We start from the raw sequence: 72089 nt of genomic DNA, 5'->3' as shown, positions 1-72089 counted from the left end.
GTAACGCTGGCCCGCTGGCCTCATTGACAGAAATAAACGCACTGCAGCCACTGGGCACAATTCAGGAACCTGGCAAACATTCAATGAAATAATACTGCCACGGCCCTTTTGATCAGTCTTAGAGACTCTTAGGGAAAGCCTAACTATATCAGCACCTAATGTGCAATCGCCAAAGCAGAAGGCTCGGTAGGACACATCACGCTTCGAGGAAGCCAATACTTCACTAGGGCGAAGAGCACCATAGAACATCGTCAGAGTTACTGCGGCGAACAGGTGCGACTCATACAGTGATGAGCACATAGACCTAAATAAAGGCAGGATCTGAAGGAGAACATCGGGCGTGATTGGCCTCCTTCGGTCAGCGGGCCTGTGGGCGGAACGCCACCAACCCTGAAGGACCTTTCTGACCCTAAGATCTACAGAATGATCCTGCAATCCTCATGCCTTAGAAATAAAGGCCAGCGCAAAGAGGTGTCCGGCGATGGTGGAAAAAGAAATATTTTGCCCTTTTAAATATAACATAAACTGCAGCAAAGGAGATATAGGAATTGGCCAAACAAAAGGCAGAGCATTGTGGGCTCAAAATGACTGGAATTTTCCAAAGGCACGCTGATACAGTCTCTTGAGTGCTGGGAGCAAGAGCAGAAGCTATGGCGGCCCCCACCTCTAATTCCAAAAGCTCCACAGGAAAGGAGGTAACGCTGGCTTGTATAGCCTGAATACTATCTGGACACATGCCCACGAGGGCGATGGTCGCTGCCGGTCCACTTTGAAAAGAAATACGTTAGTGCGAATCCATCCAGATGTATGAACAGGTAACGCCGGCTTGTATTACCAGGAAGCTGCCAGAAAGCAGGTCTGTGACGGCAGTGGCAACAGCCGCTCCTGTATGGAAGAAATATAACCCTTCCCTCGGGTATCACACCCATGGGCCCTCATGGCCCTGGGAATATACCAAAATTAAAATTGAGCCAATGCATAGTCATTGATGCATATAAAAAGATAGCGCTGGCCCGCTGGCCTGACAGAAAGAAAGCTCCTTTAGAGCAAAACCAGACACCAGGTGGGCCATGGGTAGCACCTCAGCTACAACACCCAGCTACTACCCCCCTGGTCCGCAGTGAGTATATGCACTGATAACATCACAGAAATGTAAGCGCAGGGCTCCACATGACGTGACTTGCCTTGAAGGCTCATATATTACCAGGGCAAAAGGCTCCCATAAAACCATTAAGGCCACTTCCAGGAATAACTTTCCCTCGTAAAGAGGGAAACACAAAGTGCTGATGGAAGGCAGGAGCATCATGAGTACATCAGGGGTAAATGGCCACATAGAACTGGGCGGCCTTAGGGTGGAGCGCCACAATCACCTTTGCATTTCATGAAGTGGGTTTCAGAATGCGCTTGGGATGGAGATTAAAGGCCAGGCAGAAAGGTGGGCGGATATATTACTTATGATAACACCCTGCCCCTTCTAGGAGAAGATGAACTATGAAGGTGTAAAACTGATATTGGCCATGCCCAAAGTGGGGGATACCAAGATGGCACAGCCGCATCAGTCTGCAAACCCGGAACATGCCGAGCCATGAGCAAAATATAAGAATGTACATTGCAGAGCAAACACGTGCACAAGGCACATGGCACAAGTAGAGCTAGGGGTCTGGGAATTTACCAAAGAACCAATAGCCAGGCTGGACTGAAAACGTACCGTTTAATTCCGAAGGGCAGAAGGCCACACATGTACTACAAGCACTATTGGAAAAATAGCCCAAGAAAATAAAATCCAGGGAAAACCCCATGCCCCTCATGGAAGCCAGCCATTTCTCAGCACACCAAAGGACCTGAAATTAACACCAAAATTCCAGCCACCAACTGCATCAAAGCTTACCTGCAGTGCATCCTCCAGGACAAGTCCGCTTCTCCCAAACAAAGAACGGCTGCTGAGGTCCTTCAAAAAGTAAGCCACAGGGGATATCCACACACCACCTATCTGAGACACCACTGAAATAGAAAACGTGAGCACACCACTTCCGTGTTCTCACAAAGGCACTGAATTAATGCTCTGTCAGAGGAAATGACCTAAAAGGTAAGTACAAGTGACCAAGCAACTCCTACATATCAAAACATTCCTGCCATACTCCTGCTGAATAAATAAGTTTTTATCAGCTAATCAGCTACTAGAGATCCTTAAAGAAAATTACAATTAAACTTAATCCTACAAAAAGCCATACTTCTGATTCAGCGAATTTATAATCTTTTCAATTTAATCATTAGCATAAACATCTTAGCTCATAATGATAGCCACAATGATGAATTTTAACTGGCTAAGAGCATTTCCTTTAAACTTACATGGCATACATTGCCTTTCACTGAATCTCACTATATGGACATATTTTAAAGAGTGTTCTTGCACTCGGGTCCTGCTTGCGGGCTTCCCCCAGGCCCCTGGTTGGCCACTGTGAGAACAGGACGCTGGACTAGATGGGCCACCGGCCTGATCCAGCAGGCTCTTCTCATGTTCCTATGGCTCTTCTTAAAGCCTCATAGGAATTCTAGGAGGCAGGATTTTTATTTACCCAGATTAAAACATCTATTATGCCCTCCAAAGATGATATTGCATAGGCATATCATTTTATTGTTATTTTATTTCAATTTATTTATTATTTTGTATGATACATAGAGCAGAATTAAGAAGCTAAATAATCTAAAACAGCATTATAAGGCAAACCTTGAACTCACCAAGGAACAACAATGAAGTGATTGCAAAACAACCAAATATAACTGTATTGAGTTCAAGCTAATCCAAATGAAACACAAACCATATAAATGGCACTTAATTAATTAATTGATCAATCAAATCAATCAACCAATAAATTATTTATTTATATATTCATAAATTTATTTATATTGGCAAAATATGCCCAGGGGAGAAATCAATTAATTGTACCCCACAATGAAATACCCCAAACCCCTAATGAATGAAGCTGCACATAAAAAATTAACTTGAACTCAGCCTGGGAGAAAAAAAAAAGGAAGGGGGGTAATAGAGAAATATGAGCATAGGGCTGCAGGCGTGCTGCAAAAACAAAGAAACAAACAAACAAGGTACCCAAAGGACCAGCACCACTTAACCCCCATATTGTACTGCTGTGGCGACTAAATGCAATATGTACGCCAAGTCTGCATGATGTAATCAAATGATTTACATATACAATTAAAGTGCACACAAGGCACAAGGCTACAGACACTGTAGAGCAGGCTGAGGGCACCCCTCTAAAGCCAATTGCATAACCTACCCATCTGCAGGAAGATAATCCTATTAAGTACTTAGAAAATAAAGCTCGGGCAAGGCAGGAGGCTACTGCTTCCGCTCTATAGCAGGCTGGCGAGGCCGCTCAAAGATGCATAGCTCTACCTACACTCCCTTCAGGCGATAGCTTCAAAAGCATCAAAAGCAGGGGCAAAGGCAGGAAACAAACCAAACGCCTGCGTGCAAGTAAATACAGGCGTGCTATGCACCTGCTAAACAGGGAATGAAAAGGAAAGAAAACCACCACCTCAACTCTCAACAATTCTCCTAAGCCGGCAGGCAAAAGGAGAAACAAAGCAACCGGCATGTTTAAAACGCCTGCATGTTATACTATGAAACTATCCACCCGCTGAACAGCTGACGCACGGGGATAAAAAGGGAGAGGAAACCGCCCCCCCACTCTCTATAACTCACACAAAAACAAGCAAACGGCACGTTTAAAACGCCCGCCTGCTATTATACCGTGAGACAATTCCCCTCTGCAGAGCAGATGCGTGGGGATGGGGGAGAAAGACGAACCCTCCTCCCCCCACACACACTCCCTAACACTCCGGAGGTGGTGAATGGGAGCGGAACATGAGGCGAGGAAGGCGGGAAACCGCCACATTACCACAGCCTACTTAAACAATAATAAAGCAAGCCGAATAACAAGAGCCTAAGAAATAACGAGGGGGGATTAAAGCAAGACAACAGGATTAAACTGATACCAATCATACTAAGGGAACAAAAACAATGAAGGACACCACCCACCGACCCTTAAGGAAAAAGGAGGAATGAAATAACAACAAACGCTTTAACTCTGGGAGAACTCGGCAACGAGCAGCAGCCGGAGAGCCGGCAGGAAGCCGCCGGGCGCATGGGCGGACGCCTGCAGCCCAGCTGATCAGCGGGGAAACGAGCCTATTTAATTGAATGAATGAAAGCACGGGACGGGAGCAGGCAGTAGCGACGGAGAAACCAGCAAGCAGGCAATAAAAATGGTCACCAACAAACGCTGAGGGAGCCCTTGAAGCGCAAACCACGCAAGGTATGCCGCAAGGCAAAAAAGGCACGTTCTTAGGGAGGAGCAGGCTATATATAGCTGCTCAACCCTTTCCCAATTGGTCAAGGTGCACCACCTGACCAATTACAAATTTTTCTCGAACCTTCCCGAGTCTTCCCAGAAGTAGGGTGGTGGCAAACTCGCCCCTTGCAAAAATGCAGGAACGTTATAATCTCAGTAGGCTGAAAGGAAAAAGTAAGGTAATGTCAACCTCTGTCGTAGAACTTCAATATGCTGATGGTAATGTAATCTCTGCACATTCAGAGAAAGATCTTCAAACTATCCTAAATGTCTTTGCAGAAGCATATGGAAAGCTTGGCCTCTCGCTGAATTCAGATGACTAAGCAGAAAACTGTTCTACTATGGGCAGAAATTTCTTATAGCAGCCAAATTGCTTTGTTGTTCAATGTCGTAGAGGTGCTGTTTAACTAGATCTCTTGCTTTGTTAGCCCCTAAGATTGCGGTGGTGATAAACCATAAGACCAGTGCCTTAAGGAGACACCAAGTATATCTGCACTCTGCAGAAACATGGACCCAGATAGGGCTGAGTTGACAAACACCACACCCTCCATGCGAAACTTTGCATCCTCCAGCAGTCGTTATGGCTCTGAAGCAGCAAGGAAACATGAATAATACTCAAAAGTAATTAATGAGAATGCTGAGACTCCCAAAATTAAATAGAACACAAAAGGTACTTATGTCTTAGTTCAAAATGAAAGGGAATGTTCTTGGAACTCAATCTATGGGACTCCCAGAGACCTGGGCTGTGATTGCAGAGATGCTAATTAGTATGATCTAAGCTGGATGCATGCAAAGTTTGGACTTTGGGAGCGTGGATCAAGCTGCTGAAGTTCTGAAAGAAAACATATAAAACATTCTCCTCCAGAAGTTCTTCTTAACAGTGTTATTCACCAACTCTTGTCTCCAGAATCTCTGAGTGTTGAGCGTCTGCTTCCTCATGAGGGTCAGGGAGGGGGGAGGCACGAGTTCCAGATTTCCCAGCTGTCAGAGGGCGCAGAAGACCAAGTAATTGTTCAGTCTGAGCAAGACCTTGGGATGGGAGGGGAGTTTGACTCCGGACCAGTTCCTACGGATGGCGCAGCCTTGGAAGCAGAGAGCGTGCCACCCTCCGACAGGTTGGAGGAGGCGTTGGAAGATCTTCCAGAGAGGGCGGTGACTCCCTATTTGCCAAGCAGTTCCCGGGATGCCTTGAGCGCGTCACCCCCCCGACCTTGATTAAAAATCTGGGTTGAACTCTCCCTGTTCAGATATTAAGACCTGAGCTGAACTTAGTCCAACGATTTCCCCTCAATGTCAAGATACCGCTCAGGATTGTTTAAAGGATCAGACTTGACAATTAGAACCACATGCAATTAGCATCTCTTTCTGTTTTGATCTTTAGCAGGTAAAGTTTAGTCATGGTCCTTAGTTTGAGAAATGCCACGGACGTGGATGCCAGCATAATTTCATACCAGAGGCATTTTGTAAGCATAGTGACACATTTGACAAAAGGGGACACCACAAATAGATACTGGCAGTCTTTTCCATTAGAAAGACCAACGTGTCTTCTTATGCATGTCAGATGATATAGAGAATAACTGTGGGAGAGTCCCATGGATTATATTCCAAGACCTTCTCATTCCTTCTGGAGTCGCCTATGGAAGCATCTGATGTTCTCTCACATTTTGGCCATCTCCATGTTCTTGTTCATTGGCAAGTGTTTGGGATGGAAAGAATCTATCAATTTCAGCTCTCTCAATTTTCTAGTCGTAAACTCAGTTCTCTTCATTTCTGCATTAATTTGTGGATGTCTGCCTCCTTCTATAGATTTAGGAATGTATGGAATGCTCATCCTGCTAAGAAAAGACATGACTAACATAGGTTTATTGATTTCAGCGGGTTTACTGTTTGTAGATCTTAGCTGCATACAACTCTTGCATGGTACCATCCCCATCCTCTTCTGTTGCAAGTGATAACAGAGAGGGGTAGTAATCTGTACTTGTCCTGCAACACCTTCTCTTTAAGTGTCAGAATGGATTGGCATTCCATAGCTGTAGCATGTAAAGTGTTAGGATGGGCAGCAGATGGCTCCATAGTCTATGTAAGAGAACATCTGGCATAAGCGGAGAAGAAGAAGAAAACTATAGTGAGCAGAGAAAGGTATCAAAGATCAGAGGAAAAAGCTGCAGATGTGTAAGACATACATGGATGAGGCAAGCATCTGGACACCCTGCCGCCTTGGTGATCTGATTAGGGATGCCTGGCATTTGGGCCCATGAGATCATCCACCCTAAAGCCACACCGTGTTCAAAAGAAAGAAGGGGGAAAAAATGAATACACAGAAGAGAATAACAATTACTTGGAAAATGAAGTTACATGACACCTAATAACATACATGGTTTTGCATTGTCTTGTAAGTTGTTGCTGGGCAATTTGATGGTGAGGGCTTTCCCTTTACCAGCCGGAATAACATCTAGAGCGGGTGGATCCCACACCTCCACAAGAATAGTATCTGGCAGCCCAGGTGGCATATAGTCCCACTGGAGCTGGCAGAATAACATTTACTTGGAAAATGCAGTTACATGATACCTAAGAATGTATGCGGTTTTGCATTGTCTTGTAAATTGTTGCTCCAGGATATGATAGTCAAATAAGTTATTGGACATGTTGTTGGAAGTGGGGCAAGAGCAACTCCTGTTTGAGTTCTTTTGTTTGTATTCCAGAAGAAAGATAGAGTTAGGGTCCTCCAGCTGGCTAGGCTTGCCTACCTTTACCTGTGCTCTTCTCTACCTAACTGCCTTCCGTTGTAAACTGATATGCTCAGGGAAGCTGACCTGCCCCTCCTTCCTTTGACTTCTTCTTCCACCGACCGAAGAGAGAGGAGACATCTCTGCCTTTGTTCTCTCCCCTGAGCCATGAGGGCAATGCCCATGCGTGGGCAATGCATCTCCAACTTAGTCAGTTAGTTAGAACTAGGTATGTATTTCCTATCTGCTGTGTATTTCTATAAATAAAGTAGTTTTTCTTATTTTACTGTCGTAAGTCTCAGTGATCTAAATGCAGGGTCAAACCTGCTTCTAGGGTAAATACAAACACTGGCACATGCAGCTCAGATGCTGAGTATCTCTGCTTATTTCCATAACACATGTCAATCTCTTTCATAGCTTAAATTGGCAGAATGTTGGCCCTGTACACATTATTAAGGTTACATATTTCAATTCACAATTCAAAGTGCTGGTGATGACCTATAAAGCCCTGTATGGCTTAGGTCCAGGCTATTTATCAGACCGTATCTCCCTGTATGAACCTGCCTGGGCCCTGAGATCTTCAGGAGAGGCCCTTCTCTCCATACCCAGTTCCTCTCAAGTTCGACTGTTGGGGACGCGGGATAGGGCCTTCTCGGTGGTGGCCCCAAGGCTGTGGAATTCTCTCCCTAGGGATATAAGAATGACCCCCTTCCTGCAGTCCTTCCGGCATCAAGCAAAGACTTCCCTATTTCAACAAGCTTTTGGTACTGATGGATGCTAAAGTTAGGACTGCCGGGACCTGCACTGCTAATGCCAAATATCATTATTTCAAATTGGTTTTGATCCTCTTTTAGCTATCAGTTTGAATGGTTTTAATACTGGATATAGTTTAATTCTATTTTAATGTAGATTTTGTATGTTTTAATTATATGTGTTTTTATCTGGAAGCTGCCACGAGTTCCAGTGTTGGAAGGATGGCGGGATATAAATTATTATTATTATTATTATTATTATTATTATATTATACATATGTACTAACCAATCTGCAATACAAAAATGTAGTTTTTCTCAATCCAGAATCGTGCATACTCTTCCTCAACATGCTACTTTCCATCTAGATTGATTCTAGATCCTGCCATCCACATGGACATGATTATTTGATCCACACATTGAAAACCTTCCCCTTAATTAGGTTGCCCATGCCTTTCCCTCCATGTGCATGTCTCAGCGGAATTAAAAAGCAAGTGATGATTGTGATCTTGCAATAGGCCCACCCACAACGTCATTGAGAAGGTATGAGTAAACCCTGCATGCCAGTGCAGGGACTGCCATGTCCACACACACACCCAACCAAAAAGCTTCAGATTTCAGTATGGGCAAAATATTGTGAAGTCCTAGGAATCTGCAGAAGATCCCTGAGAAATGTTGTCAATCTTCTTAAAGCTGACCTTATTAATACAATATTGGTTTCCCTTGTCAATCCCACAGATACAATACCCTTGGCATTTCCCAGCAGAGAAAACACAGATCTACTCCCAAGTTAAGAGCCATTTGGGTGCTCAGTTTAAAAAAAAAAGTGTGGCGGCAGGGAGCCTGTGGGTGGGGAATATTTTGTTGGCGAGTGCGTGAATAGGTCAAACGTGGTTTGAATCCAAGAGCCGTTTAGAACAGGAATAAGACAGGCCAGACAAGTTTCTTGTAAGAGTCTTTACTAGGCAAAGACATTAGACACAGCTCTCTCCATTGACATTTCTTCCCCCACTCCGAGTTCCTGCCAGTTTCCCATCTTATCACACTTCCAGCCAGCCACTGACCTTGATAGTCTGGCACTCTGTTCTCACAGCTTAACCCTTCTGCTTCAGGTTTCTCTCTCTCTGCTAAAAACCTTGTCTGTGGGTCTCACAGCCTGCGTCACTGACCAACAGCCCCCACCTGAGACTTACAGACTACAAAATTTCATGTTACAATTATTACTTTTCTACAACATTAACTTTTCATTACAAATACATTTCAGTACATGGTTTGTGTTCTTACAGTTTCTATTTACAGTTTCAGTTCAGTTTCTCTTTATTCTTTATTTACACAAGTTTCACAGATTCATGTTTGTTCACTCACGTTAAGCATCTGTACTAGAGATTGATATTTATCTTCACTTAGTGGCTTCGTCATTATGTCTGCCAACATATGCTTTGTGTCACAGTATTGTAGTTTAATGACTCCCTGTTGTATACAATCGCGAATGTGAAAATATCGCACACTGATATGTTTTGTTCTTTTTGTGTTAGCTTCTGATGTTGCCATTGCAATACAAGTCTGATTATCCTCAAATACTGTTATGGGATACTTTGCATTCACATTCACTTCTTGAGCAAGTTGCGTAAACCATTGGATTTCATTACAAGCTGCAGACAGACCCACATATTCAGCCTCAGCACTGGATGTTGCTACAATATTCTGCTTTCTGCTGCACCAATCCAGTACTGAGCCATGCAATCTAAGAATGATGCCTGTTGTAGATTTTCGACTGGCTATGTCTCCAGCATGATCTGCATCTACATAACAGTCTATGCCTCCGTGGTTCTGTGCTGACAGCATTAATCCCTTTGTTCTCATGCCTTTCAGGTATCTTAGCACTCTTTTGACCCCAAGCCAATCATGTTCTGATGGTTTTTCTACTTTTCTACATAAAATGCCCACTGCATTGCATATATCTGGTCTAGATACGTTCACAAGGTATTGCAGTTTCCCTATAACATGTCTGTAAAAGTCTGGCTTTTCATATGCTGTGTTGCATTCTTCTTGCTGGAATGAAACTGTCATTGGAGTACTCACAGGGTTGCATTCCTTCATGCCACAAGTCTCTAGCAGACTATCTATCTTCCCTGTCTGCAATAGGGCAAAACCACCATCTGTAGTGCGTTTTATTTCTGTTCCCAGATATTGTGCAACCGGCCCTAGGCGCTTTGTGTCCACTTGCTGTTTTAAGCTATCAAAGAACTGTCTTTCTTCTGCCTCTCCCGGGCAAAAGAACAGAATATCATCAACATAAATAGCACAATACGTTTTCTTGCCATTCGTGCTTTTTACATACACACATGTATCAGCAACACATCTGGAAAAACCCATATCTTTTAACACTTCATCTAACCGTGTGTTCCAGCACCTTGCACTTTGACGCAAGCCATATAATGATTTATGTAATTTACACACTAAGCCTGGTGTTTCGGTGAACCCTGCTGGCTGTTCCATGTAAATGTCTTCTGTTAGCACTCCATGAAGAAAGGCAGTGCTAATATCATAGTGAAACACTTGCATTTGATTTATGGCAGCAATCTTTAGTAACAGCCTGATTGATTCGAATTTCACTACAGGCGCAAACACATTATCATAGTCAGTACCATAAATCTCTGTGTAGCCCTTCGCTACTAAGCGGGCTCTATATCTTGTGACTATACCTGCACTATTCCTTTTCCTTTTAAAGATCCATCTACATCCCACAGCCTTTTTCCCTTCTGGCAATGTACATAGTGACCATGTTTGGTTTTTCTTCATGGCATTTAGTTCTTCTTGCATGGCAGCCCTCCACTTTTCTTGCTCAGCACGGGGTAGTTGAGCAATATCAGCCAAATTAGAGGGATCTTCTGATGTATTGATTGAGGCTGATATGGTCTCCCGTGATGGCTGTTCTACAACACGTTTCTTCACAACAGTTTGTTTAATATCATGTACCTGTTTTCTTAATGCACCATTTTTAACATATTTTGACTTATCAATCTTGCACTCAACCATAAACATTTTGTTCTGTAATTTCCCTTGCATGCATATTTCACCATCTTTTCTCACAAAACATCTATCCCCTTCAAATGTAACTTTACAACCTATTTGAGCCAATTTTCTCACTGATAGAATGTTATATTTTAAACCAGAAATCAATAATACATCTGTTAAAATTCCCAAATTACCCATCTTCAGCATTCCTCTCGCAGTCGCGTCCTGAGTCGATCCGTCAGCCAGATAAAGCTTCTCCTGCGTTGGCTTTGAAGTGTAAAATAAACTAGTCTGTGATTAGGCAATTAGACGCTCCACTGTCAAGAAGCCATTTAGAGTTAATCAGTTTATTGCTCTCCTTAGAAACAAAGTTCACGCTTGCTCTCTGACTTTCAAAGTTTCTGTAATTCCTCTTCTTTAAACAATGTCTCTGTATATGCCCACGTGATCCACAAAAATAACATGTTTTAGTCTCTTCCCTGCTTCTTTGATTTTGGTGTTGTACAGACACAGTCTCAGCCTTTTTTAATTCTATTTTCTTATTCTCTTGTCTCCTATTCCACTCTTGTTGAAGTTTCTGTTCCACAAAGTCCAAAGTTAGATTCCCGTCAGGTTGGGTTTCAAGACTAGACACCAGAACGTCCCATTTTTGATCAAATGAAGATAACAGGAGATAAACCATCTGTAAGTCATTATGATGCACGCCTCGATCTTGCAGCTCAGCATTTAATCTACGAAATTCAGCCAAATGCTCTTCCATAGTCACATCATCTGTAAAACGCATCTGATATAGCTTCCGTGCTAAACACAGCCTGCTTCCCGCAGTTTGCTGTACATGCGCGGCTCTTAACTTTTCCCACATCTGATTAGCTGTCGGCTCATTACTCACCAGCAACAGTTGTGATTCTGATAGCCCCAGAGTAATAAAAGCCTTCGCTTTCTCGTCTTTCTTCAGCCACGCTGCTGAAGGAGCTGCCGGAGGGGGGTTTTCCACGACATCATTCAAATCCTCTTTAATCAGAACTGCTCTCATTCTCCACTTCCAGCTGGAGTAATTTACAGCATTCAGCCTCTCCATCGGCATCCCGGAAGACAGATTTACAGCCATGTTGCCCACTCTTACTTGCCTCTTACTTGCGCTTTGTTTCTCTCTGCAACAACGCCACCGGCTCTCGAACCCGCTACCACGCCTGATAAGCTGGGCCCATAACCCCTTGTTGGCGAGTGCGTGAATAGGTCAAACGTGGTTTGAATCCAAGAGCCGTTTAGAACAGGAATAAGACAGGCCAGACAAGTTTCTTGTAAGAGTCTTTACTAGGCAAAGACATTAGACACAGCTCTCTCCATTGACATTTCTTCCCCCACTCCGAGTTCCTGCCAGTTTCCCACCTTATCACACTTCCAGCCAGCCACTGACCTTGATAGTCTGGCACTCTGTTCTCACAGCTTAACCCTTCTGCTTCAGGTTTCTCTCTCTCTGCTAAAAACCTTGTCTGTGGGTCTCACAGCCTGCGTCACTGACCAACATATTTTGGATGACAGCTCCCATCATCCGTAACCAATGCATCCTGGTCTAGTGGGGCAGTACCCCACCAATATCAGTCTGGCCTCAGACAGGCCCCACTTGCCTGGCATCTTACTTAGAACCAGCCTTAGCATCTCACTTTCGTCTCCTCCCCCTTAGCTCAGTGATTCAATTGTAGAACAAAACTAGAGCAAGTTGGCTCCGCCTCTCACTGGCTCTGACTCCACCCACTGTTGGGCTCCCTGCCTTCCGCCCCACCAGTTCCAAAGGGTGCCACTGCCTGTGCCCGTTGGCTATTGTGGCTGGGGCTGATGAGTACAGGAGGGCAAGAGCATCCGAAGGTTCTCCACCCCAGTCTTCCAACAACAGGGATTTAGAAATCATCATAAGGCACACATGCATGTGCTCTAGAATAGATTTTATTGAAAAGGAGGCAAGAGGAAATACATTTGCAGTTCCAGCGACAGGTCATGCAAAGAGTGGAACAGCCTTCCTTCAAGAACTTTCAAGAAAAGAATTGAAAAGCAGACCAAAGGGTCAGCAAAAGACTATTCGAAGATACAGGGGAATTGAATGGAATTGGTGTGTGTGTGTGTGTGTGTGTGTGTATGCGGATGACACGCAGCTCTACCTCTCATTTAAATCTTCACCAGAGTTGGCTGTGGAAACCTTGTCCAATTGCCTGGAGTCCGTAAGTGGATGGATGGGAGAGAACAGGCTGAAGCTGAATCCCGACAAGACTGAGGTGTTACTAGTGGGGGATAAAAGAAGGTTGGGAAATTTAGACTTGGTACTCAATGGGGTGAGATTACCCCTAAAGGACCAAGTCCGCAGCCTAGGGGTCATATTGGACTCCCAGCTGTCTATGGAGGCTCAGGTTTCGGCAGTGAGCCGGGCAGCTTGGTACCAACTTCATCTGGTACAGAGGCTGCAACCCTACCTTCCTATACATCTGCTCCCACGAGTGATACATGCCCTGGTCTCCTCTCAATTAGACTATTGTAATGCACTCTACTTGGGGTTACCCTTGAAGACGGTCCAGAAATTGCAACTGGTACAGAATGCGGCAGCTTGCTTAATAAAGCAGAGCCGTCGCCGGGACCATGTCACCCCAGTGTTGATGGAACTACACTGGTTGCCAGTTGTGTACTGGGCCCAATTCAAGGTGTTGGTACTTACCTTTAAAACCCTATACAGTCTCGGCCCAGTTTATCTGAAGGAGCGCCTCCAGTATCACCAAATATGCCGCCAAACAAGATCTGCTTCACAAGACCTTCTCTCGGTCCCACCGATGAAAACAGCTAGGTTGGTGCAGACCAGAGAGAGGGCTTTTTCAATCGTGGCCCCCGCCCTCTGGAATTTACTTCCATTTGACCTCCGACATGCCTCCTCCCTGATGGTTTTTCGCCGAGCCTTAAAGACCTGGCTATTCAGGCAGGCCTATGGGATTTCTGGGGTGGGTTAGATTTTTATATTGTATTATTGAAGGGATGGTCTTAGATAATGTGATCTTAATACTGTGATTGTTGATTTTATGTGTTTTTATTGTGGTTTGTATTTTATATTGTTGTACGTCGCCCAGAGTGTCTGTTAATTCGGACAGATGGGCGACTAACAAATAAAATTTATTATTATTATATTATTTTGCGTGTGTGTGTGTGTTAAATCTCATTTATGGAGGTCAGTCCTAAAACCTCTACTGTCATAGCAGTTCTCTTCATAGCAAGCAAAGGTTTGTGGTGGTCTTCGGGAGGACATCTCTCTTTTTCTTTTTCGTTTTAAATCATGGTTGGTCCAAGACTTTTGCTTCCTGAAGCAAAGGGCATGATGCCCTCCTCCTTGCCATTGCATGCACAGAAGCCATCTGGACAGGCAGTTGAATGTTGCTTCAATATTAGCAATGGGACCATGTCCTCCACTGCTCCTGACTAGAGCTCACAGAGTCCTGTTCACTTTGGGAGTGCTTGGCTGGCAGTTTGGAGAGGACAATGATTAGGAAGGGAGGAATCAGGAGGATCTAAATGCCTGGAGGGGCTCCTCCCCTGCCATACACACACTCCAGCAACTGAGGTGATTGCCTCACTATACCTAATGGTAGGGCTGAACCTGAACAAAATGGCCGATCACTTCCACACAAGATGTGAACTTCAGCAGTTGCGATGAGTGCATTGTACAGAATGTGATGAGTGTCAATAAGCTGTCTGAATCTACCATGAGCATTAGGGTCTTGCTAATCATAGAATCATAGAAACATAGAGTTGGGAGAGGCCTTGTAGTCCATTGAGTCCAACCCCCTGCTCACAGCAGAAAATCCACAGCTAGAGTGTTACACCCTTCCCTGGCTCTCCCTGTCAGGTTCCTACCTGCTCGTGGCTACTGCCTTTCACTAGGCACCACCAGGGACTCCACCAGTCCGGACTGTCCTTTTTTATGGTTTCTCTCTCTGCTCTAGCACAGATCTCAATAGATCCCCCTGCTAGGCAGCACCACCAGTCACGTTCTACAACCAATGTTCCCAGAGACCTTGCCTGAGTCTCTCTATCCGGTTACATTCGTGACTGCGTGCCTATGCTGTTCCCAACCCCCTTGTATCAATGCAGATAACTCATAACTCGGGGTTGCTCTGGATACTTATAATGTTATCTTCTCCTCTTCACCGCTGCCACCATTTGTTACTGTTTCCCTTCAGCCTTGGTTATTACCTTACCCTCCCTTCTGGTCTGTGAAACCCCAGCCAAGGATCAGGGCTTCGGTAAACCAAAATAGTATTTATTAAATAACATTAATAACAAGATAACTTTGATAATGATCTACAAGCTTATGGTTTCATCTATTACTTACTTACTTTATTAAGAATTGCAGGGCCATAGGCCAACACAAGTGCATAAAACAGGTACAGTAAAATTTATATAGATTTAAAACAAAATGTTAAAACAGACAACAACGAATCCCTAACTATTACATGAATACAACCCATCTATTTCATAAGACGGATTATAATTAGCTCGAAGTTTTCGCGCAGCAATTGCGAACAAGGATACATTGTAGGTCACCTCCGAATTGGAGTCAGACAATAGGAAGGTTATTTTGTCCTCTACTGAATTAAGCAAGTAGGTATCTGTCCATTTCCAAAGGAATCTGGATCTGGGATTTTTATAGATTGGACAGTAAAACATGACGTGAGGAAGGTCCTCCGCCATATTAGAGCCACAAATACAGGATCTTTGATCCTTGGGGATTCCAGAGATCCGGTCCTCTCTATCGGCGTTAGGGAGAGAGAAAAAACATAGAGCAGTAAAAGCCTGTCTAAGTGCGAGAGGGAGGGGATGTATAAGGTATAAGGAACATTGGTAGTCAAACTTAAACCTCCAAAACCAAGGGGCAACCTTAGAGTTGATTAAAGCTAGTCTGTCTAAATTCATAGAGTGGAGAAAGACAACCTCACAGAGCCAGTTGTTATTTGGAATTGAGGTAAATTCCTGTAGAGAGAGATGATATCTATGTATCAGATCATTTAATTTACAACCCCATAAATTGAAGGAAAAGGGGTGATCGAGACAGAGTTTTAGGATTTCCCTGCCTTGGAGTGCATAGGTAGATCTAAAGAATTTCATGAGGGTAAGATGTAAATGTGCACACAGCGGGGGGAGGCCTGTCTCTGCCCGTAGCATTGCTGCTGATGTACCTGGAGGAAGGGACAATAAGCGCCTAAGAAAGGTGTTTTGGATAGACTCTAGGAAGGTTATATTCCTATTGTCCCATCCCCAAACGGAGACTCCGTACATTATCTGTGGGAGCACCTTAGCTTTAAAGATTTTTAAGGCTGGAAGGATCTGATTACCGCCTGTAGACCGATAAAATTTTAGAATAGCACCCACTGTTTTTGCCGCTAATGATTTAATATATTGAAGATGGCATTTCCACGAGAGAGTATCCGAGAAGTATACTCCCAAATATTTATACTCTCGGGACTGCTCTATCTGATGATCTGCCATATGCCAACGGTGGCCTTTGAATCTCTTCCCAAAGACTAAGACTTTTGTTTTATCGTAATTTATTTTCAGCTTTTCTCCAATACAAAAGGACTGTAGGTTTCTCAGCAGCTTCCGTAGTCCAACGGGAACTAAGGAAAGAAGGACCATATTGTCGGCGTACAACAACACCGACACTTTCCTTTGCCCAATGGAAGGTGGAAAATATTGAGGGCCAGATACAGCGGGGATGATGTTATTTAAGAACAGATTGAAAAGCAGAGGAGCTAAAAGACAACCTTGCTTAACACCCCTCTCTACCGCTATCGGTTCAGACAGAGCTCCAGAATGGTTTGTTCTAACTAAGGCATAGGTGTTATTATATAGAGCTCTAATAAGGAATAAAAGACGAGGGTCAATATTCAAGTTGAACAGTTTAAGCCATAGGGCATTCCTGTCTACCGAGTCGAAAGCTGCGGCCAAGTCGACGGAAGCAGCATATAGATGTTTTGTGGGACCGGCGATGCTTTGTTTTGCCAAGAAGTGGAGAGTTAGGCAGTGGTCAATTGGGGAAGAACCTTTTCGAAAGCCGACTTGTTCAGGGTGGATAATCTGGTAAGATTCCACCCAGTCTACAAGCTTATTGAGAAGAAATTTACTGTAGAGTTTGGAGGCAACATCCAACAAACTGATCGGACAAAAATTTGAAGGTATGGAGGGATCACCTTTTTTATAAATAGGGATAATAATATTACATCTCCACCCTTCAGGTATTATACCAGAGTCATTTATTCTGGTGAATAAACTTGCCAAGAAGGGGGCCCACCATTCAGGAAATTGTTTGAAAACTTCAGGGGGAAGAAAATCTTCTCCCGGAGATTTTCCGTTTTTCAGTGAGTCAATGAGGAGTCTGATTTCTTGAGCTTTAACAGGGGGCCACGGCGGCGTGTTCGTAATGTCCAGGTCAAAAGGGATGTTATGCGGTGTCGTGGGTGGAGAAAAAAGTCCAAGATAATGGGCATACCAAGTTGAGGCCGGAATGTGCTCCACCTTAGAGGAAGTAATAAAATGAGACCCAGCCTTTACCAATTGCCAAAATTGGCGCTCTTGGTTTTCGGAAATAGCGTTGATTAATCGCTGCCAGCGGGATTCTGCGAAATCTATTTTTTTTTGTCTGAGAAGGCTTCTATAAGAGGCCTTCTTTAATTTAAAGAGAGAGAGAGATTGTTGAGTTGGAAATTTAAGGGACAGGGAGAGAGAGGCCTTAAGCTTTCTTTTTGCTGTTCTGCACTCTTGGTCAAACCAAGAGCGTGTGTGGTTTTTTCTAGGGGGGGCATTGTTTTTATAGGTAAGGTAAGGCCTAAGTATAGAGAGAACTGTTTGAAAGGCTAATAAGGGGTCTAAAGATTCGTCGAGGACTTCCTGGCGGATTGATTGAAGGGTGTTGCTCCCAAATAAGGATGCAAGAAAAGGACTTAACTTCTCTGACCAATAAACTCTTCTCTCTACCACGGAAGGCCCCGCAAGGGGCAAGAGGGAAATATTACTCTTGGAGATCTTAAGTCTTAGAAGGAGAGGAAAATGATCACTCTCTGTCCTGAGTTCGACTTTAAAATCAGTGATATCCAATAACAGCGTTTGGGACACTAACATGTAGTCAATTAGGCTTACTCCGTGAGTTGACCAGTAGGTATAAGAACGAAAAGAAAGGTCAAATGAGGAGCCATTCAAAATTTCCAGTGTGTGTAATAGGGCAAGTTCGATCAGCAAAGGGCCCTGTTTATTTGACTTTAGGTCTTGCAGGCACTTATGATGAGAGACATTTTGAGAGAGGGGATCCTGATTAGAGGAGTTGATGTTATAGGGCCAAGAGTTGCCTATTCTATTACTGTGATATTTGACTTATTACTAATCCGAACTCCACCTCCCTCTTTCTCCACACTCTCCTGACATACACCAACTCACACCCACCTCCCAACTCCACCAAAACAGCCCACTCACGTCCACCCAGATTCAACTGTCATCCTTCCATTTATACTCCCAGCCATCCAAACACTCAGCCAATCATCCAGCATTCTACTGCTCATTTACTCCCCCCTCCTCTTTCATTCCACTTACCATGTATCTTCTATACAAACAGCACTTACCATATATACATTAATACAGGAACATCACATAGAGAATATCCCGCAGATAGCTGTCCAGCCTCTGCTTGAAGACATCCAGTGAAGGGGATCCCACCACCTCCCTAGGCAGTCGGTTCCATTGCCGAACTGCCCTTACTGTCAAGAAGTTCCTTCTAATTTCCAATCTGAATCTACTCTCCTGCAACTTAAAACCATTAGACCTAGTCCTACCCTACCCCTAATTTGAAGGGTTGTTTGTTTTTTTTAAAAAATGAGTGTCAATAAGCTGTCTGAATATACCATTAGCATTGGTGTCTAGCTAATCTGAAAGAGTTTTTTAAAGAAAAAATACACATCTCACAAGTCCCTGATAATGAGAATGATCATGAAAGACAGTCAAAGAAATGGTTAGAAAATGACAGGCAAAGCACACATGAACACTGGCACCGAATATCAGCGATGACGAGAGCACACGGAACTTTGAGACTTTGTTTAGAATTGTGGACTCTCCCCAGCTTTGATATCTGATGCCCATACTCTTAGCCATTAATCTGTAGCATGGTTGTTCCATTTTGATCGATCATGCCTCGGTGGTTTAGGATGGAGAGTAAGAGGAAAGATGAAGTTCCAGGCTGTAGGGAGATGAACCCACACAGGATGAAGAAGGATGGGATGCTGCAGGTCTAGACAAGATATGGCCAGGGTGCTCTGTGTGGGATGATGGGGAGTGGAAATCCGTAACGAGGGATTGGCAAAGCGATGGGTAGTCTCAGGATCGTGTCCCATGGATTGATGGAATGCCAGAAAGGGCTAAATGGAATGAAGGGTTAAGATAGGATGTACGCTGGCCCTGTACATGCTGGAAATGGTGGAAGGTGTTGGTATTTTAAAAATACAAACTGAAATAGGAGCTAAGTTTGGTGGTCCTATTTCTTAGCAGAGATAAAAAATACAAGCAGCAGAGTGAGATAAAACCAGTCCCACTTTTCTCTAGACAAATAACTACAGACACAATCTTCTTAGGTAAAATATAAAGAATATTTACTCATGACCTTTTCATATGTTCAGAAACATAGGCTTGAGATTAGATGAAAAGTAAAATAGAAGTCTCAGTCCATCTTAGTCTTTACAGTGATGCTCTCAGCAGAGAGCATCTGCCATGCAGCCTCATCCCAGTGGTAGAAGATCAGTAATGGAGATTATTCAAAGCATCCCCAGGACAAAGGAAGGAGGAAGTCAGGTAACTAATCCCACCCATAAGGAAGTTACATCATGGTAAACAGGTACATGGGATATTTCCCCAAATATCCCTTAAAGTGAACATGCAATATTTGTCTGTTCCAACAGAAGGTAGCCTGAGGGAACGCATGCAGAACAGGAATGGAGAACAGCTGTAGGCTCATGAAAAAAAAATCTTTTTTAAAAAAAAATATCTGACTACATAACATCTTTAATACTAGGTTTTCAGCACCATTGCAGACAACTTCCATCCCAAAATGTTGAGTTGGACATAGGGATGGAAGAGTAATTCAGTTCTTCCATCTGGATCATCCAAAATCACATCTGTTTTTTAGCAACCCACACCCAGCCTCGTTGTTGTCACTAATCGGTAAAATAAAATCTTGATAGAACCACAAGACACAATTGTGATGCAGATAGACAAGATTTATTGTAGGGGAAGGGGAGTGCAGGGAATGCATTCTATAGTGAGCAGCTTCAAAAAGGGTTGACAATACATTCTTTGAAGAGGAAGAAGGTGCAGGGAAGGTCAGCAGAAGGACACAAGGCAACAATGCTCATGGGTAGACAGAGCTTCTTGGGAGTCCACCAACAGATGACAGGCATGTTCCATTCACACTTTGTATGTCCCTGGAAGTTTAGACAAGGTGCATTCAGGTTGCCTAGGTGGAAAAGAAGCAGTATAGTACATACTTAACATAAATGGAAGGAAAAGTGGAAACATCATTGAGTAGTTTAGTGTAGCCATGTGTGTCAGGGTGCTGAGCATTCACAGATTCTGTAAACTCTGGTTTGCCTGGATGGGAGAACCCAACATTTCTGACACTTAGGTCCATGCAATTGGCAGCTGTTTGCCCTTATCGTCCATTTCATGTACCATTTTACCCCATTTCTGTGAAGGTTGTGTTCCCATTTTAAAGAGGCACCACTGACCCCAAGAGATCTCCCACAGCTGGGGACAGAGAGAAGAGAGCGAATTCCAGTACTGGGAAAGAAAAATCAGCTTACCTGTATCAGTGATGGTGTCTTAAGGTTTAGGAGAGGTCCAATAATGCTAAAACTGGAAAGTCCTCAAGACCACTGGGCGGGAGAGTGAATGGGTTGCCATGGAATGGAGTGAATGGGTGGGGTTGGTAATATCCTCCGACAGCAATTGGTTGAGGGATGGGATACGGGCCTGTGAATGGTCGCATTCTAACAAAAGCGGGAGTTGACATCACAATTGGTTGGTATGTTGGTTGGCTGATGGATGACATACCAGCGGTGGACATTGTAAAAAGACAGCTGTGAGTCTGAAACAACATGCAATTGAGAGGAGTTAGCCTGCAGCACAGGGAGGAATCAATGATGACAGTGAATGCTGATGTCTGCTAGGATCCTTTCAATGCATTCCCTTTTAAGATTTGCATGATTTATATTTGCTGATCTTGAAACCGTGTTTTCCATTTTGTGAGTTTTTTTGCCCCAATAGCCTGTTGCATAAATCCATTAAATGGATACATTTCCTTTCTAACCATGCCAGGTCCAGGCATGTGGCATTGTTCAATTGCTCCAGCCTTGCTCCTTGCAACCTGGCAACCCTGCAATGCTCTATCTCAGTACCACCTCTGCTGAGGCCCCTTGGACAGCTCGTTGAAAGCTTGGGCTAAAATTAAAGCATAAATCAAATAATAAATAAAGATTCCATGGCCTGTTCCCTGCTCAGCTATAAGGCAGGCTGGCCAAGTCACTCTGATTCAGCCTGATTAGTGTGAAGATTAAAAAAACCTCACCACCCTAAACTCCTTGGAGAAAAAGTGTAACAAATCAATACCTATGTCCTGTCTCAGAGTTGTGGGACATATTTTGGATGCCTCCTATCTTCATTATTCTTCTATCTTCATAAAATCTTCATAAAATGTTTTTCAAATGTTTTGTTTTAATGTATTTTAGAGTCTGTTTTTATACAGCCATGAGAGTGGCTGTATACTATAGCCAGCATGGATTTTTCACATTTCGCATTGTTAAATGGAAAATACCCCCACATGCCATTCTGATGCTTCCCATAAGCTCATTTCAAAACAAAACCTTACAAAAGTTATAGTTCTGAACTCAGAAACGCTTGCTTAACAACCCTGGCAATTTTCATGGCAATACACAAAACCGTCAGAGAGAATTAAGAGTTCAAAGTCTAAAAAGAGAGAGAAAAACCTCAGAGCCCTTTTGGACTTTTTTCTGCCAGAGTTCTCATAATCTGTTGAAATTCATTAATAATAATAATAAATAATAATAATAATTTAATTTGTGGGTCGCCTATCTGGCCAATGGCCACTCTAGGCGACGTACAATTTAACAACAATACATTACATCTTAATAAAATACATCATAAAATACAATCAAAAAATACAATTAAAAATCAGCCATGTTCACAGAGTACCTGTAATCCTAATACTGACCTTGCCCCATACTCTGACCTTCATCTACTGCAGTTTAAAAGTTAAAAAAATGCCTGGTTGATTTTTAATTAATTTAAGAAATTTTGGCTGGAAGCCTATTATAACGCGGGGCATGCTCAGTAAGGACCAACTGCCAGTGTTCTAAAAGCCTCACAGCTGCTGGGCTTGGCTAATCAGAGGGCCACACCCACACCAGACTTGATTTCACTTGAGACAGTCATGGCTTCCCTCAAAGACTCCTGGGAAGTGTAGTTTGTGAAGGGTGCTGAGAGGAGGCTCCTATTCCTCTGAGAGAATGGTTCACAGCCACTCTGATTGAAGGTCTGTGAGAGGAACAGGGCGTCTCCTAGCAACTCTCAGCACCTTTCACTAACTACACTTCCCAGGATTCTTTGAGAGAAGCCATGATTGGCTTTGAGCCATGGCTTTGAGAGAAGCCATGATAAATTGTTTTAAATTGTTTTTAAAAGATGTGTTTTTAAATTTGTATATTTGTTTTTAATGTTTTTAGTTATTGTAAACCGCCCAGAGAGCTTCGGCTATGGGGCGGTATATAAATACACTAAATAAATAGATAAATAAATAATGATTGTCCAAAGTGTAATAGAGGCCTGGTGTGGATGTGGCCAGGGACAGCTTTGTTTTAAATTTGGGTGGGAGGTAGGGTTCCCAGGTTCAGGGCCTGAGACTGATCCTGTATCTTTAGGAGAAGAGAAAGTCAGCCAAGTGCAGGCGTTCTTGCAACACTGTAATGGGGAAAACCACAAGGTAGAATTGTCCCTTCCTCCTGCGCAACCTTGAAAGATACAGAAGACGTCATGGTTGCCAGGCCCAGCCTGGTCAGTTTTACCTATCCTAATCATGATTGCATAGGAGTAAATCCAATTCAACTCAATAATCATACAAATGGTCAGACCTGCCTTTTCCCTCCTTCCCCTTTCCTCTCCCTTTCTCCTCCCCTCTTCCTTCTTCCGCCTTCCCTGCCCACTCCAGCCCTCCATCCCTCCCCCCCAGTCAGTTTTACCTATCATAAGCATGATTGCACGGGAGTAAATCCCACTGAACTCAATAAACAAACCACCACATCTGTCCTTCTCCCCTCCCCCTCCTGTCTGCTCCCATCCCAGTCCTCCCCTCTGCCTTTCCACCCCTCCCTCCTCCCCCTCCTCCCTTCCCCAACCCCTGCGGTCAGTTTCACCTATCCTAAGAATGATTGCCGTGTGTGTGTGTGTGTGTGTGTGTGTGTGTGTGTGTAAATCCCACTTAACTCAATAAGCATGCAAATGATCAATCCATTCTCAGCAAACTTGCACAGGATCCCATTCTTAGCTCCCGGATTAAAAAGCAAGGAAATTCACTAATAGGCAAACAACCTTGCGGTTTAAGAATGTACCTATAGCCCACAGATATTTCTACCAAACTTTTAAAAGCAGGGAAATTGGGCAGCTATAGTGAATGCACCAGGGGACCAGGAGACCTGAACTCCTCTCTGAGATATTGTACTGCCCTACAAAGTTGTCAAAATGGAAATACAATTTCGGATGGTCTTTCACAGTCCAACCCACTTGCTATGTAGCTTGGAAGAATTTGGTAACATGTGCCTTTGAGCATATGGTGATTGAGCTTCTTGTTTCTTCCTCTCTTGATGTTAAGATAACAGAGCTTTCTAACTGTGAATCTTTTTTGTCAGCATTGACCTTGGAGACGAGGACTGCTCAGCTGACCCTGCTTCTGTTTAATGTCTATTTCCCCCAATGGCCGGCAGGGAGGATGCTATGTCAAATTGGTTAAAAGCTGAATGCTATTATACACAATGGATGGCTAAATTTCTTCACACGTTCCCTATAATTGCAGGTGATTTTAACTCAAGGACTGAAACCTATTTGGTGGATGTTTCCACCCCATGTTTTCACCCCTCTGTAAGCAAGGATCAACTTAAGGGCAGTTTACATCATTCAATAGATACCTTTGTTAATCCTGTGGGGGTAGGCTTGCTTCAATTTGTCTCAAAAACTGACCTGTGTATTCTAAATGGCTCCAGTGCTAACGATGATTGGGGAGAGTTTACTTAGGTTTCCTCTAGAGGTTTGAGTGTGGTTGACTATATTCTCATCCATAAGGATCTGAAAACTTTGGGCTGCAATTTTAGAGTAGCAGACTGCTCTGACAGTGATCATTTGCTGCTGGAACTATCCCTTGTTATACCAGGCATGCCAAAGTGGAACATGCCACATCACTTACCTCCTAGTCCAATTACCATGCTGTTATAATAAGTTGCAGTTCCATCTAGCAGGGGGGACTGCAGGGAGACTGCCATGGAAATCTGGAGGCTGAGCTCTAGAGTAAAGGTCAGGTGGGAGGAGTCTGAGCAAGCACGGTACCTCTTGGAAGCAATCTCTTAATAAAGCTTTAGTTATAGCAAGCAGGTTTCTGTCTTCTCTCAGCAAAGAAAGCACTATTAAAGCATGGTGTCAGAGGTGCATCTACTTTCCTGAAGAAAAGGAGGGCTCAAGCACCACTGCTTGCAAAGGCAACAAGCACACTGGTGGCAGAAGAAAATATTTTGGCAATGGCAGCCAGCATGATTCCAGTTCTAGGGCTCCTAGACATGGCAGGTGATATTTTTAATAACTGGATGTTTTTCAAAGCACAGTGGGGGAATTATGAAATAGCAATGGGATTGGATGGCAAAGAGAAAAAGATTAGGGTTGCAACACTGCTATCAGTGATGGGAAAAGAATGTCATTTGCTCCAGCAGCACCTTGATATTACAGCAGCAGACAGAGAAGGTCCTTGCAAATTGCTAGAAGCACTTCAAAGGCATTTTGAACCTACTAGAAATGTTATATATGAACAATATCTCTTTAACAAATGTGCCCAAAAACCTGATGAAACTACAGATCAGTATGTTACTAAATTACTCAAAAATGCAGATTCATGTTCATATAGCACTTTGAAAGAATAATTGATTAGAGACGGATTGCATTAAGGACAAGGGAGCACAGAGGAGAATGCTCCGAAGGCCTGCCTTGACTCTGCAGGACACCATAGACATATGCAAGGCTAGTGAACAAACCCTTGTATAAATGCAAGAAATGCACCCTTCAGAAGCTGATAGGATGCATTATATCAGCAAAAATAAACATTCTAACACGTGTATGCCATCATGCAAAAACATGCATATGCCATCATACAAAAATATTGCTGAGCACAGAAGATTTCAAAGTGAGAGTTGTGGATACTGCGCCAAAATTCACGATTCTGGCAAATGCCCAGTATTTGGAACTATTTGCAGAAGCTATGGTAAAACAAATCATTATGCAAGAGTTTTATTTATTTATTTATTCATTTATTCATTCATTCATTCATATGCATATACAGCAGGGTGAGGTAATACGTCATCTGGAGGTGAGGTGTGAGAGGGCCGATCTTTACCGGCCAGACGGTGTACATCTGTCTGACCTAGGTATTGATCTGTTTCTTTCTGATCTGCTGAGTGCCCTGCATGCAATAATTTGTCGCAGGTGGGGCAAGAGGGACTAAGCAGAGGATTTGTCCTCTTCTGTGGCTGATTGGGGTGGAATTTAACAAGGTAGGGTTGGGTGAACACCCTTAGGCACCCTTAAAGGTGATTGGTGGGTTCTGAGGTCTGCCTTCCAGGTTGTGTGGCTGGTTGGCAGGATAAGGCTCACCTTTCAGGCTAACCTGTAACACCCACTCAGAGGTTGTGCGGCCCTGAAGAGGGGTGGATCTGGAAGGCCTCCCTAACCACTCTGCGGGGATGGGGCCCAGAAGAGGGAATTGGGCTTGGCTCGCCTCCCTTTTCCCATGGCAGGATTTCCTCGCCCAATGGGGGTGAGAAAAGTCCCACACTTGGCTCTGCAGATCATTCTACCATGCAATCAAGCATGTAATTGGCTTTATCCAAATCAACGCGGCCCTTGATTTACCCACGCCTCATCTTGTCTTGCCTCTTCATTTCCTGGCTATGCGCTGCAATCCCATCCACCTAAGATTGGGCATACAAAGGTATCTATTCTGCTTTACACAGAGGATGCAGTTTTAATTTCTCAAACTCGGCTGGGTCTCAAGAGATTACTGCATGGCTTTGTGGAGTATTGCAAAAAAACCTTCTTACAATTAATTATGCTAAATCCAAAGTACGGGTATTCTCTAAGAGAAAGGTCAGGTATTCTTGGTCCTTGGGAAATGACAGAATTGAACAGGCTGATTCCTATAAATACCTGGGTATTTGGTTCCAAGAAGCAGCAAGATGGAGAATTCAGGAAAAATATGCCAAGGCTAAAGCAGAGCAAAACATGGGTGCAATGACCCGCTTCTTCACAAAGGGTGAACTCAATCCTTTTTTCTTACGTGCACTTTTGGTGTCCCCAGATGTGTCTCTGGAGCCACTCTTAACTTAGAGGCTGGCCTTCATTCCCTAAAATGCTCAGCTTGGATTTATGCTATCCACTCTTGGCTTCGCTGCTGTCTTGTGCTCACCCACAGCTCCCTCACATCTCAGGTAATGAGAGATTCCTCTGGGCCATCCTGGACAAAGGCGGTGGTGAAAAAGGTTATTTCAATAGGCCTTCTGATCTGCTCTCTATGGACCTTGAAAGTGCTAAAGTGATTGTCAAACAGAGGCTAGTGGATATCGATATCCAAGAGCTCTCTGCAGCTGCACAAGGTCCCTATTCCCCCCAGTCATTGGGTCCACCAGGTCTTCCTTGCAAAGATGGGATGCCCTACTGAAGTTGGTTATTTATTCCCGACTATAGGAGCTCATTCTCTCTGGCCCGATTTAATGTTTTACCTTCCAAACTTCTGGATGGCAGATACAAAAGAATTCCAAGCAACAACAGATGTTGCCCCTGTGATAATGACGAAGTGGAGTCTATCTCACATGTGTTGTTCAATTGAAGTTATTACGAAGGGGCCGGAAAAGATCTAATACAGCCTTTCACGCAGCTTTTCCCAGGCCGTTCCTCTGAGTCCCTTCTGACTGTTTTACTTGAGGGTTCAGATTAGGAAATTACTGAGCACGTGGCAAAATTCCTGAACTTGGCCATTTTGACCAGACCCCATATAATTGTTAATAGCAATTAAACGAATTGGGTTGTTTTTACAATCTAGTATGCTGTTGGTTGTAGACTGTGTAGTTATGTAGTCTTTTATTTCATAACATCTAATATTATCTTCTGTATTTGTGTTCTGTTGACTGTAAATAAAACATTTGATTGATATGTAACTATATAGCTAAAGTGCTTTGGAATATCAATCAGCGTCTCAAAATGTTACACTAACAATGGCATATCAAAAAAAAAGAATGTCACACTTTGCAATTACAATACTATTTACAGCAGACAGCTTGATGCCGTATCATGTTTCAATCTTGTGATGGACTGAATTTACGATGTGCTCTTAAAGTTTTAACGTGGTCTGGATGTTATCTAAGAACAGCTCTGACTCAATAGTTGAAAGCCAGGAAACAGTATAAATGCTCTCACCATTTCAGTTGTTTCCACCAGTGTCTTTTGGCTTCCCTAAATTTCTGGGGCTCACCTTTTCCTGCTGTTGGTAAGTTGTCTTTAAATACATCCTTTGTGAGAAGAGAGTAGGAAGGCACTTGGTTCCTCTGGAGCATATTTGCTTGGGATTTTGGTTTGGGAAATTGAATTTGGAAAGAGGCAAATGAGAAAGCTAGGATATTTGGAGGTTTGACTCACAGACATGGTGTGAACTGCTATGAAAATGGAAGGATATGTTTTCTGCTGGAATGGTGTGATGAATTTGTTTTTGCATGGATGTGTGACCTAATCCAGTGGCATCAAGTTCATTATTAGCAATGGACATCCCACTGTAGAGTAACTTCCATTGAACTCAATGAGGTTTGCTTCTGAGTAGGCATAGATAGGAATTCACTGTCAGTCTAGGAAAATTTGCAAGTGATATGCAAGCTTCTCTTATGCAGACAAGGTGGTCCCATTTGCATCTTCCAAACAACAAGGAAAGGAAAATCTTTGATGGTAAAAGAGTGGCGTATTAGAAATTTATTTCTGCTCTTTGGAAAAAAAGGGAGTTGTTGCAAGTGGGGCAAGAGCACCTTCTTTTGTGTGTATTCCAGAAGGAAGAGAGAGTTAGGGTCTTCCAGCTGGCTAGGCTTCCCTACCTTGACCTGCTCTCTTCTCTCCCTAACCTCCTTCTGTTGTAGCCTGATATGCTCAGGAAAGCTGTCCTGCCCCTCCTTCCTTTGTTTTCCAAGGAGAGAGGAGACATCTTTGACTTTGCTCTCTCTCCTGAGCCATGAGGGCAATACCAAAGTCTGGGCATTACACCTCCAACTTGGTTAGTTAGAACTAGGTATGCTTTTCCTATCTACTATATCTGAAGTTTATCTGAAGGAGCGCCTCCAGCATCACCAAGTACGCTGCCAGACGAGATCAGCCACACAAGACCTCCTCTCGGTCCCACCAGTTAAAACAGCTAGACTGGTGCGGACCAGACAGAGAGCTTTTCTGATTGTGGCTCCCACCCTCTGGAATTCCCTGCCATATGATCTTCGCCATGCCCCCTCCCTGGTAGGTTTCCGCCGAGCCTTAAAGACCTTGCTATTCAGGCAGGCCTACAGGATTTCCGGGGATTAGTTTTATCTTGTGATAGTTGGATGTTTTTAGATTATTTATTGACTAAGTTTGGTTATATGTTGTATTCATTCTATTTATGTACGTCGCCTAGAGTGGCCGTTGACTCGGCCAGATAGGCGACTCAGAAATAAAATTTATTATTACTATTATTATTACTATGTAGTAGCTTTTCTTATTTTACTAAGTCTTACGTCTCATTGATCTAAATGCAGGGTAAAAGCCTTCTACCTAGGTAAATACACACACACAGAGCTCAGAGCGCGGAGGATCTCTGCATATATATACATATTTCCATCACAGAGTCAACCAAAACTACAGGAGGCACTTTGAAAGGAACCCATCCTGAAGAGGCAGCTCTAATCTCTCTGCAAAGCAAGAGATGCTTTGGGAACCTTGCCTTCCTGCCCTTTAGGGATTGTGTAATGTGTGGTAGTGGTTAAGGTGCTGGACTATGACCTGGGAGACCAGGGTTCCAGTCTCCACACAGCCATGAAGCACACTGGGTGACCTTGGGCCAGTCACTGCCTCACGGCCTGAGAGGAAGGCAATGGTAAGCCACGTCAGAATTGACTTGAAGGCAGTACATTTACATTTATTTAATGTGTACTGCCTTCAAGTCGATTCTGACTTATGGGAATCCTATGACTAGGGTTTTCATGAGGCTGAGAGGCAGTGACTGGCCAAAGGTCACCCAGTGAGCTTCATGGCTATGTGGGGATTCAAACCCTGGACTCCCAGGTTGTAGTCCAACACCATAACCACTGCCTTTTATCTCTCCCTCCCCTTCCAAAATTAAGCAGGAGGCTTTCTCCACTACCTCAAAATGCAGTCCAAGTCCAACGTAACCCTGGAGTAAGCCCCATTTAATTTAATGTAGGGATAGTTAGCACAGCAACCTTAGTCAACATGTTCATTGTGCTTCATTGAACAACAGATGGGAACACGGGGAGTAATAGCATCAGACCGAAATAACAAATGGCGGAGAATATTTGGCAACTAGAGTTTGGAAACTGTGTGTGTGTGTTGCCAAGCAATGTTTGCAAAAATGGTTCTGTTGGGGAAAGTGCGCAAATAAATAAATATATCAGTCAAAACTACATATGAGTTCCTGCTGGGAGGAAGGGTGGGATATCAATCAAATAATAAATAAATTAATTAATTAAAATTAGGAGAAATTCGTACTAATATACAGGGGAATTTCCATGAGGACTTTTTTTTTGTAAGGAAAATTGCTGCAAAAATGTTGAGAACTAAATGTAAGGTTGGAAAAATAAAAAACTCAGAGGACCAAAACTGACAGCATTTTCAATCCCTCTATATATGAAAAATCTCAGAATGTTTCCAGAACACGGCTTCTCAGAATTATTGCCTCAGCTCAAGTTTGAACATCTTCGTGCGCTGGCTGAGCATCCATACCCTAGAACATCTCTGAATTCCACCACCACCTACATGCAGATCATGGTATAAGGTCCTGCCTTAGGTTTCTGAAAGAGGAACCACAGCACCATCACTGATCATACAATGTTATACTCGCCCTATGTTAACAGAAACTCAGTATTTTGCATGCAGACAATCAGTTTGCATTTGTCCATGATTTTTGTCAGCGAATGGGGAGAATTCCAGTTCATCTAAATGGTCTCAAGTCACCTGGTCCCAAGCTGTGTAGGGCTTTGCACACCAACACCAGCACCTTGTTTGTTATTCCTTCATGTATCCTGGCAACTACAACATAAAACCATTGAATCCTTGACCTGTGAATCTTTCAAATATTTTCAATTTCATTTGCAGAGGACCTTCCTGTCCTCTAAGAATCAGCAGAATAATATACATCTCTCTACAAAAGAGATTCCCACGGTGGGAATGTATATATATATATATATATATATATACATACATACACTTACCTAGAGTAGGAAGAGCAGATATTCCGGAGACAAGAGTTGGTGAATGACACTGTTAAGAAGACCTTCTGGGGCAGTGACTTTTATATGTTTTCTTTCAGACCATCGACAGCTTGATCCACCCTCCGAAAGTGCAAACTTTGCACGCATCCGGCTTAGATCACACCAATTAGCATCTCAGGAACCACAGCCCAGGCCGCTGGGAGTCCCATAGACTGGATTACAAGAACATCCCCTTTCATTTTGAACTAAGAGATAAGTACATTTTGTCTTCTATTTCATTTTGGGCATCTTGGCATTATCGTTAATTACTTCTGAGCATCATTCATGTTGTCCTTGCTACTTCAGAGCCATAACAACCGATGGATGACCGCAAAGTTTCGCGTGGTGGGTGTGGTGTTTGCCAACTCAGCCCTTTCCTGGTCCATGTTTCTGCAGAGTGCAGATATGCTTGGCGTCTCCTTAAGGCGCTGGTCTTATGGTTTATCACCGCAGCAATCTAAGGGGCTAACAAAGCAAGAGTTCTAATTAAACTGTGCCTCTATGACATTGAACAACAAAGCAATTTGGCTGCTACAAGAAAATTCTGCCCATAGTGCAACAGTTTTCCGCTCAGTCATCTGAATTCACTGGCACCCTATTTACAAAATCTAATAATTGTTAAATATAGAAGAGCTTTTCCTAGAGCAAGATTGAATATACTACCATCAGCCATAGTAAAAGGGCATTTTAAAAGAATTCCACTGCAAAATTGTGTATGCCTAAATGGAGATGGTAGTGTTGAAACAGGAGCCCATGTAATGCTATTCTGCTCTTCCTAGAAAGATTTGAGAAGTCAGCTGATTACTCCATTGTTGTTATCTTTCCCAGGGCCTTCAACTAACTTGTATGTGTGTTTTTGTGTTGCAGACCAAGAGCAGAGGTGTCAGAAGTGCCTGCAAAATGTTTAGCAGAAGCCATTAGAATGACATCTAGAATGGTACCTTGAGTTTTAATCTGATGTAGGTTTTTGGTTTTTTAGTTGATGGTTTTTGGATATATCAGTGGCTTGTGGCTAATGCAGATAAAGGATTTGAACTTGGTGTCTCTTGTTCAGGGGTAGCTAAGGCACTGGCCCCAGCTGGTATTAGAGCAAATAAGAAAAAAAGAGGGGGAACCCCAGAATGTCAAAAAAGGGAAAGTCCAAATTTATATTTTTTTCTTTATTGATTTCTATAAAAGAGAATAAATTTCTTTCAAATACCCAACGTGTTTCAGCCCTACACAAGGGCTTTCATCAGGGGATTTAAGTTGTTAAAGTACTTTATTCAATAGAGTTTTCTATCTCACTTTTGCTGTGAATGGCATCAATGTCTTTATCAATGTCTTTATCTACGAATGTCCACACCTCGTATTTTTTGATTGGCATTAGAGCAAAGACAGCAGGGGGTTTATCCATTTTGCCGCATGGCATATTGGAGGGAAGGTGGGGATGTACAGGAGATTATTGCCGAAGTCATCCTAGATACAGGATGGCATGGGGTTCCTGTAACTTTTCAATTAGCGTGAGGGGGGAAATTGGGGAAATTGCAAGCCTTCTCTTCCTTTATTTTTGAGAGTCATTTTGATCCAAAATGTTTCGAGCAGAGACAAAGGGAAAGGACCAGACTAAGGGGAACAGGACTAGGGTTCAGTTTCACAGACAAGGGATCAGTGGAATTTCAGAAGAAGGGTGTGCTTGATGAGATCAACTATGAAATACTTTGACTCGGGAGAAGCCTGGACATGTAGCAGATGTAGGTCCTTCCTAGGGATTGACTCTTGGAAGGCAGCTTTAGGAGACAGCTGTGATGCCATCTGTGTTTGGGTTTTGGAGGTGTTGCAAGGATCCATCTTGCCTCAAATGCTATTCAGTGTCTCCATGAAGCCCCTTTGTTTCTCTTTTAATATGTTGTACAAATTGCTGCATTTGTGGAGAAAAGCATACTAAAGAGTAAGCAAAAAGGAACCATCTGCTCTAAGCTTGGTCATGATTCATATAAAATAAAAGATAATATTATAGCTCTGATAGGAATTAAGTAATTCTGTGGATAATGTATAGGAGTCTAAATATTTGCAAATACCAGAGAGCCATACAGCAATAACAAGTCCAATACATAAGCAAAATGAAAGGGATTTCCCAAATGCAATCAGGTGCTGCCCATGAGTGAACTGATCCTTCATAGGAACCTGTAGGTATAATGAAGTTTTCCCCCCCTTTCCAATGAATTGTGTATCTGTCAGACTTCAATGGGCAACCATTGGGAAGGAACAGGCTGAAGCTCAATCCTGATAAAACCGAGGTGCTACTTGTGGGTGACAGGGGAAGGTTGGGAGACGTTGACCTGATGTTCAATGGGGTGAGATTGCCCCTAAAGGACCAGGTCCGCAGCCTCGGGGTTGTTCTTGATTCCAAGCTGTCCATGGAGGCTCAGATTTTGGCAGTGAGCCGGGCAGCTTGGTATCAACTACACCTCATACGGAGGCTACAACCCTACCTCCCAATTCATCAGCTCCCACTGGTAGTACATGCCCTGGTCACCTCTCGATTAGACTACTGCAATGCGCTCTACGTGGGGTTACCCTTGAAAACAGTCCGGAAACTACAACTGGTGCAGAATGCGGCAGATAGTTTGCTTACAAACAGCCGCCGCCGTGATCACATCACGCCAGTGTTATTTCATCTACATTGGCTTCCAGTTGTTTTCCAGGGCCAATTCAAGGTGTTGGTGTTAACCTTTAAATCCCTATACGGTCTCGGCCCAGTTTACCTGAAGGAGCACCTCCAGTACCAGCAATTAAGCCGCCCGACTAGATCAGCCACACAGGGCCTTCTCTCAGTCCCACCAACGAAAACAGCTAGGTTGGTGGGGACTAGAGAGAGGGCATTCTCAGTGGCGGCCCCCACTCTCTGGAACTCCCTCCCGTTCGATCTCCGCCATGCCCCTTCCCTGGATACATTTCGCTGAGCCTTAAAAACCTGGCTCTTTGGACAGGCCTTTGGGATCCCCGGGGTGGGCTAATTTTTCTATGATTGTTTTAAATTGTTTATTGATTGCCCTACCTTGTTCTATACTGCTGCTATTTAAAATGGTTATGGTTGACTGCATTGTATTTTATTCTGTATTTATATTGTATTTTATCAATTTCAATGTGTACGTCGCCTAGAGTGGCTTCGGCCAGTTAGGCGAGAGAAAAATTAAATTTTACTTACTTACTTACTTACAACCAGTTCCTGAAGGCAGTTGCCTCCACTTAGGGCTGAACAAATGGCACACTGAGTTCAGGTTCACAGGCACTAGATCTGTGGAAACAGATGTTGGCTGTTTCTTTTAATGGATGACATTGAACAAAGTGAAGCTTGATCCACATAGGGTAGGAGTCCGAGCGAACTAGAGGTTGTTTTCAGATCCACTTAGGACAGAGGTAGGTGACCTGGGCTGTTTGGATGATGTTGAACCCCAGTTCTCATGATTCTCAACCATCATGCATGGGCAATGGTCAGGGATGATGAGAATTATACCCAGCAACATCAGGAGTACCAAGGATTCCTCCCCCCACTTTAGGATTTTCTAGCACTCATTTTACACAAACCAGAGTTGGCATATTAAGGTCTTCCTAGATGCACATTTACTTTTTATGTAACTGTATAACTAAAGTGCTTTGGAATGTCATTCAGCATCTTGAAATGGTACACCAACAATGGCATATCTTCAAAGAAAAGAATGTCACATTTTCCAATTAAGATAGTCACCTTTAGGTTATTAATTACAGCAGACAGGCTGATGCAGTATCTTGACCCAATCTCATCATGGGCTGGATTTACTATGTGCTCTTAAGATTTTAATACCTTGATGATCTGAATGTTTGCCCAGAAGAGTGCTGAGTCAATATTTGGAAGTTGGGAAACCATATAAATCCTCTCACCATTTCATTCATTTCCACCAGCATCTTTTGGCTTCCCTCGATTTCTGGGGATCACCTTTTCCTGCTGTTGGTAACTTATCTTAAGAAAATCATTGCTAAGAAGAGAGTGTGAAGGCACTCTGGACTATATTTGCTTGGGAGTTTGGTATTTGAAACTGAATTTGGGAAGAGGCAAATGAGAAAAGTAGGGTATTTTCAGATTCATCTCACAGACTTGGTGTGACTAGCCGAGAAAATGATGATCACTGGAACAGTGGGATAAGTTTGTTTTAGCCTGGGTGGGTGACCTAATTCAGTGGCATCAATTTCATTATTAGCAATAGGCATCCCTACTTAGATCAAGCTCCATTCAACTTAATGGGGTTTGCTTCTGAGTAGGCATAGGTAGTCTAGGAATATTTGCAAGTTATATGCAAGCTTCCCTTATGCGGGCACAAAGCAGTCCAGATTGCATCTTCCAAACAACAAGCAAAGGAAAATCTTTGATGGTAAAAGAGTGGTGTATTAGGAGGCTGTTTCTGCTCTTCAAAAAAAAGGGGGGGTTCCTGGAAGTGGGGCAAGAGCAACTCCTGTTTGGATTCTTTTGTTTGTATTCCAGAAAGAAGATAGAGTTGGGGTCCTCCAGCTGGCTAGGCTTGCCTACCTTTACCCATGCTCTTCTCTACCGAACTTCCTTCCATTGTAAACTGATATGCTCCGGGAAGCTGACCTGCCCCTCCTTCCTTTGTCTTCTTCTTCTACTGTCCGAGGACAGAGGAGACATCTTTGACTTTGCTCTCTCTCCTGAGCCATGAGGGCAATAGCCAAGTTTGGGCATTGCACCTCCAACTCCAAGTTAGTTAGTTAGAACTAGGTATGCTTTCCCTATCTACTCTGTATTTCTATAAATAAAGTAGCTTTTCTTATTGTGCTAAGTCTTAAGTCTGAGTGCTCTAAATGCAGGGTAAAAGTCTGCTACTTTCATAAATACACAAATGGGCACAGATGCAGCTCAGACCACTGAGGATCTCTGCATATATATACATATTTCCATCACAGAGTCAACCAAAAATACAGGAGGCATTTTGAAAGGAACCTGTCATGGAGAGGCAGCCCTAATCTCTTTGCTAAAGCAAGACATGCTTTGAGACCCTTGCCTCAGTGCTCTTTAGGGATTAGCATTTGCTGACACAATTGAGCTGTTTGTTCTTCATCATCACTACCCAACATTCCCGCATCCTCCCCTGTCTGTTGGAGTCCCCATATCAATTTTGGATGTTGGGAGATCCCCATTCCTCCTGAGCAGAAACCCTGACCAGAGATATGGAGGGTTCTCAGCCCCTAGCTTTCCTCGTCATTTATCTGAAATTCATTTGCCAGCGCTGATGCAACCAAACTCATTTCTTTACAATCCCGGAACAAACTCACATCTCCCCTGGTGACAGGCCCTGTGCCGCATGCATAATGAGCTGGCCCCTTCATTGAATGGGAACATGATCATCACAGGAATGGAACAAAATGGCACTCGAATTGCACAAAATGTATTCACAGCAGATGATTGTATGGGTCAGACAAACAAGAGCAGACTGGATCCATGATTGCTCATCACCTCTGACACTCAGACCTACACCTGCCTGCTCAAAGCTTCCTTTAGGTTTCCCTCCAATTCTCTTAGATATGGAGCTTTTTCCCTTCTTTCTTTCAAGGCAACCTGAAGGCGCTTTGTCCAAAATTCAAGGGATCCCAAATTCACTGCTCATTCTTTGATGCATCTCTGAATATTCCTCATGTCTGCAAGATTTATGATGCTTCCACTTTGCTGAGAAGCTGTCATTCTCTGTGTACTTATGCCTTCTCTCATTTTACTCCTCATTCATCTGTCATTTCACTCTTCTGCACAAAATGTATTGTTCACTTTGCTGAAGCTGCTCAACATGGAAAGGCTTCCCTGCACTCCTCTTTCCCCTATAATAAACCTCATCTATCTGCATCCAAATGATCTGTTGTGGTCCTCTCATGTTTTAGCAGAGCTTGGAAGTAAATAGTTACAAATAACGAGTTACTTGTACTTGTGTTATTTCGGTGGGAGCAGGGGAAGTCTTCTGCTTCTCTAAATTGTGGATAAAAGCTTGTGCTTCAAATTGAGCTTCTGTACAGCATCGCTCTTCCCTCATGCTCTATGGATGCTTAGGAGGCGACAAGGGAGAGCAAAACAGGTGGAGAAAACAATTGTTTAAAAATGGACAGGTGTGGAGGGAGAAAAGAGCTGGAGGGCAAGGAGGCAACAGAGAAATAGACACGAAGAACTGGCTGCGGAGATGAGAGATGACGATGACGACTTGTGTGTGTGTGTGTGTGTGTTTGTGTGTGTGTGGTGAGCAAAGCTCAAGATGGCTTCTACACTTTGATTTCAAGTGAATTACCTTTCCACTTATAAAAGTTTTTTTTTTAGGTTGGGCTTGATGCACAAGAGAATGCAGCATTGGCTTAGTGTTTCTTGACCCCATTTCCCTTGGAGGCTTATGGGGTGCCACAGGGCACTATACTGCCTCAAACACTATTTTACATCTATAGGAAGCTGGGAGATATCGTTAGGAGATTTGGAGGAAGATATGAGGAATGGGCCATAGCTCAGTAGAAAAGCATGGAGAAAGTGCCATGTGCAACCCCTGGCATCTCCAGGTTGGGCTGGGAGAGACCCCTGCATGAATCCCTGGAGAACTGCTGGTGCTCAGTATAGATGCACCAATGTGTCTGGCTCAGTATAAGACATTTTTCTATCTCCCTAAGTCTGGCCACTGTGAGCAAATCACATAAAGCTAAAAAAAAAAAAACCCAGCCAGGGCCAAGAGAAACATGCCCAACAACTCCTACTTATATATATATATATATAAGTATATATATATATAGCAAAGCCCTCACTGCCCAAGGGTGAGAGTGGGTCCATAAGTGACTGTGGAGGCCAATTCTGGATCCACACAGCCTCCCACAGTGAGGACATAGGTTTCCAGATGGCAGATGGTTGCAATAAGGATTTGTTTGATGTGCATTCCACTTAGCTTGTTTGTCCCGTTTGCCCTGCGTTTGTGATTCTTTGAAGTCCACAGCACCTTTGATAATAGGCGACCTCCATTTGGGCCGTTCATGGGCCAAGACTTCCCAGTTCTCAATGCTCATGTTACTTTTTTTAGATTTGCTTTAAGAACGTCTTTAAACCTCTTTTGCTGTCCACCAATATTCCATTTTCCATCCTTAAGTTGGGAGTAAAAGTAGCTGCTTTGGAAGACGGTGATCAGGTATTCAAACATCATGGCCAGTCCAGTGAAGTTGATGTTGAAGGAACAATCAGGGAGAGCTACCCATTGCTGGCAAACTCTGAACATCTTGCTAGAGCCATCAGCAGGCCACCTGCTGTAGCATTTCGCCAGCCTCCTAATTTATGCAGACTGTTAATGAGAGCTGTGCTTAAGCCACCTATCACCAATCCTGGGTCTCATCCATGTCACTCCAAACGCTGTATCACCTGTGTGTACCCTCAGGGCGACAGCTACTTTTACAAGCAGAACATCACCTGCAGGTCCTGCAATATAATTTATCTCATTGAATGCAAAAGACCAGGATGTCATATCCAATAGGTAGGAAAAACCACAACTGACCTATGCACATGCTTCAGAAACCACAAATCGGCAATCTTAACGAAAAAAGTGGAGCAACCAGTTGAAAAACATTTCAACATTGAGGGTCACAGCCTGTTGGACTTTTCTATAACAGCAATAGAGATGCCAACAGACGCAGCAGCATTAACTAAAAGGGAGAACATTTGCATTTATTCTCTGGACACATTGGCTCCATTGAACTCAATGGGGTTTGCTTCTGAGTAGGCATAGATAGGATTTCACTGTCAGTCTTGGGAAATTTGCAAGTGATGTGCAAGTTTCTCTGATGTGGGTGCAGGCGGTCCCTTTTACATCTTCCAAACAACAAGCAAAGGGAAATCTTTGATGGTAAAAGAGTGGCGTATCTGCAGAAACTGTTTCTCTTCTTCAAAAAAAGAGGAGTTGTTAGAAGTGGGGCAAGAGCACCTCCTGTTCGGGTTCTTTCATTTGTATTCCAGAAGGAACATAGATTTGGGGTCCTCCAGATGGCTAGGCTTGAGTACATTTACCTATGCTCTTTACCTGCTTAAATAGGTAAACTAGTATTCAAGTGCACAGCAACATTCACCAGCCTAAATGATTCCACTCCTTCTCCCCCCAGATTCTTTCTGGAATAGAATGTCATCTATCAACTTCGGAGAGATGGAAGTGCTCCTGTTACTGCCATGACCACAGCCCATTCCTATTCCTATCCCTTAATCTAATTCTCCTGTCTACACACCACACCGGCATCCTCCCCTGTCTGATGGAGTCCCCATATCAATTTTAGAAGTTGGCACATACCCATTCCTCCTGAGAAACAACCTTGCCCAGAGATATGGAGGGTTCTCCAGCCCAAGCTTTCCTCGTCCTTTATCTGAAATTCATTTCCCACCACTAATACAACTAAACTCATTACTTTTCAATCCCAGAAGAAGCTCACATCTCCTCTGCAGCGTGTGCAGGACGAGCTGGCCCCTTCATAGAATGGGAACATGATCATCACAGGAATGGTACAAAATGGCACTTGAATTGCACAAAATGGATTCACAGCTGATGATTGTCTGGGTTTGATGCCAGAAATGTTGAGCCTCCCCATCCTGACAAACAAGAGCAGACTGGATCTATGATGGCTCATCACCTCGGACACTCATACCTACATCTGCCTGCTCAAGGCTCCTTCCAGGTTTCCCTCCAATTCTCTTAGATATGGAGCTTTTTTCTTCCTTTCTTTCAAAGCAACCTGAACACATTCACCAAAATTCAAGGGATCCCAAATTCATTTATCATTCTTTGATGGATCTCTGAATATTCCTCAGGTCTGCATGGTTTATGGTGCTTCCACTTTGCTGAGAAGATCTGTTTTTCCACCACACCAAAGAAGACTCGTGACACAGTTATGGGATAATGTTATATTTATTTAAAATATAACAATTGAATTAAATCCAATTGCTGCCAAATACCAAATTAAAGCAACCTCGGGCAGGTGAGGATACCTATCTGAGAGGGATTTATCCCTCCTGTTTACTGGGCATGTCAGTCTCTTCAGACCATGACTCCCTAGCAAAGTATGTGGTAAACTTATCCCTCCTGATATCTAAGCATGAGGTCTGGCAATGACTCCTGCTCTGTCTGATATTGCAACTGTGTTGGCCCTTGCGAATGAGCAAGTCCTGGCACAATTGCTTCTGTTTTCTTTTCAGTGGCCGAAGCCAGCTGTGTCAATGATGGATATATAGGAGCATACGGATGTGGAGCTAGCTTACTGCCAATACTATTTAAAGCTTCCCCGCATATTTGCAAACTCTGTCGTTCTTTCCTTTGCAAAGCTTCGTCATCCCATACAGAATAGTAGTCCAATTGGCCTGGTTTATTTTGTTCCAAGTACAGCCTAAGTGGTATTAGCCGTCCAAAATCAAAGGAACCGTCTCCTGGCCACTGCTGTTCTGGAGGGAGATTATAAGTAACAATGGCCATCTTTTTTGGCACAACCAGATGAGCTGTCCCAATCTCAACGCAGCCGACAACTTTTCTTTCCCTTTTTGTCCAAATGTTTCTACAATTTGGTCCAATGGACTGTTAGGGTCAATTTTACTTGGTTTTGGTCCCATATCAAAATTCTCTACTTCACACACTCTATGGGGAGGGGAAATAATCAAACACTCCGTGTCTCTGCTTTCTTTCACTAATATGTCCTATTCAGAGAGAGACTTACAAGCACACATCACTCAGAAGGTAAAGCTTATTGAGGAAGTCCAGTGCAGAATGGGGTTTCTTAGTCTATCGGCACATAAGTCACACATCTGAAGTCATGACAAAGGCACAGTAGACTTTTATCCACAATCAGATCTGGCTCATGGCCCTGTTATTTTCTCGGGGTGAAAAAGGGAGGGAAGGTTTCATACAAACATTTCAAACATACCCACTATAGTGTTATACTGTAACTGTTTTTAGGATGCTGCAGGCTTACTCCTACTCTTATGTCCAGGAAATTCTTAAAACAATTTCCATGGTGCCACCAAACCTCTGGCGGGCTTACTTGGAGTGGCCAACCTTTGCCAGCTTACCCCTCACTTTTAATAGAGTACTCTCTTTTGTTGCCTTTTGCAGGCTTTACAAATGTTATTACATTTTCATAATATTTTGGACCTTTCAAGCATACACAACATGCACTCGTTACTCAGAAGACCGGTCCGAGGACCCCCTTCTTGGAAAGCAGCCAACCTGGGTGTGGCATTTCCTGCGGGGGTTAACAGTCACAAGACCTCGCCCTGCAGATGGCTCGTCTTCCAGGTATCAACACTCACCTTTTGCACATTCACGGTCCACACATATACCCTCACAAAAACCCAACCTAACACTACGTTCCACCTCCAGCGCTGGCACTATGCTAATCAAAGAAACAACTCGGCCCTAGAATAAGGGCTGCATGAAATTTAGTAACAGGCCTTTTACCATTCCCCACCCCACCCAGAGAAAGCAAAGAAGGGAGAGACGGCTAAGGGGGAATTTACAACATTGGCTCCCCTTACCTTTTTAGTCGGCGTGCCTCCGTTCCTCCATCCTAGTCCTCCTTGGGTAGGAGTTGGGAATGTCCCAGAACCTCGGTGGAACCACCAATTGTTGCAGGAGCCCAACTGGGCATGCCCCTGCTTAGTTCAATACTTTGAGGTCCTCTACACCAACACTCTCAAGACACAGAATTGATGCTCTGAGTAGATAGCTTTATTTCAAGCAGCTGCTTGGGAGGTTGTACAGAGACACAATTCTCAAACACAAGCTCTCCGACATGAGTTTTAGACCCACTTTTATACTTTTTCAAAATTGCATGATTACACAATTATCACATGATAATACATACCAATATGTCACTCATTGGCATGAGTTTTCAACACTTGGCATAAACAAGTCACTGACTTCTAAGAAATTATGCAATGTCAAGTTGATTTTTTGCTTCCTGGCAAACAAAGATCTCCCGTCACCCCTCCTCTTGTCCTTTATGACTCCCTTGACAGAATATGGCAAGCATTTCGACACTTTATAACTTCCAGCTGTTGCCTTAGTTCCTTTGCACAGAAATTGCAGCATATATTCTAAACAAATTGAGGCCTAGCCATTTTGGAAGGCTCACTAAAGCCTGAACCAACCTTAAAAAAAACCAAGCTTATGTGAGGTAAGGACTCTGTGTTCATTGGAAAGGTTTTTTTTTTAAATTAAATAGCTCCCACCCATGTAACTTTGTGCATGTACATATGCAACAAAAACAACGCCACCCACACAGACTCACCAAGGATAGGTCTTCTGACAGTCAAACAGCAAGTGGAGAGGAGGGGAAGGAGAAGGGCTGTAGCAGCAGATGCATTGTGAGCTGTGCTCATGAGGAAGTCCAGGGTCCATTGGTAACAAACCATCCTCTCTTCTTGCACTTAAAAGCCAATCCTCAAAAACACTCAGATATGAGGTGTTGGTGGAATGTACATTGGTTCAGGCTTTAGTGAGCCTTCCAAAATGGCTAGGCCTCAATTTGTTTAGCATATATGCTGCAATTGCTGTGCAAAGGAACTAAGGCAACAGCTGGAAGTTATAAAGTGTCGAAATGCTTGCTTGCTTGCCATATTCTGTCAAGGGCGTCATAAAGGACAAGAGGAGGGGTGACAGGAGATCTTTGTTTGCCAGGAAGCAAAAAGTCAACTTGACATTGCATATTTTCTTAGAGTTCAGTGACTTGTTTATGCCAAGTGTTGAAAACTCATGCCAATGAATGACATATTGGTATGTATTATCATGTGATAATTGTGTAATCATGCAATTTTGAAAAAGTATAAAAGTGGGTCTAAAACTCATGTCGGAGAGCTTGTGTTTGAGAATTGTGTCTCTGGACAACCTCCCAAGCAGCTGCTTGAAATAAAGCTATCTACTCAAAGCATCAATTCTGTGTCTTGAGAGTGTTGGTGTAGAGGACCTCAAAGTATTGAACTAAGCAGGGGCATGCCCAGTTGGGCTCCTGCAACAATTGGAGGTTCCACCGAGGTTCTGGGACATTCCCAACTCCTACCCAAGGAGGCCTAGGACAGAGGAACGGAGGCACGCCGACTAAAAAAGTAAGGGGAGCCAATGTTGTAAATTCCCCCTTAGCCGTCTCTCCCTTCTTTGCTTTCTCTGGGTGGGGTGGGGAATGGCAAAAGGCCTGTTACTAAATTTCATGCAGCCCTTATTCTAGGGCCGAGTTGTTTCTTTGATTAGCATAGTGCCAGCGCTGGAGGTGGAACGTAGTGTTAGGTTGGGTTTTTGTGAGGGTATATGTGTGGACCGTGAATGTGCAAAAGGTGAGTGTTGATACCTGGAAGATGAGCCATCTGCAGGGCGAGGTCTTGTGACTGTTAACCCCCGCAGGAAATGCCACACCCAGGTTGGCTGCTTTCCAAGAAGGGGGTCCTCAGACCGGTCTTCTGAGTAACGAGTGCATGTTGTGTATGCTTGAAAGGTCCAAAATAGTGTGAAAAAGTAATAACATTTGTAAAGCCTGCAAAAGGCAGCAAAAGAGAGTACTCTATTAAAAGTGAGGGGTAAGCTGGCCATAATTGGCCACTCCAAGTAAGCCCACCAGAGGTTTGGTGGCACCATGGAAATTGTTTTAAGAATTTCCTGGACATAAGAGTAGGAGTAAGCCTGCAGCATCCTAAAAACAGTTAAAGTATAACACTATAGTGGGTATGTTTGAAATGTTTGTATGAAACCTTCCCTCCCTTTTTCACCCCGAGAAAATAACGGGGCTATGAGCCAGATCTGATTGTGGGTAAAAGTCAACTATGCCTTTGTCATGACTTCATTTGTGTGACTTATGTGCCGATAGACTAAGAAACCCCATTCTGCACTGGACTTCCTCAATAAGCTTTACCTTCTGAGTGATGTGTGCTTGTAAGTCTCTCTCTGAATAGAACATATTAGTGAAAGAAAGCAGAGAGACGGAGTGTTTGATTATTTCCCCTCCCCATAGAGTGTGTGAAGAAGAGAATTTTGATATGGGACCAAAACTAAGTAAAATTGACCCTAACAGTCCATTGGGCCAAATTGTAGAAAATTTTGGACAAAAAGGGAAAGAAAAGTTGTCGGCTGCGTTGAGATTGGGACAGCTCATCTGGTTGTGCCAAAAAAGATGGCCATTGTTTACTTAAGAAGAGCCTGCTGGATCAGGCCAGTGGCCCATCTAGTCCAGCATCCTGTTCTCACAGTGGCCAACCAGGTGCCTGGGGGAAGTCCGCGAGCAGGACCCGAGTGCAAGAACACTCTCCCCTCCTGAGGCTTCCGGCAACTGGTTTTCAGAAGCATGCTGCCTCTGACTAGGGTGGCAGAGCACAGCCATCATGGCTAGTAGCCATTGATAGCCCTGTCCTCCATGAATTTGTCTAATCTTCTTTTAAAGCCGTCCAAGCTGGTAGCCATTACTGCATCTTGTGGGAGCAAATTCCATAGTTTAACTATGCGCTGAGTAAAGAAGTACTTCCTTTTGTCTGTCCTGAATCTTCCAACATTCAGCTTCTTTGAATGTCCACGAGTTCTAGCGACCAGAACTGTACACAGTATTCCAAATGCGGCCGCACCATAGATTTATACAATGGCATCATGATATCGGCTGTTTTATTTTCAATACCTTTCCAAATTATCGCTAGCATGGAATTTGCCTTTTTCACAGCTGCCGTACACTGGGTCGACATTTTCATCGTGCTGTCCACTACAACCCCGAGGTCTCTCTCCTGGTCGGTCACCGCCAGTTCAGACCCCATGAGCGTATATGTGAAATTAAGATTTTTTGCTCCAATATGCATAATTTTACACTTGTTTATATTGAATTGCATTTGCCATTTTTCTGCCCATTCACTCAGTTTGGAGAGGTCTTTTTGGAGCTCTTCGCAATCCCTTTTTGTTTTAACAACCCTGAACAATTTAGTGTCGTCAGCAAACTTGGCCACTTCACTGCTCCTAATTCTAGGTCATTAATGAACAAGTTGAAAAGTACAGGTCCCAATACCGATCCTTGAGGGACTCCACTTTCTACAGCCCTCCATTGGGAGAACTGTCCGTTGATTCCTACTCTCTGCTTTCTGCTTCTTAACCAATTTCTTATCCACAAGAGGACCTCTCCTCTTATTCCATGACTGCTAAGCTTCCTCAGAAGCCTTTGGTGAGGTACCTTGTCAAACGCTTTTTGAAAGTCTAAGTACACTATGTCCACTGGATCACCTCTATCTATATGCTTGTTGACACTCTCAAAGAATTCTAATAGGTTACTGAGACAGGACTTTCCCTTGCAGAAGCCATGCTGGCTCTGCTTCAGCAAGGCTTGTTCTTCTATGTGCTTGGTTAATCTAGCTTTAATCATACTTTCTACCAGTTTTCCAGGGACAGAAGTTAAGCTAACTGGCCTGTAATTTCCGGGATCCCCTCTGGATCCCTTTTTGAAGATTGGTGTTACAGTTGCCACTTTCCAGTCCTCAGGCACGGAGGAGGACCCAAGGGACAAGTTACATATTTTAGTTAGCAGATCAGCAATTTCACCTTTGAGTTCTTTGAGAACTTTCGGGTGGATGCCATCCGGGCCCGGTGATTTGTCAGTTTTTATATTGTCCATTAAGCTTAGAACTTCCTCTCTCCTTACCACTATTTGTCTCAGTTCCTCAGAATCCCTTCCTGCAAATGTTAGTTCAGGTTCAGGGATCTGCCCTATATCTTCCACTGTGAAGACAGATGCAAAGAATTCATTTAGCTTCTCTGAAATCTCCTTATCGTTCTTTAGTACACCTTTGACTCCCTTATCATCCAAGGGTCCAATTGTCTCCCTAGATGGTCTCCTGCTTTGAATGTATTTATAGAATTTTTTGTTGTTGGTTTTTATGTTCTTAGCAATGTGCTCCTCAAATTCTTTTTTAGCATTCCTTATTGTCTTCTTGCATTTCTTTTGCCAGAGTTTGTGTTCTTTTATATTTTCTTCATTTGGACAAGACTTCCATTTTTTGAAGGAAGACTTTTTGCCTCTAAGAGCTTCCTTGACTTTGCTCGTTAACCATGCTGGCATCTTCTTGGCCCTGGCGGTACCTTTTCTGGTCTGCGGTATGCACTCCAGTTGAGCTTCTAATATAGTGTTTTTAAACAACTTCCAAGCATTTTCGAGTGATGTGACCCTCTGGACTTTGTTTTTCAGCTTTCTTTTTACCAATCCCCTCATTTTTGTGAAGTTTCCTCTTTTGAAGTCAAATGTGACTGTGTTGGATTTTCTTGGCAATTGGCCAGTTACATGTATGTTTATTTTAATAGCACTGTGGTCACTGCTCCCAATCGGTTCAACAACACTTACATCTCGCACGAGGTCCCGGTCCCCACTGAGGATTAAGTCCAGGGTTGCCGTCCCTCTGGTCGGTTCCATGACCAACTGGTCTAGGGAATAGTCATTTAGAATATCTAGAAACTTTGCTTCTTTGTCATGACTGGAACACATATGCAGCCAGTCTATGTCCGGGTAGTTGAAGTCACCCATTACTACCACATTTCCTAGTTTGGATGCTTCCTCAATTTCATATCTCACCTCCAGGTCTCCCTGAGCATTTAATCTCCCTCCAGAACAGCAGTGGGCAGGAGACGGTTCCTTTGATTTTGGACGGCTAATACCACTTAGGCTGTACTTGGAACAAAATAAACCAGGCCAATTGGACTACTATTCTGTATGGGATGACGAAGCTTTGCAAAGGAAAGAACGACAGAGTTTGCAAATATGCGGGGAAGCTTTAAATAGTATTGGCAGTAAGCTAGCTCCACATCTGTATGCTCCTATATATCCATCATTGACACAGCTGGCTTCGGCCACTGAAAAGAAAACAGAAGCAATTGTGCCAGGACTTGCTCATTCGCAAGGGCCAACACAGTTGCAATATCAGACAGAGCAGGAATCATTGCCAGACCTCATGCTTAGATATCAGGAGGGATAAGTTTACCCACATACTTTGCTAGGGAGTCATGGTCTGAAGAGACTGACATGCCCAGTAAACAGGAGGGATAAATCCCTCTCAGATAGGTATCCTCACCTGCCCGAGGTTGCTTTAATTTGGTATTTGGCAGCAATTGGATTTAATACAATTGTTATATTTTAAATAAATATAACATTATCCCATAACTGTGTCACGAGTCTTCTTTGGTGTGGTGGCAAAAACAGATCTTCTCAGCAAAGTGGAAGCACCATAAACCATGCAGACCTGAGGAATATTCAGAGATCCATCAAAGAATGATAAATGAATTTGGGATCCCTTGAATTTTGGTGAATGTGTTCAGGTTGCTTTGAAAGAAAGGAAGAAAAAAGCTCCATATCTAAGAGAATTGGAGGGAAACCTAAAGGAAGCTTTGAGCAGGCAGGTGTAGGTACGAGTGTCAGAGGTGATGAGCAATCATAGATCCAGTCTGCTCTTGTTTGTCAGGATGGGGAGGCTCAACATTTCTGGCATCAAATCCAGACAATCATCAGCTGTGGATCCATTTTGTGCAATTCAAGTGCCATTTTGTACCATTCCTGTGATGATCATGTTCCCATTCAACCAAGTGGCCAGCTCATCCTGCACACGCTCCAGAGGAGATGTGAGCTTCTTCTGGGATTGAAAAGTAATGAGTTTGGTTGTATCAGTGGTGGGAAATGAATTTCAGATAAAGGACGAGGAAAGCTTGGGCCGGAGAACCCTCCATATCTCTGGGCAAGGTTGTTTCTCAGGAGGAATGGGTATGTGCCAACTTCCAAAATTGATATGGCTCTAGCAAGATGTTCAGAGTTTGCCAGCAATGGGTAGCTCTCCCTGATTGTTCCTTCAACATCAACTTCACTGGACTGGCCATGATGTTTGAATACCTGATCACCGTCTTCCAAAGCAGCTACTTTTACTCCCAACTTAAGGATGGAAAATGGAATATTGGTGGACAGCAAAAGAGGTTTAAAGACGTTCTTAAAGCAAATCTAAAAAAAGTAACATGAGCATTGAGAACTGGGAAGTCTTGGCCCATGAACGGCCCAAATGGAGGTCGCCTATTATCAAAGGTGCTGTGGACTTCAAAGAAGCACAAATGCAGGGCGAACGGGACAAACAAGCTAAGTGGAATGCACATCAAACAAATCCTCATTGCAACCATCTGCCATCTGGAAACCTATGTCCTCACTGTGGGAGGCTGTGTGGATCCAGAATTGGCCTCCACAGTCACTTATGGACCCACTCTCACCCTTGGGCAGTGAGGGCTTTGCTATATATATATATATATATACTTATATATATATATATATATATATATAAGTAGGAGTTGTTGGGCATGTTTCTCTTGGCCCTGGCTGGGTTTTTTTTTTTTAGCTTTATGTGATTCGCTCACAGTGGCCAGACTTAGGAAGATAGAAAAATGTCTTATACTGAGCCAGACACATTGGTGCATCTATACTGAGCACCAGCAGTTCTCCAGGGATTCATGCAGGGGTCTCTCCCAGCCCAACCTGGAGATGCCAGGGGTTGCACATGGCACTTTCTCCATGCTTTTCTACTGAGCTATGGCCCATTCCTCATATCTTCCTCCAAATCTCCTAACGATATCTCCCAGCTTCCTATAGATGTAAAATAGTGTTTGAGGCAGCATAGTGCCCTGTGGCACCCCATAAGCCTCCAAGGGAAATGGGGTCAAGAAACACTAAGCCAATGCTGCATTCTCTTGTGCATCAAGCCCAACCTAAAAAAAAAAAACTTTTATAAGTGGAAAGGTAATTCACTTGAAATCAAAGTGTAGAAGCCATCTTGAGCTTTGCTCACCACACACACACAAACACACACACACACACACACACAAGTCGTCATCGCCATCTCTCATCTCCGCAGCCAGTTCTTCGTGTCTATTTCTCTGTTGCCTCCTTGCCCTCCAGCTCTTTTCTCCCTCCACACCTGTCCATTTTTAAACAATTGTTTTCTCCACCTGTTTTGCTCTCCCTTGTCGCCTCCTAAGCATCCATAGAGCATGAGGGAAGAGCGATGCTGCACAGAAGCTCAATTTGAAGCACAAGCTTTTATCCACAAATTAGAGAAGCAGAACACTTCCCCTGCTCCCACCCAAATAACACCCAAAGTTAACTCTGGAAACGTTACAGCTCAAAAGTAATGAAGTTACTAGTAATTCTATTACCAGCAAAATGTAATGATGTTACCAACTCGTTATTCAAAAAAGTAATAAATTACAAGTAACTCGTTATTTGTAACTATTTACTTCCAAGCTCTGCTAAAACATGAGAGGACCACAACAGATCATTTGGATGCAGATAGATGAGGTTTATTATAGGGGAAAGAGGAGTGCAGGGAAGCCTTTCCATGTTGAGCAGCTTCAGCAAAGTGAACAATACATTTTGTGCAGAAGAGTGAAATGACAGATGAATGAGGAGTAAAATGAGAGAAGGCATAAGTACACAGAGAATGACAGCTTCTCAGCAAAGTGGAAGCATCATAAATCTTGCAGACATGAGGAATATTTAGAGATGCATCAAAGAATGAGCAGTGAATTTGGGATCCCTTGAATTTTGGACAAAGCGCCTTCAGGTTGCCTTGAAAGAAAGAAGGGAAAAAGCTCCATATCTAAGAGAATTGGAGGGAAACCTAAAGGAAGCTTTGAGCAGGCAGGTGTAGGTCTGAGTGTCAGAGGTGATGAGCAATCATGGATCCAGTCTGCTCTTCTTTGTCTGACCCATACAATCATCTGCTGTGAATACATTTTGTGCAATTCGAGTGCCATTTTGTTCCATTCCTGTGATGATCATGTTCCCATTCAATGAAGGGGCCAGCTCATCCTGCATGCGGCAAAGGGCCTGTCACCAGGGGAGATGTGAGCTTGTTCCGGGATTGTAAAGAAATGAGTTTGGTTGCATCAGCGCTGGCAAATGAATTTCAGATAAATGACGAGGAAAGCTAGGGGCTGAGAACCCTCCATATCTCTGGTCAGGGTTTCTGCTCAGGAGGAATGGGGATCTCCCAACATCCAAAATTGATATGGGGACTCCAACAGACAGGGGAGGATGCGGGAATGTTGAGTAGTGATGATGAAGAACAAACAGCTCAATTGTGTCAGCAAATGCTAATCCCTAAAGAGCACTGAGGCAAGGGTCTCAAAGCATGTCTTGCTTTTGCAGAGATTAGGGCTGCCTCTCCATGACAGGTTCCTTTCAAAATGCCTCCTGTATTTTTGGTTGACTCTGTGATGGAAATATGTATATATATGCAGAGATCCTCAGTGGTCTGAGCTGCATCTGTGCCCATTTGTGTATTTATGAAAGTAGCAGACTTTTACCCTGCATTTAGAGCACTCAGACTTAAGACTTAGCACAATAAGAAAAGCTACTTTATTTATAGAAATACAGAGTAGATAGGGAAAGCATACCTAGTTCTAACTAACTAACTTGGAGTTGGAGGTGCAATGCCCAAACTTGGCTATTGCCCTCATGGCTCAGGAGAGAGAGCAAAGTCAAAGATGTCTCCTCTGTCCTCGGACAGTAGAAGAAGAAGACAAAGGAAGGAGGGGCAGGTCAGCTTCCCGGAGCATATCAGTTTACAATGGAAGGAAGTTCGGTAGAGAAGAGCATGGGTAAAGGTAGGCAAGCCTAGCCAGCTGGAGGACCCCAACTCTATCTTCTTTCTGGAATACAAACAAAAGAATCCAAACAGGAGTTGCTCTTGCCCCACTTCCAGGAACCCCCCCCTTTTTTTGAAGAGCAGAAACAGCCTCCTAATACACCACTCTTTTACCATCAAAGATTTTCCTTTGCTTGTTGTTTGGAAGATGCAATCTGGACTGCTTTGTGCCCGCATAAGGGAAGCTTGCATATAACTTGCAAATATTCCTAGACTACCTATGCCTACTCAGAAGCAAACCCCATTAAGTTGAATGGAGCTTGATCTAAGTAGGGATGCCTATTGCTAATAATGAAATTGATGCCACTGAATTAGGTCACCCACCCAGGCTAAAACAAACTTATCCCACTGTTCCAGTGATCATCATTTTCTCGGCTAGTCACACCAAGTCTGTGAGATGAATCTGAAAATACCCTACTTTTCTCATTTGCCTCTTCCCAAATTCAGTTTCAAATACCAAACTCCCAAGCAAATATAGTCCAGAGTGCCTTCACACTCTCTTCTTAGCAATGATTTTCTTAAGATAAGTTACCAACAGCAGGAAAAGGTGATCCCCAGAAATCGAGGGAAGCCAAAAGATACTGGTGGAAATGAATGAAATGGTGAGAGGATTTATATGGTTTCCCAACTTCCAAATATTGACTCAGCACTCTTCTGGGCAAACATTCAGATCATCAAGGTATTAAAATCTTAAGAGCACATAGTAAATCCAGCCCATGATGAGATTGGGTCAAGATACTGCATCAGCCTGTCTGCTGTAATTAATAACCTAAAGGTGACTATCTTAATTGGAAAATGTGACATTCTTTTCTTTGAAGATATGCCATTGTTGGTGTACCATTTCAAGATGCTGAATGACATTCCAAAGCTAGTTATACAGTTACATAAAAAGTAAATGTGCATCTAGGAAGACCTTAATATGCCAACTCTGGTTTGTGTAAAATGAGTGCTAGAAAATCCTAAAGTGGGGGGAGGAATCCTTGGTACTCCTGATGTTGCTGGGTATAATTCTCATCATCCCTGACCATTGCCCATGCATGATGGTTGAGAATCATGAGAACTGGGGTTCAACATCATCCAAACAGCCCAGGTCACCTACCTCTGTCCTAAGTGGATCTGAAAACAACCTCTAGTTCGCTCGGACTCCTACCCTATGTGGATCAAGCTTCACTTTGTTCAATGTCATCCATTAAAAGAAACAGCCAACATCTGTTTCCACAGATCTAGTGCCTGTGAACCTGAACTCAGTGTGCCATTTGTTCAGCCCTAAGTGGAGGCAACTGCCTTCAGGAACTGGTTGTAAGTAAGTAAGTAAGTAAAATTTAATTTTTCTCTCGCCTAACTGGCCGAAGCCACTCTAGGCGACGTACACATTGAAATTGATAAAATACAATATAAATACAGAATAAAATACAATGCAGTCAACCATAACCATTTTAAATAGCAGCAGTATAGAACAAGGTAGGGCAATCAATAAACAATTTAAAACAATCATAGAAAAATTAGCCCACCCCGGGGATCCCAAAGGCCTGTCCAAAGAGCCAGGTTTTTAAGGCTCAGTGAAATGTATCCAGGGAAGGGGCATGGCGGAGATCGAACGGGAGGGAGTTCCAGAGAGTGGGGGCCGCCACTGAGAATGCCCTCTCTCTAGTCCCCACCAACCTAGCTGTTTTCGTTGGTGGGACTGAGAGAAGGCCCTGTGTGGCTGATCTAGTCGGGCGGCTTAATTGCTGGTACTGGAGGTGCTCCTTCAGGTAAACTGGGCCGAGACCGTATAGGGATTTAAAGGTTAACACCAACACCTTGAATTGGCCCTGGAAAACAACTGGAAGCCAATGTAGATGAAATAACACTGGCGTGATGTGATCACGGCGGCGGCTGTTTGTAAGCAAACTATCTGCCGCATTCTGCACCAGTTGTAGTTTCCGGACTGTTTTCAAGGGTAACCCCACGTAGAGCGCATTGCAGTAGTCTAATCGAGAGGTGACCAGGGCATGTACTACCAGTGGGAGCTGATGAATTGGGAGGTAGGGTTGTAGCCTCCGTATGAGGTGTAGTTGATACCAAGCTGCCCGGCTCACTGCCAAAATCTGAGCCTCCATGGACAGCTTGGAATCAAGAACAACCCCGAGGCTGCGGACCTGGTCCTTTAGGGGCAATCTCACCCCATTGAACATCAGGTCAACGTCTCCCAACCTTCCCCTGTCACCCACAAGTAGCACCTCGGTTTTATCAGGATTGAGCTTCAGCCTGTTCCTTCCCAATGGTTGCCCATTGAAGTCTGACAGATACACAATTCATTGGAAAGGGGGGGAAAACTTCATTATACCTACAGGTTCCTATGAAGGATCAGTTCACTCATGGGCAGCACCTGATTGCATTTGGGAAATCCCTTTCATTTTGCTTATGTATTGGACTTGTTATTGCTGTATGGCTCTCTGGTATTTGCAAATATTTAGACTCCTATACATTATCCACAGAATTACTTAATTCCTATCAGAGCTATAATATTATCTTTTATTTTATATGAATCATGACCAAGCTTAGAGCAGATGGTTCCTTTTTGCTTACTCTTTAGTATGCTTTTCTCCACAAATGCAGCAATTTGTACAACATATTAAAAGAGAAACAAAGGGGCTTCATGGAGACACTGAATAGCATTTGAGGCAAGATGGATCCTTGCAACACCTCCAAAACCCAAACACAGATGGCATCACAGCTGTCTCCTAAAGCTGCCTTCCAAGAGTCAATCCCTAGGAAGGACCTACATCTGCTACATGTCCAGGCTTCTCCCGAGTCAAAGTATTTCATAGTTGATCTCATCAAGCACACCCTTCTTCTGAAATTCCACTGATCCCTTGTCTGTGAAACTGAACCCTAGTCCTGTTCCCCTTAGTCTGGTCCTTTCCCTTTGTCTCTGCTCGAAACATTTTGGATCAAAATGACTCTCAAAAATAAAGGAAGAGAAGGCTTGCAATTTCCCCAATTTCCCCCCTCACGCTAATTGAAAAGTTACAGGAACCCCATGCCATCCTGTATCTAGGATGACTTCGGCAATAATCTCCTGTACATCCCCACCTTCCCTCCAATATGCCATGTGGCAAATTGGATAAACCCCCTGCTGTCTTTGCTCTAATGCCAATCAAAAAATACGAGGTGTGGACATTCGTAGATAAAGACATTGATAAAGACATTGATGCCATTCACAGCAAAAGTGAGATAGAAAACTCTATTGAATAAAGTACTTTAACAACTTAAATCCCCTGATGAAAGCCCTTGTGTAGGGCTGAAACACGTTGGGTATTTGAAAGAAATTTATTCTCTTTTATAGAAATCAATAAAGAAAAAAATATAAATTTGGACTTTCCCTTTTTTGACATTCTGGGGTTCCCCCTCTTTTTTTCTTATTTGCTCTAATGCCAGCTGGGGCCAGTGCCTTAGCTACCCCTGAACAAGAGACACCAAGTTCAAATCCTTTATCTGCATTAGCCACAAGCCACTGATATATCCAAAAACCATCAACTAAAAAACCAAAAACCTACATCAGATTAAAACTCAAGGTACCATTCTAGATGTCATTCTAATGGCTTCTGCTAAACCTTTTGCAGGCACTTCTGACACCTCTGCTCTTGGTCTGCAACACAAAAACACACATACAAGTTAGTTGAAGGCCCTGGGAAAGATGACAACAATGGAGTAATCAGCTCACTTCTCAAATCTTTCTAGGAAGAGCAGAATAGCATTACATGGGCTCCTGTTTCAACACTACCATCTCCACATAGGCATACACAATTTTGCAGTGGAATTCTTTTAAAATGCCCTTTTACTATGGCTGACGGTAGTATATTCAATCTTGCTCTAGGAAAAGCTCTTCTATATTTAACAATTATTAGATTTTGTAAATAGGGTGCCAGTGAATTCAGATGACTGAGCGGAAAACTGTTGCACTATGGGCAGAATTTTCTTGTAGCAGCCAAATTGCTTTGTTGTTCAATGTCATAGAGGCACAGTTTAATTAGAACTCTTGCTTTGTTAGCCCCTTAGATTGCTGTGGTGATAAACCATAAGACCAGCGCCTTAAGGAGATGCCAAGTATATCTGCACTCTGCAGAAACATGGACCAGGAGAGGGCTGAGTTGGCAAACACCACACCCACCACGCGAAACTTTGCGGTCATCCATCGGTTGTTATGGCTCTGAAGCAGGAAGGACAACATGAATGATGCTCAAAAGTAATTAACAAGAATGCCAAGACGCCCAAAATGAAATAGAAGACAAAATGTACTTATCTCTTAGTTCAAAATGAAAGGGGATGTTCTTGTGACCCAGTCTATGGGACTCCCAGCGGCCTGGGCTGTGGTTCCTGAGATGCTAATTAGTATGATCTAAGCCGGATGCGTGCAAAGTTTGCACTTTCGGAGGGTGGATCAAGCTGTCGATGGTCTGAAAGAAAACATATAAAAGTCACTGCCCCAGAAGGTCTTCTTAACAGTGTCATTCACCAACTCTTGTCTCCGGAATATCTGCTCTTCCTACTCTAGGTAAGTGTATGTATGTATATATATATATATATATATATATATATACATTCCCACCGTGGGAATCTCTTTTGTAGAGAGATGTGTATTATTCTGCTGATTCTTAGAGGACAGGAAGGTCCTCTGCAAATGAAATTGAAAATATTTGAAAGATTCACAGGTCAAGGATTCAATGGTTTTATGTTGTAGTTGCCAGGATACATGAAGGAATAACAAACAAGGTGCTGGTGTTGGTGTGCAAAGCCCTACACAGCTTGGGACCAGGTGACTTGAGTCCATTTAGATGAACTGGAATTCTCCCCATTCGCTGACAAAAATCATGGACAAATGCAAACTGATTGTCTGCATGCAAAATACAGAGTTTCTGTTAACATAGGGCGAGTATAACATTGTATGCGCAGTGGTGGTGCTGTGGTTGCTCTTTCAGAAACCTAAGGCAGGACCTTATACCATGATCTGCATGTAGGTGGTGGTGGAATTCAGAGATGTTCTAGGGTATGGATGCTCAGCCAGCGCACGAAGATGTTCAAACTTGAGCTGAGGCAATAATTCTGAGAAGCCGTTTTCTGGAAACATTCTGAGATTTTTCATATATAGAGGGATTGAAAATGCTGTCAGTTTTGGTCCTCTGAGTTTTTCATTTTTCCAACCTTACATTTAGTTCTCAACATTTTTGCAGTAATTTTCCTTTACAAGAAAAGTCCTCATGGAAATTCTCCTGTATGTTAGTGCGAATTTCTCCTAATGAGCACATTGTAATTTATTTATTGATTTATTTATTTATTTATTTTTTGATTGATATCCCACCCTTCCTCCCAGCAGGAACTCATATGTAGTTTTTACTGATATATTTATTTATTTGCGCACTTTCCCCTAACAGAACCATTTTTGCAAACGTTCCTTGGCAAAACACGCACACAGTTTCCAAACTCTAGTTGCCAAATATTCTCCGCCATTTGTTATTTCGGTCTGATGCTATTACTCCCCGTGTTCCCATCTGTTGTTCAATGAAGCACAATTAACATGTTGACTAAGGTTGCTGTGCTAACTATCCCTACATTAAATTAAATGGGGCTTACTCCAGGGTTACGTTGGACTTGGACTGCATTTTGTGGTAGTGGAGAAAGCCTCCTGCTTATTTTTGGAAGGGGAGGGAGAGATAAAAGGGAGTGGTTATAGTGTTGGACTACAACCTGGGAGACCAGGGTTTGAATCCCCACATAGCCATGAAGCTCACTGGGTGACCTTTGGCCAGTCACTGCCTCTCAGCCTCATGAAAACCCTAGTCATAGGATTACCATAAATCAGAACCGACTTGAAGGCAGTACACATTAAATAAATGTAAATGTACTGCCTTCAAGTCAATTCTGACGTGGCTTACCATTGCCTTCCTCTGAGGCCGTGAGGCAGTGACTGGCCCAAGGTCACCCAGTGTGCTTCATGGCTGTGTGGGGACTGGAACCCTGGTCTCCCAGGTCATAGTCCAGCACCTTAACCACTACCACACATTACACAATCCCTAAAGGGCAGGAAGGCAAGGTTCCCAAAGCATCTCTTGCTTTGCAGAGAGATTAGAGCTGCCTCTTCAGGATGGGTTCCTTTCAAAGTGCCTCCTGTAGTTTTGGTTGACTCTGTGATGGAAATATGTATATATATGCAGAGATCCTCCGCGCTCTGAGCTCTGTGTGTGTGTATTTACCTAGGTAGAAGGCTTTTACCCTGCATTTAGATCAATGAGACGTAAGACTTAGTAAAATAAGAAAAGCTACTACATCGTAGATAGGAAAAGCATACCTAGTTCTAACTAACTAAGTTGGAGGTGTAATGCCCAGACTTTGGTATTGCCCTCATGGCTCAGGAGAGAGAGCAAAGTCAAAAGTGTCTCCTCTCTCCTCGGAGAACAAAGGAAGGAGGGGCAGGACAGCTTTCCGGAGCATATCAGGCTACAACAGAAGGAAGTTAGGGAGAGAAGAGAGCAGGTCAAGGTAGGGAAGCCTAGCCAGCTGGAAGACCCTAACTCTCTCTTCCTTCTGGAATACACACAAAAGAAGGTGCTCTTGCCCCACTTGCAACAACTCCCTTTTTTTCCGAAGAGCAGAAATAAATTTCTAATATGCCACTCTTTTACCATCAAAGATTTTCCTTTCCTTGTTGTTTGGAAGATGCAAATGGGACCACCTTGTCTGCATAAGAGAAGCTTGCATATCACTTGCAAATTTTCCTAGATTGACAGTGAATTCCTATCTGTGCCTACTCAGAAGCAAACCTCATTGAGTTTAATGGAAGTTACTCTACATTGGGATGTCCATTGCTAATAATGAACTTGATGCCACTGGATTAGGTCACACATCCATGCAAAAACAAATTCATCACACCATTCCAGCAGAAAACATATCCTTCCATTTTCATAGCAGTACACACCATGTCTGTGAGTCAAACCTCCAAATATCCTAGCTTTCTCATTTGCCTCTTTCCAAATTCAATTTCCCAAACCAAAATCCCAAGCAAATATGCTCCAGAGGAACCAAGTGCCTTCCTACTCTCTTCTCACAAAGGATGTATTTAAAGACAACTTACCAACAGCAGGAAAAGGTGAGCCACAGAAACTTAGGGAAGCCAAAAGACACTGGTGGAAACGACTGAAATGGTGAGAGCATTTATACTGTTTCCTGACTTTCAACTATTGAGTCAGAGGTGTTCTTAGATAACATCCAGACCACATTAAAACGTTAAGAGCACATCGTAAATTCAGTCCGTTACAAGATTGAAACATGATACGGCATCAAGCTGTCTGCTGTAAATAATATTGTAATTGGAAAGTGTGACATTCTTTTCTTTGATATGCCATTGTTAGTGTAACATTTTGAGACGCTGATTGATATTCCAAAGCACTTTAGCTATATAGTTACATATCAATCAAATGTTTTATTTACAGTCAACAGAACACAAATACAGAAGATAATATTAGATGTTATGAAATAAAAGACTACATAACAACACAGTCTACAACCAACAGCATACTAGATTGTAAAAACAACCCAATTCGTTTAATTGCTATTAACAATCATACGGGGTCTGGTCAAAATGGCCAAGTTCAGGAATTTTGCCACGTGCTCAGTAATTTCCTAATCTGAACCCTCAAGTAAAACAGTCAGAAGGGACTCAGAGGAACGGCCTGGGAAAAGCTGCGTAAAAGGGTGTATTAGATCTTTTCTGGCCCCTTCGTAATAACTTCAATTGAACAACACATGTGAGATAGACTCCACTTTGTCATTATCACAGGGGCAACATCTGTTGTTGCTTGGAATTCTTTTGTATCTGCCATCCAGAAGTTTGGAAGGTAAAACATTAAATCGGGCCAGAGAGAATGAGCTCCTATACTCGGGAATAAATAACCAACTTCAGTAGGGCATCCCATCTTTGCAAGGAAGACCTGGTGGACCCAATGACTGGGGGGAATAGGGACCTTGTGCAGCTGCAGAGAGCTCTTGGATATCGATATCCACTAGCCTCTGTTTGACAATCACTTTAGCACTTTCAAGGTCCATAGAGAGCAGTTCAGAAGGCCTATTGAAATAACCTTTTTCACCACCGCCTTTGTCCAGGATGGCCCAAGTGTGGGACTTTTCTCTTGATTGCATGGTAGAATGATCTGCAGAGCCAAGTGTGGGACTTTTCTCACCCCCATTGGGCGAGGAAATCCTGCCATGGGAAAAGGGAGGCGAGCCAAGCCCAATTCCCTCTTCTGGGCCCCATCCCCGCAGAGTGGTTAGGGAGGCCTTCCAGATCCACCCCTCTTCAGGGCCGCACAACCTCTGAGTGGGTGTTACAGGTTAGCCTGAAAGGTGAGCCTTATCCTGCCAACCAGCCACACAACCTGGAAGGCAGACCTCAGAACCCACCAATCACCTTAAAGGGTGCCTAAGGGTGGGCACCCAACCCTACCTTGTTAAATTCCACCCCAATCAGCCACAGAAGAGGACAAGTCCTCTGCTTAGTCCCTCTTCCCCCACCTGCGACAAATTATTGCATGCAGGGCACTCAGCAGATCAGAAAGAAACAGATCAATACCTAGGTCAGACAGATGTACACTGTCTGGCCGGTAAAGATCGGCCCTCTCACACCTCACCTCCAGATGACATATTACCTCGCCCTGCTGTATATGCATATGAATGAATGAATGAATAAATAAATAAATAAAACTCTTGCATAATGATTTCTTTTACCATAGCTTCTGCAAATAGTTCCAAATGCTAGGCATTTGCCAGGATCATGAATTTTGCCACAGTATCCACAACTCTCACTTTGAAATCTTCTGGGCTCAGCAATATTTTTGTATGATGGCATATGCATGCTTTTGCATGATGGCATAATCATGTTAGAATGTTTATTTTTGCTGATATAATGCATCCTATCAGCTTCTGAAGGGTGCATTTCTTGCATTTGTATAAGGGTTTGTTCACTAGCCTTGCATATGTCTATGGCTTCCTGCAGAGTCAAGACAGGCCTTCGGAGCATTCTCCTCTGTGCTCCCTTGTCCTTAATGCAATCCGTCTCTAATCAATTCTTCTTTCAAAGTGCTATATGAACATGAATCTGCATTTTTGAGTAATTTAGTAGCATACTGATCTGTAGTTTCATCAGGTTTCTGGGCACATTTGTTAAAGAGATATTGTTCATGTATAACATTTCTAGTAGGTTCAAAATGCCTTTGAAGTGCTTCTAGCAATTTGCAAGGATCTTGTCTGTCGGCTGCTGTAATATCAAGGTGCTGCTGGAGCAAATGACATTCTTTTCCCATCACTGATAGCAGTGTTGCAACCCTAATCTTTTTCTCTTTGCCATCCAATCCTGTTGCTATTTCATAATTTCCCCACTGCACTTTGAAAAACATCCAGTTATTAAAAATATCACCTGCCATGTCTAAAGGCCCTGGAACTGGAATCATGCTGGCTGCCATTGCCAAAGTATGTTCTTCTGCCACCAGTGTGCTTGTTGCCTTTGCAAGCAGTGGTGCTTGAGCCCTCCTTTTCTTCAGGAAAGTAGATACACTTATGACACCATGCTTTAATAGTGCTTTCTTTGCTGAGAGAAGACAGAAACCTGCTTGCTATAACTAAAGCTTTATTAAGAGAATGCTTCCAAGATGTACCGTGCTTGCTCAGACTCCTCCTACCTGACCTTTACTCTAGAGCTCAGCCTCCAGATTTCCATGGCAGTCTCCAAGCAGTCCCCCCTGCTAGATGGGACTGCAATTTATTATAACAGCATGGTAATTGGACTAGGAGGTAAGTGATGTGGCATGTTCAGCTTTGGCATGCCTGGTATAACAAGGGATAGTTCCAGCAGCAGATGATCACCGTCAGAGCAGTCTGCTACTCTAAAATTACAGCCCAAAGTTTTCAGATCCTTATGGATGAGAATATAGTCAACCACACTCAAACCTCTAGAGAAAACCTAAGTAAACTCTCCCCAATCATCGTCAGCACTGGAGCCATTTAGAATACACAGGTCAGTTTTTGAGACAAATTGAAGCAAGCCTACCCCCACAGGATTAACAAAGGTATCTATTGAATGATGTAAACTGCCCTTAAGTTGATCCTTGCTTACAGAGGGGTGGAAACACAGGATGGAAACATCCACCAAATAGGTTCCAGTCCTTGAGTTAAAATCACCTGCAATTACAGGGAACATGTGAAGAAATTTAGCCATCCATTGTGTATAATAGTATTCAGCTTTTAACCAATTTGACATAGCGTCCTCCCTGCAGGCCACTGGGGGAAAATAGACATTAAACAGAAGCAGGGTCAGCTGAGCGGTCCTCATCTCCAAGGTCAATGCTGACAAAAAGGATTCACAGTTAGAAAGCTCTGTTATCTTAACATCAAGAGAAGAAAAAACAAGAAGCTCAATCACCATATGCTCAGAGGCACATGTTACCAAATTCTTCCAAGCTACACAGCAAGTGGATTGGACTGTGAAAGACCAACCCAAATGGTGTTTGCATTTTGACAACTTTGTAGGGCAGCACAATACCTCAGAGAGGAGTTCAGGTCTCCTGGTCCCCTGGTGCATTCACTATAGCTGCCCAATTTCCCTGCTTTTAAAAGTTTGGTAGAAATATCTGTGGGCTATAGGTACATTCTTAAACTGCAAGGTTTTTTGTGTATTAGTGAATTTCCTTGCTTTTTAATCCGGGAGGTAAGAAATGGGATCCTGTGCAAGTTTGCTGAGAATGGATTGATCATTTGCATGCTTATTGAGTTAAGTGGGATTTACACACACACACACACACACACACACACACGGCAATCATGCTTAGGATAGGTGAAACTGACCACAGGGGTTGGGGAATGGAGAAGGGGGAGGAAGGAGGAGTGGAAAGGCAGAGGGGAGGACTGGGATGGGAGCAGGCAGGAGGGGGAGGGGAGAAGAAGGACAGATGCAGTCATTTGCATGTTTATTGAGTTAAGTGGGATTTACTCCCGTGCAATCATGGTTAGGATAGGTAAGACTGGGGAGGAGGCAGGAAGAGGAGAGGGGAAGGAGGGAAAAGGCAAGTCTGATCATTTGTATGATTGTTGAGTTGAATTGGATTTACTCCTATGCAATCATGATTAGGATAGGTAAAACTGACCAGGCTGGGCCTGACAACCAAGACGTCTTCTGTATCTTTCAAAGTTGGGCAGGGAGAAGGCAGAATTCTACCTTGTGGTTTTCCCCATTACAATGTTGCAAAAACGCCTGCACTTGGCTGACTTTCTCTTCTCCTAAAGATACAGGATCAGTCTCAGGCCCTGAACCTGGCAGCCCTACCTCCCACCCAAATTTAAAACAAAGCTGTCCCTGGCCACATCCACAGCAGGCCTCTATTACACTTTGGACAATCATTATTTATTTATCTATTTATTTAGTGTATTTATATACCGCCCCATAGCCGAAGCTCTCTGGGCCCTTTACAATAACTAAAAACATTAAAAACACATCTTTTAAAAACAATTTAAAAGAACTTATCATGGCTTCTCTCAAAGCCATGGCTCAAAGCCAATCATGGCTTCTCTCAAAGAATCCTGGGAAGTGTAGTTAGTGAAGGGTGCTGAGAGTTGCTAGGAGACGCTCTCTCACAGACCTTCAATCAGAGTGGCTGACTGTTAAGCATTCTCTCAGGGGAATAGGAGTCTCCTCTCAGCACCCTTCACAAACTACACTTCCCAGGATTCTTTGAGGGAAGCCATGACTGTCTCAAGTGAAATCAAGTCTGGTGTGGGTGTGGCCCTCTGATTAGCCAAGCCCAGCAGCTGTGAGGCTTTTAGAACACTGGCAGTTGGTCCTTACTGAGCATGCCCCGCGTTATAATAGGCTTCCAGCCAAAATTTCTTAAATTAATTAAAAATCAACCAGGCATTTTTTTAACTTTTAAACTGCAGTAGATGAAGGTCAGAGTATGGGGCAAGGTCAGTATTAGGATTACAGGTACTCTGTGAACATGGCTGATTTTTAATTGTATTTTTTGATTGTATTTTATGATGTATTTTATTATGATGTAATGTATTGTTGTTAAATTGTACGTCGCCTAGAGTGGCCATTGGCCAGATAGGCGACCCACAAATTAAATTATTATTATTATTTATTATTATTATTAATGAATTTCAACAGATTATGAGAACTCTGGCAGAAAAAAGTCCAAAAGGGCTCTGAGGTTTTTCTCTCTCTTTTTAGACTTTGAACTCTTAATTCTCTCTGACGGTTTTGTGTATTGCCATGAAAATTGCCAGGGTTGTTAAGCAAGCGTTTCTGAGTTCAGAACTATAACTTTTGTAAGGTTTTGTTTTGAAATGAGCTTATGGGAAGCATCAGAATGGCATGTGGGGGTATTTTCCATTTAACAATGCAAAATGTGAAAAATCCATGCTGGCTATAGTATACAGCCACTCTCGTGGCTGTATAAAAACAGACTCTAAAATACATTAAAACAAAACATTTGAAAAACATTTTATGAAGATTTTATGAAGATAGAAGAATAATGAAGATAGGAGGCATCCAAAATATGTCCCACAACTCTGAGACAGGACATAGGTATTGATTTGTTACACTTTTTCTCCAAGGAGTTTAGGGTGGTGAGGTTTTTTTAATCTTCACACTAATCAGGCTGAATCAGAGTGACTTGGCCAGCCTGCCTTATAGCTGAGCAGGGAACAGGCCATGGAATCTTTATTTATTATTTGATTTATGCTTTAATTTTAGCCCAAGCTTTCAACGAGCTGTCCAAGGGGCCTCAGCAGAGGTGGTACTGAGATAGAGCATTGCAGGGTTGCCAGGTTGCAAGGAGCAAGGCTGGAGCAATTGAACAATGCCACATGCCTGGACCTGGCATGGTTAGAAAGGAAATGTATCCATTTAATGGATTTATGCAACAGGCTATTGGGGCAAAAAAACTCACAAAATGGAAAACACGGTTTCAAGATCAGCAAATATAAATCATGCAAATCTTAAAAGGGAATGCATTGAAAGGATCCTAGCAGACATCAGCATTCACTGTCATCATTGATTCCTCCCTGTGCTGCAGGCTAACTCCTCTCAATTGCATGTTGTTTCAGACTCACAGCTGTCTTTTTACAATGTCCACCGCTGGTATGTCATCCATCAGCCAACCAACATACCAACCAATTGTGATGTCAACTCCCGCTTTTGTTAGAATGCGACCATTCACAGGCCCGTATCCTATCCCTGAACCAATTGCTGTCGGAGGATATTACCAACCTCACCCATTCACTCCATTCCATGGCAACCCATTCACTCTCCCGCCCAGTGGTCTTGAGGACTTTCCAGTTTTAGCATTATTGAACCTCTCCTAAACCTTAAGACACCATCACTGATACAGGTAAGCTGATTTTTCTTTTCCAGTACTGGAATTCACTCTCTTCTCTCTGTCCCCAGCTGTGGGAGATCTCTTGGGGTCAGTGGTGCCTCTTTAAAATGGGAACACAACCTTCACAGAAATGGGGTGAAATGGTACCTGAAATGGATAAGGGCAAACAGCTGCCAATTACATGGACCTAAGTGTCAGAAATGTTGGGTTCTCCCATCCAGGCAAACCAGAGTTTACAGAATCTGTGAATGCTCAGCACCCTGACACACATGGCTACACTAAACTACTCAATGATGTTTCCACTTTTCCTTCCATTTATGTTAAGTATGTACTATACTGCTTCTTTTCCACCTAGGCAACCTGAATGCACCTTGTCTAAACTTCCAGGGACATACAAAGTGTGAATGGAACATGCCTGTCATCTGTTGGTGGACTCCCAAGAAGCTCTGTCTACCCATGAGCATTGTTGCCTTGTGTCCTTCTGCTGACCTTCCCTGCACCTTCTTCCTCTTCACAGAATGTATTGTCAACCCTTTTTGAAGCTGCTCACTATAGAATGCATTCCCTGCACTCCCCTTCCCCTACAATAAATCTTGTCTATCTGCATCACAATTGTGTCTTGTGGTTCTATCAAGATTTTATTTTACCGATTAGTGACAACAACGAGGCTGGGTGTGGGTTGCTAAAAAACAGATGTGATTTTGGATGATCCAGATGGAAGAACTGAATTACTCTTCCATCCCTATGTCCAACTCAACATTTTGGGATGGAAGTTGTCTGCAATGGTGCTGAAAACCTAGTATTAAAGATGTTATGTAGTCAGATTTTTTTTTTAAAGATATTTTTTTCCATGAGCCTACAGCTGTTCTCCATTCCTGTTCTGCATGTGTTCCCTCAGGCTACCTTCTGTTGGAATAGACAAATATTGCATGTTCACTTTAAGGGATATTTGGGGAAATATCCCATGTACCTGTTTACCATGATGTAACTTCCTTATGGGTGGGATTAGTTACCTGACTTCCTCCTTCCTTTGTCCTGGGGATGCTTTGAATAATCTCCATTACTGATCTTCTACCACTGGGATGAGGCTGCATGGCAGATGCTCTCTGCTGAAAGCATCACTGTAAAGACTAAGATGGACTGAGACTTCTATTTTACTTTTCATCTAATCTCAAGCCTATGTTTCTGAACATATGAAAAGGTCATGAGTAAATATTCTTTATATTTTACCTAAGAAGATTGTGTCTGTAGTTATTGGTCTAGAGAAAAGTGGGACTGGTTTTATCTCACTCTGCTGCTTGTATTTTTTATATCTCTGCTAAGAAATAGGACCACCAAACTTAGCTCCTATTTCAGTTTGTATTTTTAAAATACCAACACCTTCCACCATTTCCAGCATGTACAGGGCCAGCGTACATCCTATCTGAACCCTTCATTCCATTTAGCCCTTTCTGGCATTCCGTCAATCCATGGGACACGATCCTGAGACTACCCATCGCTTTGCCAATCCCTCGTTACGGATTTCCACTCCCCATCATCCCACACAGAGCACCCTGGCCATATCTTGTCTAGACCTGCAGCATCCCATCCTTCTCCATCCTTTGTGAGTTCATCTCCCTACAGCCTGGAACTTCATCTTTCCTCTTACTCTCCATCCTAAACCACCGAGGCATGATCGATCAAAATGAAACAACCATGCTACAGATTAATGGCAAAGATCATGGGCATCAGATATCAAAGCTGGGGAGCGTCCACAATTCTAAACAAAGTCCCAGAGTTCCGTGTGCTCTCATCATCGCTGATATTCGGTGCCAGTGTTCATGTGTGCTTTGCCTGTCATTTTCTAACCATTTCTTTGACTGCCTTTCATGATCGTTGTCATAATCAGGGACTCGTGAGATGTATATTTTTTTCTTAAAAAAACTCTTTCAGATTAGCTAGACACCAATGCTGATGGTATATTCAGACAGATTATTGACACTCATTTTTTTAAAAAAAACAAACAACCCTTCAAATTAGGGGTAGGGTAGGACTAGGTCTAATGGTTTTAAGTTGCAGGAGAGTAGATTCAGATTGGAAATTAGAAGGAACTTCTTGACAGTAAGGGCAGTTCGGCAATGGAACCGACTGCCTAGGGAGGTGGTGGGATCCCCTTCGCTGGATGTCTTCAAGCAGAGGCTGGACAGCTATCTGCGGGAGATGCTCTAGCTGTGGATTTCCTGCTGTGACTGCCTTTCATGATCATTCTCATTATCAGCGACTTGTGAGATGTGTATTTTTTCTTAAAAAAACTGCTTCAGATTAGCTAAACACCAATGCTAATGGTATATTCAGACAGATTATCGACACTCATTTCTTTAAAAAAAAAAAAAACCTTCAAATTAGCAAGACCCTAATGCTCATGGTAGATTCAGACAGCTTACTGACACTCATCACGTTCTGTACAATGCACTCATTGCAACTGCTGAAGTTCACATCTTGTGTGGACGTGATCGGCCATTTTGTTCAGGTTCAGCCCTACCATTAGGTATAGTGAGGCAATCACCTCAGTTGCTGGAGTGTGTGTATGGCAGGGGAGGAGCCCCTCCAGGCATTTAGATCCTCCTGATTCCTCCCTTCCTAATCATTGTCCTCTCCAAACTGCCAGCCAAGCACTCCCAAAGTGAACAGGACTCTGTGAGCTCTAGTCAGGAGCAGTGGAGGACATGGTCCCATTGCTAATATTGAAGCAACATTCAACTGCCTGTCCAGATGGCTTCTGTGCATACAATGGCAAGGAGGAGGGCATCATGCCCTTTGCTTCAGGAAGCAAAAAGTCTTGAACCAACCATGATTGAAAAAGAAAAAGAAAAAGAGAGATGTCCTCCCGAAGACCACCACAAACCTTTGCTTGCTATGAAGAGAACTGCTATGACAGTAGAGGGTTTAGTACTGACCTCCATAAATGAGATTACACACACACGCACGCACGCACGCACGCACGCACGCACGCACACACACACACACACACACACGCGTTCCCCAATTCCATTCAATTCCCCTGTATCTTCGAATAGTCTTTTGCTGACCCTTTGGTCTGCTTTTTCAATTCTTTTCTTGAAAGTTCTTGAAGGAAGGCTATTCCACTCTTTGCATGACCTGTCACTGGAACTGCAAATGTATTTCCTCTTGCCTCCTTTTCAATAAAATCTATTCTAGAGTACATGTGTGTGTGTCTTATGATGATTTCTAAATCCCTGTTGTTGGAAGACTGGGGTGGAGAACCTCCGGATGCTCTTGCCCTCCTGTACTCATCAGCCCCAGCCACAATAGCCAATGGGCACAGGCAGTGGCACCCTTTGGAACTGGTGGGGCGGAAGGCAGGGAGCCCAACAGTGGGTGGAGTCAGAGCCAGTGAGAGGTGGAGCCAACTTGCTCTAGTTTTGTTCTACAACTGAATCACTGAGCTAAGGGGGAGGAGACGAAAGTGAGATGCTAAGGCTGGTTCTAAGTAAGATGCCAGGCAAGTGGGGCCTGTCTGAGGCCAGGCTGACATTGGTGGGGTGGTGCCCCACTAGACCAGCCTGCATTGGTTACGGATGATGGGAGCTGTCATCCAAAATATGCCCCACCCACAGGCTCTCTGACGCCAGCTTTTTTTAAAAAACTGAGCACCCAAATGGCTCTTAACTTGGGAGTAGATCTGTGTTTTCTCTGCTGGGAAATGCCAAGGGTATTGTATCTGTGGGATTGACAAGGGAAACCAATATTGTATTAATAAGGTCAGCTTTAAGAAGATTGACAACATTTCTCAGGGATCTTCTGCAGATTCCTAGGATTTCACAATATTTTTCCCATACTGAAATCTGAAGCTTTTTAGATGGGTGTGTGTGTGGACATGGCAGTCCCTGAACTGGCATGCAGGGTTTACTCATACCTTCTCAATGATGTTGTGGGTGGGCCTATTGCAAGATCACAATCATCACTTGCTTTTTAATTCCGCTGAGACATGCACATGGAGGGAAAGGCATGGGCAACCTAATTAAGGGGAAGGTTTTCAATGTGTGGATCAAATAATCATGTCCATGTGGATGGCAGGATCTAGAATCAATCTAGATGGAAAGTAGCATGTTGAGGAAGAGTATGCATGATTCTGGATTGAGAAAAACTACATTTTTGTATTGCAGATTGGTTAGCACATATGTATAATAATAATAATAATAATAATAATAATTTATTTATTTATATCCCGCCATCCTTCCAACACTGGAACTCGTCGCAGCTTCCAGATAAAAACACATATAATTAAAACATACAAAATCTACATTAAAATAGAATTAAACTATATCCAGTATTAAAACTATTCAAACTGATAGCTAAAAGAGGATCAAAACCAATTTAAGATAATGATATTTGGCATTAGCAGTGCAGGTTCCGGCAGTCCTAACTTTAGCATCCATCAGTACCAAAAGATGGTTGAAATAGGAAAGTTTTCGCTTGACGCCGGAAGGACTGCAGAAAGGGGGTCATTCTTATATCCCTAGGGAGAGAATTCCACAGCCTAGGGGCCACCACCGAGAAGGCCCTATCCCGCGTCCCCACCAGTCGAACTTGAGAGGAACTGGGTATGGAGAGAAGGGCCTCTCCTGAAGATCTCAGGGCCCGGGCAGGTTCATACAGGGAGATACGGTCAGATAAATATCCTGGACCTAAGCCATACACGGCTTTTTAGGTCATCGCCAGCACTTTGAATTGTGAACTGAAATAGGTAACCTTAATAATGTGTTCAGGGCCAACATTCTGCCAATTTAAGTTATGAAAGAGATTGACATGTGTTATGGAAACATGCAGAGATACTCAGCGTCTGCTGCATGTGCCAGTGTTTGTATTTACCCTAGAAGCAGGTTTGACCCTGCATTTAGATCACTGAGACTTAAGACTTAGTAAAATAAGAAAAAACTACTTTATTTATAGAAATATACAGCAGATAGGAAATACATACCTAGTTCTAACTAACTGACTAAGTTGGAGATGCATTGCCCATGCATGAGCATTGCCCTCATGGCTCAGGGGAGAGAACAAAGGCAGAGATGTCTCCTCTCTCTTCGGATGGTGGAAGAAGTCAAAGGAAGGAGGGGCAGGTCAGCTTCCCTGAGCATATCAGTTTACATCTCAAGGAAGTTAGGTAGAGAAGAGCACAAGTAAAGGTAGGCAAGCCTAGCCAGCTGGAGGACCCTAACTCTATCTTTCTTCTGGAATACAAACAAAAGAACTCAAACAGGAGTTGCTCTTGCCCCACTTCCAACAACATGTCCAATAACTTATTTGACTATCATATCCTGGAGCAACAATTTACTAGACAATGCAAAACCGCATACATTAGTAGGTATCATGTAACTGCATTTTCCAAGTAAATGTTATTCTGCCAGCTCCAGTGGGACTATATGCCACCTGGGCTGCCAGATACTATTCTTGTGGAGGTGTGGGATCCACCCGCTCTAGATGTTATTCAGGCTGGTAAAGGGAAAGCCTTCACCATCAAATTGCCCAGCAACAACTTACAAGACAATGCAAAACCATGTATGTTATTAGGTGTCATGTAACTTCATTTTCCAAGTAATTGTTATTCTCTTCTGTGTATTCGTTTTTTCCCCCTTCTTTCTTTTGAACATGGTGTGGCTTTAGGGTGGATGATCTCATGGGCCCAAATACCAAGCATCCCCAATCGGATCACCAAGGCGGTAGGGTGTCCAGATGCTTGCCTCATCCATGTATGTCTTACACATCTGCAGCTGTTTCCTCTGATCTTTGATACCTTTCTCTGCTCACTATAGTTTTCTTCTTCTTCTCTGCTTATGCCAGATGTTCTCTTACATAGACTATGGAGCCATCTGCTGCCCATCCTAACACTTTACATGCTACAGCTATGGAACGCCAATCCATTCTGACACTTAAAGAGAAGGTGTTGCAGGACAAGTACAGATTACTACCCCTCTCTGTTATCACTTGCAACAGAAGAGGATGGGGATGGTACCATGCAAGAGTTGTATGCAGCTAAGATCTACAAACAGTAAACCCGCTGAAATCAATAAACCTATGTTAGTCATGTCTTTTCTTAGCAGGATGAGCATTCCATACATTCCTAAATCTATAGAAGGAGGCAAACATCCACAAATTAATGCAGAAATGCAGAGAACTGAGTTTACGACTAGAAAATTGAGAGAGCTGAAATTGATAGATTCTTTCCATCCCTAACACTTGCCAATGAACAGGAACATGGAGATGGCCAAAATGTGAGAGAACATCAGATGCTTCCATAGGGGACTCCAGAAGGAATGAGAAGGTCTTGGAATATAATCCATGGGACTCTCCCACAGTTATTCTCTATATCATCTGACATGCATAAGAAGACACGTTGGTCTTTCTAATGGAAAAGACTGCCAGTATCTATTTGTGGTGTCTCCTTTTGTCAAATGTGTCACTATGCTTACAAAATGCCGCTGGCATGAAATTATGCTGGCATCCATGTCCGTGGCATTTCTCAAACTAAGGACCATGACTAAACTTTACCTGCTAAAGATCAAAACAGAAAGAGATATTAATTGCATGTGGTTCTAATTGTCAAGTCTGATCCTTTAAACAGTCCTGAGCGGTATCTTGACATTGAAGGGAAATCATTGGACTAAGCTCAGCTGAACAGGGAGAGTTCAACCCAGATTTTTAATCCTTTTGAAAAGGATGCTGGAATTGAACTTTGGGACCTTACTCAAACAGGGACCAATCACTAAGACTTTACCCTTTTACTCTCAACACTGCATCTTTCCTGAAATCACTTCTATCTTGAGCAATCCTCACCCAACCGGAATCGAAACCTGATTGCCCCAAAGGAGTAAAACATAAGAGGACCACAACAGTTCATTTTGATGCAGATAGATAAGCTTTATTGTAGGGGACAGAGGAGTGCAGGGAAGCCTTTCCATGTTGAGCAGCTTCAGAAAGGTGAACAATACATTCTGTGCAGAAGAATGAAATGACAGATGAAAGTTGAGTAAAATCAGTGAAGTCATAGATACACAGTGAAAAAGCAGAGCTTCTCAGCTAATGGGAAGAATAATCAATCTTGCAGGCCTGAACCTGGACCTCTTGCATGCAAAGCAGATGTTCCACCCCTGAGCTATGGCCTTTTCTCAAGCAGACTTACCAAAACGAATGGAATTATGTTAGTCATGCCCATTCATTTCCGTGGGTCTCCTCCGAGCATAACTTATCTGGATACAACCTTTTGTTTCTTCTGACAACATATTTGACTGGATCCAGAGTTGCACCTGGGATTTTCCACCCTATTTGTGAGCAGATAATTTTGGTCTTTAGAACATTTTGTTGAATATCCTTTGTGTAGGAGGAACTGGCATTTTCTAACATATTGGGGGCAACCTAAAAAAATAAAATTCTATGATAACATATCAGGAAAATAAAAACAATTCTGAGAAATTCTATCCCATCTCTTGAACTACCCTTAGGCTCATAGAGGCCTTACCTGCTGTCCATGGGTTGAAATTATAATTGATATTCATTGGTAGCAAATGTGATGCCTTCCACATCTTGTGGGACTACAACTCTCATAATCCCTAGCTAGCATGACCAATCAGCAGGGATTATGGGAATTATAGGGCAACAACAACCCAAGAGCAATAGATGGCTCACCCTGGTTTACAGTAATTGTATCCAACTTCAGTCCTACTCTGTGGAGACCCACTGGAATTTGTGAACATGACTAACATGTCAATTTCAGTGGGTTTACTCTGAGTAGAATTTACATCCCAATAGCTTGCAGGGTTTCCAATAGGGGCTTCTCCAAGCCTGATCTAGAGGTGCCAGGGATTGAACCGGGGACCTTCTCCATGAAAAGATGTTCTACCACTGAGCTACACCAGTGAGCTACAGCACTTCCCCTAGAAAGAAGCATTATACTGTGAGCAGTAGAATAGTGTGAACTCTGTGTGTATGTGTGACATGTGGTAGGGTAGGCAGGAATTTTGATTAAATTTGGATTTCAAGCCAAATCTATCAAATCTGCACTTCCTGAAACAATATGAGAACCAAAACACAGCCCTCCTCCTCCTCCTCCTCCTCCTCCTCATTATTATTATTATTATTATTATTATTATTATTATTATTATTATATTTATATCCTGCCCTTCCTTCCAGCAGGAGCCCTTCAAAATTGCACTGATTCGAATTGTGTAATGTGT

The 72089-nt window shown here is 43.2% G+C and overlaps 1 long non-coding RNA gene across 1 annotated transcript; it reads left to right on the top strand.

Moving 5' to 3' along the window:
• Positions 1-42856: 42856 nt before the first annotated feature.
• Positions 42857-64470, top strand: LOC133374781 (uncharacterized). The gene is made up of 4 exons (XR_009759972.1): positions 42857-42871; positions 54489-54992; positions 63587-63870; positions 64214-64470. It is a non-coding gene; the product is annotated as an uncharacterized LOC133374781 (long non-coding RNA).
• Positions 64471-72089: the final 7619 nt, after the last annotated feature.

Source organism: Rhineura floridana, chromosome 22 (genome assembly GCF_030035675.1).
Source record: "Rhineura floridana isolate rRhiFlo1 chromosome 22, rRhiFlo1.hap2, whole genome shotgun sequence".
NCBI lineage: Eukaryota > Metazoa > Chordata > Lepidosauria > Squamata > Rhineuridae > Rhineura > Rhineura floridana.
The sequence above is the reverse complement of the archived record's forward strand: the minus strand, read 5'-3'. Positions and strand labels throughout refer to the sequence as shown.